This window comes from Aegilops tauschii, chromosome 4, assembly GCF_002575655.3.
Source record: "Aegilops tauschii subsp. strangulata cultivar AL8/78 chromosome 4, Aet v6.0, whole genome shotgun sequence".
Taxonomy (NCBI): Eukaryota; Viridiplantae; Streptophyta; class Magnoliopsida; order Poales; family Poaceae; genus Aegilops; species Aegilops tauschii.
Window position 1 is genome coordinate 509,065,064 of NC_053038.3, and position 62,402 is coordinate 509,127,465.

General features: G+C 48.8%; 4 protein-coding genes across 4 annotated transcripts; 2 read left to right on the plus strand and 2 right to left on the minus strand.

The window, feature by feature from the left end:
• Positions 1–27,821: 27,821 nt before the first annotated feature.
• On the plus strand, positions 27,822–28,808 carry LOC141022026 (uncharacterized). The gene has a single exon (XM_073497902.1). The coding sequence runs from the start codon at positions 27,822–27,824 to the stop codon at positions 28,806–28,808; it is 987 nt and encodes a 328-aa protein (XP_073354003.1).
• A 7,316-nt stretch (positions 28,809–36,124) lies between these two features.
• Positions 36,125–40,962, plus strand: LOC109782890 (phenylacetaldehyde reductase). Its single transcript, XM_020341525.4, has 6 exons — positions 36,125–36,429; positions 38,245–38,414; positions 38,501–38,689; positions 39,846–40,008; positions 40,283–40,472; positions 40,710–40,962. The coding sequence occupies exons 1-6, from the start codon at positions 36,267–36,269 to the stop codon at positions 40,852–40,854; spliced, it is 1,020 nt and encodes a 339-aa protein (XP_020197114.1). The 5' UTR covers positions 36,125–36,266; the 3' UTR covers positions 40,855–40,962.
• Positions 40,963–42,947: 1,985 nt separating this feature from the next.
• Positions 42,948–47,051, minus strand: LOC109782886 (uncharacterized). Its single transcript, XM_020341522.3, has 2 exons — positions 45,984–47,051; positions 42,948–45,743 (listed from the first exon to the last, which is right to left on the minus strand). The coding sequence occupies exons 1-2, from the start codon at positions 47,027–47,029 to the stop codon at positions 43,985–43,987; spliced, it is 2,805 nt and encodes a 934-aa protein (XP_020197111.1). The 5' UTR covers positions 47,030–47,051; the 3' UTR covers positions 42,948–43,984.
• Positions 47,052–49,571: 2,520 nt separating this feature from the next.
• LOC109782888 (GDSL esterase/lipase At5g37690) lies at positions 49,572–51,314 on the minus strand. The gene is made up of 4 exons (XM_020341523.4): positions 51,040–51,314; positions 50,830–50,960; positions 50,441–50,683; positions 49,572–50,245 (listed from the first exon to the last, which is right to left on the minus strand). Exons 1-4 carry the CDS (start codon positions 51,293–51,295, stop codon positions 49,751–49,753), a joined length of 1,125 nt encoding a protein of 374 aa, XP_020197112.2. The 5' UTR covers positions 51,296–51,314; the 3' UTR covers positions 49,572–49,750.
• Between the last annotated feature and the right edge of the window lie 11,088 nt (positions 51,315–62,402).

Here is a 62,402-nt window from a genome sequence, read left to right on the forward strand (position 1 = left end):
ATGGGGTGCCCCCTGCCCCCGTATATAAAGGAGCAAGGGGGAAGGCGGCCGGCCTAGGAGGAGGGCGCGCCAAGGGGGGAGTCCTACTCCCACCGGGAGTAGGACTCCTCTTTTCCTTGTTGGAGTAGGAGAAGGGAAGGGAGAAGGAGAAGGAAGGAAGGGGGCGCCCCCCTCCCTAGTCCAATTCGGACTAGTCCATGGGGAGGGGTGCGGCCACCCTTTGGGGCCTTTCTCTTCTTTCCCGTATGGCCCATTAAGGCCCAATACGAATTCTCGTAACTCTCCGGTACTCCGAAAAATACCCAAATCACTTAGAACCTTTCCGATGTCCAAATATAGTCGTCCAATATATCGATCTTTACGTCTCGACCATTTCGAGACTCCTCGTCATGTCCCGGATCTCATCCGGGACTCCGAACTCCTTCGGTACATCAAAACTCATAAACTCATAATAAAACTGTCATCATAACGTTAAGCGTGCGGACCCTACGGGTTCGAAAACTATGTAGATATGACCGAGACACGTCTCCGGTCAATAACCAATAGCGGGACCTGGATGCCCATATTGGCTCCCACATATTCTACGAAGATCTTTATCGGTCAAACCGCATAACAACATACGTTGTTCCCTTTGTCATCGGTATGTTACTTGCCCGAGATTCGATCGTCGGTATCTTAATACCTAGTTCAATCTCGTTACCGGCAAGTCTCTTTACTCGTTCTGTAATACATCATCTCGCAACAAACTCATTAGTTGCAATGCTTGCAAGGCTTAAGTGATGTGCATTACCGAGAGGGCCCAGAGATACCTCTCCGACAATCGGAGTGACAAATCCTAATCTCGAAATACGCCAACCCAACAAGTACCTTTGGAGACACCTGTAGAGCACCTTTCACTACTGGAATCAGCTAATTTGCCATCTGCCAGCTCTTTGTCGTCTGCTAGCTGACGACAAAGAAGCTCTTTGCCATCAGCTACCCAAAAGCAGACGACAAAGAAATGGCAGACGGCAAAGAAGCTCTTTGCCATCTGCGAGCTCTTTGCCGTCCGCTGACAGACGGCAAAGAGAGAGGTGGCCCCCACCCCCCGCCTGTTTGGAAAAAACTAAACGCCTCACCTCTTTGCCGTCTGCCAGCAGACGGCAAAGAGGCAAAAGGGCGGACGGCAAAGAGTGGCGGACGGCAAAGAGGAGACTACCTAACGGCCCGTACCCCCCCGCCCGTTACTCTCTGTCCTCTCCCTCTCTCTCCTCGCCGACGCGCCCCGCCACCACATCCCACCCCACCGCCGCCGCCGCCCCCACCACTCGCCGCCGCCCGGTCGCCCCACCACCCCGCCGCCCCACCGGCCCCCCGCCCCGTCGCCACTGCCACCCGGTGCCGTCGCCCCGGCCCCCCCGCGCCCCACCGCCCCGGCCCCCCGCCGCCCCGGGGCCCCGCCGCCCCCCCGCCCCGGCCCCCCGCCGCCCCGGCCCCCCGCGCCCCACCGCCCCGGGCCCGGCGCCGCCGCCCCAGGCCGCCCCGCACCCCTCCTCCACCGGCCACCTCCTCCACCGCCCCGCCCCCTCCTCCACCGGCCACCTCCTCCACCGGCCCTGCCCCAGGTGAGCTCTACCTCCTCTTTTTTTCCTTTTTTTCTTCTGTTTTTTAGTTTTAGGTTTATGTTTAGTTTAGATTTAGTTTTAGTTTTAGTTTTAGGTTTAGTTTTAGTTTAGTTTTAGGTTTAGATTTAGTTTTTTCCTTTTTTTTTTCTGTTTTATTAGTTTTAGGTTTATGTTTAGTTTAGATTTAGTTTTAGTTTTAGTTTTAGATTTAGGTTTAGTTTTAGGTTTAGTTTTAGGTTTAGTTTAGTTTGAGGAAAGAAGAAGAAGAAGAGAAAAAGAGGAGAGGAGGAGAAGAAGAAGAGGAAAAAGGAAAGGAAGAAGAAGAAGAGGAGGAGGAGAAGAAAAAAGAAGAAGAGGAAGAAGAAGAAGAAAAAAGAGGAGAGGAGGAGAAGAAGAAGAGGAAAAAGGAAAGGAGGAAGAAGAAGAAGAAGAAGAAGAAGAAGGAAAAAAAGGAAGAAAAGGAAGAAGAGGAAGAAGAAGAAAAGGAAAAAAGAGGAAAACCCCCCGACCCGACACGGCACCCCGACCCCGACCCGGCACCCCGACACGACACCCCGACCCCTAGACCCCGACCCCGACACCCCGACCCCGAGCCTGACCCGACACCCCGACCCCGACACCGACACGGCACCCCGACCCCGACCCGGCACCCCGACCCGACACCCCGACCCCGAGACCCCGACCCCGACACCGACACAACACCCCGACACCGACACCCTGACACCACACCCACCCTTACCCCGACACCGACACGGCACCCCGACCCCGACCCGGCACCCCGACCCGAGACCCCGACCCCGAGACCCCGACCCCGAGCCTGACCCGACACCCCGACCCCGACACCGACACGGCACCCCGACCCCGACCCGGCACCCCGACTCGACACCCCGACCCCGAGACCCCGACCCCGACCCTGACCCCGACCCCGACCCCGACACCCCAACCCCGAGCCTGACCCGACACCCCGACCCCGACACCGACACGGCACCCCGACCCCGACCCGGCACCCCGACCCGACACCCCGACTCCGAGACCCCGACCCCGACCCCGACACGGCACCCCGACACCGACACGACACCCCGACCCCCGACACCTCCCGAAAAGGTGTTCTTTGGCCTTCCAGAAGCCGACGGGGTCATATATTTGTGAATTATTAGTTAGGTCATATATTTTTCGATTTTGTTATGAAAAACATCATATATAATTGTGTTGATCGGGTAGTTTTAAATGTGCAGTTGTTTCATCGCTGCGAGGTTTGGTGTTCGACGACCTCGTCGTGCGTTTGACGAGCTCTGCCCCTTCGATCGTGGGTGAGCACAAATGACATGTCCTCCTCCCCCATTAATTATTTGATCTATTCCGATGAAACTTGATAGCTAGCTATATATGTGTCTTGAATCATCAGTATGCGTAACCAATATGTGTCTCCCGTTCGAAAGCGTCATAGTTATAAATATGCATGCATTTGCATATTTATAACCTTGATTCTTTCGAATTGTCCAACGCTATCCATGGACAGCCCGAGTATGTTTAGATTGGGTTCGTTTTCCCATATGCTTTGCTCCGGATCCGACGCGTAAATTTCGTCAGTGCCTCCCCTGTTGTTCTCCGAGTACACATCCTCTTTGTTTATTGCAGAGACGTGTATCAGGAGAACAGCGGGGAGGTGCTGCCAAAATTTTGCGTAGGATCCGGAGCATAGCATGGGAAAATGAACCCAATCTAAACATACTCGGGTGGGATTAGGACCTATCATTACCTATTAGAGTGTAGGTTGCATGGACGTAATAAAATTGACAAAGTAGATCAACTGATGAATATATACATGGTGAATTATATATATATATATATATTTGTTGTGTGTCTAGTAGCTCTGAAAGTCAAGATGAGTGATCGTGCGTGGATGTACACCGGTCACACTGGTCAGAACAAATGGAGCACTGAATGGTTCACAAAAACCAAGGGGTTTGTGCGAGCCGCATTTGCAAATGGCCAGAGGAAAACCTGGTGCCCCTGTTTACGGTGCGGCAATTGGGAAAAGAGGACAGAGGCTGAAATGGGCAAACACCTGCAGAAGAGTGGTTTTACGCCAGATTATACGGTGTGGACATTTCATGGTGAGTCTGCCCAACGTGACCGAGCTGAGGTGGATCGTCGTCGCACTGACGAGCATGGTACCGGGATGGAAAACATGGTGCAAGACTTCGATGATGCTCGGGATTCGGATGAGGAGATGGAGGAATCTGCAAAGGCCTTCAATGAAATGTTGGAGTCTTCAAAACGTCCGCTCCATGAGCACACTGAGCTTTGTCAGTTGGATGCCATCTCACAAGTAATGGCTCTGAAGGCTCAGTTCAACTTGGCAGAGAATGCTACGATGCAATGATGACAGTATTTGGACACTTTCTACCCAAAGGCCATGTAATGCCTGCAAACCTGTACCAGTCGGACAAAATCCTCCGTGCACTGAAGATGCCCTATGATAAGATACATGCCTGTGAGGAAGGATGTGTCTTGTTTAGGCTTGACTATGCGGACTTGAACTATTGTCCCATTTGCAAGTCTTCCAGGTATGTTGTGGTAGACAACGGTATGGGTGAGAAGACACAGACCAAAATCCCCGTTAGTGTTCTTCGGTATATGCCAATCGTACCAAGACTTCAACGTCTTTTCATGGTCGAAGAGACGGCCAGACAGATGACATGGCACAAAACGGACAAAAGAACCGAACTAGATGCAGATGGGAATCTGATGATTGTACACACATCGGATGGTGTTGCGTGGAAAAAGTTTGATGAATTACATGGTGACAAAGCGGCAGATCCGAGGCATCCTCGAGTCGGCATCAGCATGGATGGGTTCAGTGTGTTTGGTATGACGGCAGCCCAATACAGTTGTTGGCCCGTATTTGTCTTTCCACTCAATCTCCCCCCCGGACAGATTATGCAAAGAAAGAACATTTTCCTGACGTTGATAATTCCAGGGCCCAACTATCCGGGGAAAATATGAATGTGTACATGCAACCGCTTAAGGACGAATTGCAAGAAGCCTGGGATAATGGGTTCAAGACATACGACGCCTATAGCAAACGGAACTTCATAATGCGTGTCTGGTACATGTACTCGACGCATGACTTGCCGGCGTATGCGCTATTCGTTGGCTGGTGTGTGCATGGAAGGTTCCCGTGCCCCACATGCAAGGGAGCTCTTGAGTTTCGTTGGCTTCAGGCCGGTCGTAAGTTTTCTTGCTTCGACATGCATAGACAGTTCCTGAATCCTCGCCATAAGTTCAGGAAAGACAAGAAGAACTTCATCAGAGGTAGAGTTGTCAAAAACTCTGCACCACCTGCATTGACAGGCCAACAGACCCTGGATCAGTTAAACGCTCTCGAGCCAGATCCAGAGCGTCCAGGGTACTTCAAGGCGTATAATTCTAAGCACGCTTGGACTCACAAAACATGCTTATGGGATCTGCCTTACTTCAAAGACCTCCTTTGCCCACACAACATCGACGTGATGCACGCTGAGAAGAATATCGCCGAGGCACTTTTTGGTACATTGTTCGGCATAGATGGGAAGTCAAAGGATAATACTAAGGCTAGAGTCGATCTGGAGGCGCTATGTGATAGGCCGTTACAAAACATGAAAGAACCGAAAGGAAAGCAGAACTGGACGAAGCCAAAGGCATGGTTCAATCTTGGAAGGCCAGCTATGAGGGAAATTATCTTGTGGGTGAAAATGCAGTTGATGTTCCCCGATGGGTATGCAGCGAATCTACAGAGGGGAGCCAGTCTTGATAAATTGAAGATATTTGGTCTCAAGAGTCATGATTGGCACATATGGATTGAGCGGGTAATGCCGGTGATGTTGCGTGGCTTCATCCCTGAGGATGAATGGCTAGTACTGGCAGAACTCAGCTATTTCTTCCGTGTTCTTTGTGCGAAAGAACTATCGCCTGGCGTGCTAGAAGAAATGGAAGAGTTGGCGCCGGAGTTGATCTGCAAGTTAGAGAAGATCTTTCCACCGGGCTTCTTTAATCCAATGCAACATTTGATTTTGCATCTCCCGACCGAGGCAAGATTGGGGGGGGCCGTGCAAAATCGTTGGTGCTACCCAACTGAGAGGATGCAGAAGACGCTTCGACAAAAATGTAAAAATAAACGTAGAATTGAAGCATCGATGGCTGAGGCATTTAGGGATGGCACCCGCAGCGTCTGGATACGGGTGGAGCTACCCCATACCCTTACCCGTCCGCCGTGAGTTTACCCATCACCCATACCCATACCCGTCAAGGATACAATTTTTTCCCATACCCGTCACCCGACAGGGTTTATGGGTACCCGCGGGTGAAAATACCCGCGTTTAGAACACATCAATTGAGTAGAAAATAGTTGTAAAAAGCAACATATAATCATAAATTATTAATAGCAACACATCTTAAACAACAATGTACAACAACATATTGTAACAACAACATATTGTACCAACAACATATTCTCATAAATAAAAATACTTGCCTATAAAGTGACATATAAAAATGTTAAACAACAACACATAATCATAAATAACAACACATATGCATACACTTTAAGTTCATGAAATCATGATAAATTATAGAGATAATTTGAATACATATTAGAGTTTTTACCTAGCATGATTAGGAGGGGAAATGAATACATTGGGATATTAATGGAAACCCACCTCTCAACATTTTAGATGGCTACATGGGTACGCGGGCATGGGTTATACGATCCCATACCCGTACCCTCTCTACCCGATGGGTATGATATTTTCCCATTTAAGTACCCATGGGTAATTTTCTGTCCCATACCCTTATCCTAATAGGGTTTTTACCCATAGGGTACGCGGGTAATGGGTACCCATTGCCATCCCTAGAGGCATTCATCACTGAGGAGGCGGCAAACTTCGTGACAGCACACTACGAAGCCAAAAATCGTCATTTGCATAATCCGAAGCCTCGGTACAATGCTGACGACCCTAAAAAGGGTGGATCCAACCTCAGCCTATTCAAAGGGAATCTCGCACCAGCCAGTGTTTCAAATCCAGTATCTTTGGATAACGAACAATGGCGGACCATTTCGTTGTATATCTTCAACAACCTGATAGAAGTGCAGCCGTACATCGAGTAAGTTCTCGGTACATAGTTTCGCAACTTCTGTTTCCTTTGAACTGCTCTTATTCCTGGATATTTCATACAGTCGATACGTCGCCTTATTCTCGTATGGAGCGGTGATCCAAAAGTATTCTATCGAAGAGTATGAGCTTCTCGCAAAGCAAGGAGGCGGCTATCCCGGTTTCATCTCTTGGTTCAAACAAACGGTAATTTCTATTAGACTTGTAGGCTAATTTGTAGGCGGCTATCCCGGTTTCATTCGCTAATTTGTGCGTAATGCAACAATCCTTTCATATTAAACTTGTAGGCTAATTCAGAGTCTATGGACGCCGAATTGAGACAAGTCGCTAATGGTTTTGACTATAAGGTCCGTTCATTTGACAAATACGACATCAACGGGTATCGCTTTCGTACCTATGGCAAAGAGCTATCTATGGCCGACCGAAAGTCTACAAATTGTTGTGTATCTGCTATCGGTGAAGGAGGTACCGAGTATTATGGGAGAGTTGAAGCAATTTATGAACTTCTATTCTATGGTGAAAACCCACCGAATGTCGTAGTCTTCAAATGTTATTGGTTTCAGCCGAAGGAGACTAGAAGGACTCACGAACATATAGGGCTAGTTGAAATCAACCAAAGCACCCATTTAGATGTTCCTGATGTCTATATTACGGCTCAACAGGCGACCCAAGTATTCTATCTACCGTGGGCCTACCAAACTAATCCAAATCTGAAAGGTTGGGATGTCGTTTATGAAGTGCTGCCACGTGCTAGACTATCTCCCCCAAAGGAAGAGGATTATGAACCTCACATTAACCCAGACACATATGAAGGAGAATTCTTCCAAGAGACACGTCTTTCCAAAAAGCGTTTCAAGAACCGCTATACTTCACCCCAAAACATTGAAGTAGACAACGACAGTGAATCCGACATCACCCCAGAGGAGGAACAAGAAGAGCCGGAACAAGAAGAGGTTACTGCTGCGGATGACCTGTCATTGCTTGACCGATTACGTCAAGGTGGCCTTCCACATGTTGATGCCACTGAACCCTATGAGCCCGTCATTGATTATAGTGATGATGATGATGATTATGCATTTATTGATGATACTGATCGAGATTATTAGTAGTGTCAGGTATTAAATTTTTTTATGTTGTACTTGATGATGATACACTTAAGTGATACACATATTATTATTCATGTCGGTCTTTTTTTATGTTGTACTAATTTCGTTTACTGTTTATCATGACAGGTGTTGAAAGATGGTGGGCGCTGGTCGGGAGCGCGCCAAGGCCCCTTCTTCGTCGGCGCGTGGTCTGAGGTCTTCCATTCCAGACGCACCTCTCCGCCGAGCGTTGCTGGACAGTATGGCCACACCGCCGGGCCCTTCTTCGTCGACCGCGGTGCCCAGCAGGGGACGAGGTAGGAAGAGAGGAGGTGGGGTACGTGGTCGCGGGAGAGGAGGTAGGGTGACTGCTACGGCGCCTTCCTCGCCGCCACCCCCAGCTGTTTCACCGGAGCACGTGACTGCTAGGGTGGACTCGTCCGAGGAGGAGGCTACACGGACTCCGGTCCACGAGCCTCCGGTCCACGGGTCTTGGGCCCACGAGCCTCGGGTCGACTGGCCTTCGGCCCACGAGAGTTCGGCCCACGAGACCCCAGAGGAGCACACGTCCGGATGGGGTACCTGGCCGGATCAGCCCGAGGAGCTGAGTGGCCATGCTGATGATGGCGGGGAGCCGACTGATCTTGAGGAGGAGGGGGGCACCATCTACCAGCGTGGTGCTACACGGCTCCCGTCCGTGCCGGCGACCCGCGAGCAGAGGTTGTTGATTTTCCCTGATGGGTAGAGGTACGTAAGTGCATTTAATATTTTTGTACCTTCTGCATTCACGTTTCTTCAAATAACTAATGCGTTGGCCTTGTCATGCTGCAGGGGTTGGGACCACCATCATAGTGTCCGCCGGCCCAACTCCGTCCTTGGAGTTCTTTGCCGGCAAAACTTCCCGGGGTTTGTCACGTTGCCTGGTGAGGGTCGGCTTCCAAAGCTTGGATTGAGCTGGGAGCACTACGTGGCTGCCCCGGCCCCGCCGGATGAGATTATCGACGGTGTCGTGTGCGACACGAGGGCAGACATGGTGATCAGAAAGTTCTGGGTAATTTCTCCTTTACACATTTAAAAATCTTCAACTAGCTAGTTATTAATTGTACTAATCAATATTGTCTCATTTGATTGCAGACATTCTACAGGTGTGAGGAGGGATACGAGGAGGACGCGGCACATGTTATCGAGAACGTCTGCAAGCGCCTACTCCAGAACTTACGGCACAAGGCTCGGGTGCAGGCTGTTCGAGACTACTACGCCTTGCATGGTATCAAGAAGACCAAGCCGGCGTGCCGCGATAAGTTCCTGAGTAAGGAGCAGTACATGAAGGTAATTCTTAAGGACTTCTACTTAAGTTCCTTCATTTAGTAATTCTTAGCCGTAGCGCTCAAGTTTCTATTTGCTAACTTAGGCGCCTCCGAGATGGTGTGCGGATCGGATGGATTGTTGGGAGGTGTTGGTCGATGAGTGGTGCTCAAAAGAATGGCTAGCCCTCCACAACGAGGCCAAGGACAAACGTGCCCAAATGGAAGGTGTGCCACACCATCAAGGCAGCTCCAACTTATATCAGTTCGGGCGCAACTGGGTATGTGGTTTGCTTCATGATTCATGCAATTCATTCATCATGCTAGCTTGAGCCCTTTAATTACTAATTTACATTGTTTCTCTCTTTCAGGCACGCCACTGCCTCTTTCAAGAAAGTCAAGGCTTTCTCTCAGTCTGACCTCGATGATGCAAACAACTTCACCAACATCTCCTCCCACAACAAGCTCGTGAGATATAGAGATGAGGGGAAGGCGAGGAAAGGGGAGGACTTTAACCCGAGCCAGGGTCCCATTGATCCAGAGCTGGTGATGATATCTGGTGGCGGGAGGTCCCATGGCTCCATAGCCATTGGAGATGGACTTATCCGTTGTCCTAGCACTCTCCCGGAGATCAAGGCGCGCCAGTCGAGCTCCGCTCCTGAGATAAGGCCTCGTGAACGGCCAGTGCAACTCGCCATCAAGGTTAGTGATACGTACTCAGTTATCTTTCTCCATTACATTGTGTGCGCTTCCATCAATGATTATAAATGGTCGTGTGAGTGGTGTTGCAGGCTGCTATACAGAGTGAGAGAGATAGAACGGAGAAACTTCTGGCGGAGGCGGCGGAGAGGCAGCGGGAGTTGGAGGAGAGGACGACAAAGATGATGGAGGAGGAGAGGGCACGGAATGACATGCAGGCAAGGGCCATGTACGAGCTCCTTGTGGAAAGTTTCTTCTGCAGATTATCCAAAACATTCATGTAGTGTTTGTCTCATTACTAACTAGTATGACTGAGTCGTCAAAACCAAATGTGCAGTCTGTGTGCGAGAAGACAGGTCAGGCCGCTCCGCCGATGCCAGTGATTGCTCCTGGGACCACGGTGAGTTTTATTTGAATGGACATTACTTGCTAGTCTTAACATTTGAGTGTCATCATGCTAACAAGACATTGGAAATGATCTTTGGTGCAGCGTAACTCCAGACAAGCATTGCACGATCCTTCTCCAGCTACCGACACGAGCCAGCCCGCTCCTACACCTCCTGGATCTTGGTAAGTTTATCTAGTGTTTTGCTTAACACATGCATAAAGACCTAGACTTAGTTTTATTTCCTCCAATGCTTACCATAATGACCTAGACTTAGCTTCTTCTCCTCCAAAATGACTTAATAAGCTTACTGACCTCCAAAACCATCCATTTTACCTAAGTTAGCTCTAAAACGATCTGTACTTAGCTTACTTATGTCAAAAATTGCATAATTAGCTTAGTTAGCTCATAGACGATCCATTTTACCTAAGTTAGCTCTAAAATGACCCATTTTACCTAGGTTAGCTTATAAATGATCCAGTTCATCCAAGTTAGCTAAAAAATGACCCATTTTACCTAGATTAGCTCCTAAATGATCCATTTTACCTACGTTAGCTTTAAAATGACCCATTTCACCTAGGTTAACTCCAAAATGACCCATCTTACCTAGGTTATCTCATAAACGATCCATTTCAACTAATTTAGCTCATAAACGATCCATTTCACCAAGTTAGCTAAAAAACGATCCATTTCACCTAAATTAGCTCTTAAATGATCCATTTCACCTAAGTTAGCTCAAAAAGATCCATTTCAACTAAATTAGCTCATAAATGATCCATTTCACCTAAGTTAGCTCAAAAATGATCCATTTCAACTAAGTTAGCTCATAAATGATCCATTTCACCTAAGTTAGCTAAAAAACGATCCATTTCACCTAAGTTAGCTAAAAAACGATCCATTTCACCTTAGTTACCTCAAAAACGATCCATTTGACCTTAGTTAGCTCATAAATGACCCATTTCAACTAAGTTAGCTCATAAATGATCCATTTCACCTTAGCTAGCTCATAAACGACCCATTTCAACTTAGTTAGCTCATATATGATCCATTTCACGTAAGTTAGCTCATAAATGACATACTCTTCTTGTTCTAGTCTTCTTCTTGTTCTACTCTTCTTGTTCTAGTCTTCTTCTTGTTCTACTCTTCTTGTTCTAGTCACCTATTTCTAACTTTCTTATTTTGCCATTTTGCAGATTTCATTCACTTCATGGAAGCTACTCTTCTTGTTCTAGTCTTCTTGTTTATGTATGGATGGAACTTTGTTTATGTATGAAGGCTCTTTGTGATATGAATGGAACTTTGTTTATGTATCAAGGAACTTTGTTTATGTATGAAGGAACTTTGTTTATGGATGGAACTTTGTTTATGTATGAAGGAACTTTGTTTATGGATGGAATTTTGTGATATGAATGCCTGTGAAATATATCTATATATGTCATATATATTTGCTGTGAAAATTGTTGGATTTAATAAAAAACAGAAAAAAGAGCCAATATGCAGGCTCTTTGCCGTCTGCCACCGACGGCAACGGGCTCTTTGCCGTCTGCCGCGGACGGCAAAGAAGCCACGTGGCATCCAGCTGTGCTTCCTGGGAGCTGACCCATTTGGTCAGTTTGCCTACAGTGGCAGACGGCAAAGAGTAAACGAGTTTGCCGTCAGCGGCGGATGGCAAAGGCCTGCCATGTAGTGACGTGTAGATGACATCATACGGCGGACGACAAAGACATTAGAAAGTTTGCCGTCCGCTGGCAGACGGCAAAGGCACTAGAAAGTTTGCCGTCCGCGGCGGACGGCAAAGGCCTGCCGTTAGCCACTTAACGGACTGAGAGCACAATTATTGCCGTCCGCTCTCTTTGCCGTCCGCGGCAGACGGCAAAGGGCCTTTGCCGTCAGCCGCCAGGAAGCAGACGACAAAGTAGCTGTTTACCGTAGCCTACTTTGCCGGAGCCTTTTGCCGTCCGCGGCTGACGGCAAAGGCCTTTGCCGTCCGCCGTTCATGCCTTTGCCGTCCGCCGTGGCAGACGACAAAATAGCTGATTCCTGTAGTGTTTATAATCACCCAGTTACGTTGTGACGTTTGGTAGCACACAAAGTGTTCCTCTGGTAAACGGGAGTTGCATAATCTCATAGTCATAGGAACATGTATAAGTCATGAAGAAAGCAATAGCAACATACTAAACGATCGAGTGCTAAGCTAACGGAATGGGTCAAGTCAATCACATCATTCTCCTAATGATATGATCCCGTTAATCAAATGACAACTCATGTCTATGGCTAGGAAACATAACCATCTTTGATCAACGAGCTAGTCAAGTAGAGGCATACTAGTGACACTCTATTTGTCTATGTATTCACACATGTATCATGTTTCCGGTTAATACAATTCTAGCATGAATAATAAACATTTATCATGATATAAGGAAATAAATAATAACTTTATTATTGCCTCTAGGGCATATTTCCTTCAACTAGGGCCACCGTATTCTCCTCACGCCCTCACACAATGCGAGATGCCGTGATTCCACTATTGGTGCCCTTGGAGGCGGTGACCGAACCTTTACAAACAAGGTCGGGGCAATCTCCACAACTTAATTGGAGGCTCCCAACGACACCACGAAGCTTCACCACAATGGACTATGGCTCCACTGTGACCTCAACCGTCTAGGGTGCTCAAACACCCAAGAGTAACAAGATCCGCTAGGAATTAGTGGGGGGGAATCAAATTACTCTTGGTGGAAGTGTAGATCGGGGCCTTCTCAACCAATCCCGAGCAAATCAACAAGTTTGATTGGCTAGGGAGAGAGATCGGGCGAAAATGGAGCTTGGAGCAACAATGGAGCTTTTGGGGGAAGAGGTAAGTCAACTTTGGAGAAGAAGACCCCCTTTTATAGAGTGGGAACAATCCAACCGTTACCCCCCAAAACAGCCCCGCAGAGGGCGGTACTACCGCAGGGGCAGCGGTACTACCGCTGGGACCAGCGGTACTACCGCTCCCCCTCGCGGTACTGCCCTGCAGTCTGGGAGGGCTAGGGAATGAGCAGGAGTCAGACCCAGTTTGGTACTGCCGCGGTGGTAGGGCGGTACTACCGCTCTCGAGCGGCACTACCGCTTCTATTGCCGCTGCTTAGTGCCGCACAATCCGATACGAGAGGCGACCCCCTCGAGTCGACGCAGTAGGAGCCCGGTACCGCAGTGGTACTACGGCCGAGGACCCACAGGCGGTACTGCCGCCTGTGGCTCTTGAGCGGTACTACCGCTGGGCACCGCGGTACTACCGCTGGGACCAAATCATACTCAAAAAGGAAAGGGAATGAAACCTCCATCGAAGCGGGAAGGCTCAGAGGGTGTGAAAAGGATGTGTACGTGTTGATGCCACCCTAGCCTTACCAAAGCGGACCCCCTCTTGATAGTACGATGACTCCTACGAAACAAGTCCACCAAAACAGAAACGAAAGAGCTACACCGTGTTGATTAAAACTCCGAGGGGAAAGAATCGTCTCGTGCCAAAGGATGAATCTCTGAAATGCTCAAAGCACACGATTAGTCCGCAAACATGTTGTCATCAATCACCAAAACTACATCGAGAGAGATATGCCTTAACAATCTCCCCCTTTTTGGTGGATTGATGACAACCAGGGAATTGCACAAAGATAGGACATGAAAATAAAGAAACTTAGAACTACAAAATATAGACGGGCTCCCCTGAATGTGTGCACCTAATTAGTAGTGCCTTTGGAATGCAAGGCACACACATTAGGATCAACACTCCCCCTATATTTTATAGTCCAACAACCTAAGCAGATGGGTACGTGAGAGCAGGGTATATAATAGGATAAGCATGCAACTCACAAATTACCAAAGTACTTGATAGACATAGATAATAAGGATAAGGTAGCATATGTCTCACACCATATGACTGGAACTAGGTCTCACAGGCACAAAACCAAACACAGCAAACGACGAGAGAAAGCAACGACACAACAAACCACAAAGACACACTCGGAACTCGGCAACGACATAAAACCCTAAACTCTCTCCCCCTTTGGCATCGAGACACCAAAAAGGCAAAGAGCGTTGCTACGGTTCCAGGTGATAGCAAACTGAGGATCTCGAACATCATATCCCAGCGGGATCGTCTGCACCACCGTCATCGATCGGAAACTGCTCGGTGTCTAAATCGGTCCACGGGCAGTGCTGCTGAACCCACTCCTCCTCATCGGTGATCCTCCCCTTAGATCCGCTGTTAACAATTGCACCCAACTGACGCATGAGCTCCTTGTGACGGCTGCGAGCCTTCTTCTCAGAGACATGAGACATGTACTGGCCATGAGACTCCATGCAGAAAAGTTTCTTCATCTTGCACTTAATCTTCTTCGCCCAAGAGGGCTCCACTCTGGAGGGCTCATAGTCCTCATCATCATCGGCCTCAGCCTCGCCCTCGGTCTCCATGTCAGCAGCAGTAGATGGACCCCCAGATTTAGGAGCCGGGGTGCCCCAATTGTCCTTCTTCCTCAGACGCTTGATCTCATGAGAAACCAATTCTCCAGTTTCCAGCATAACCCTGGGATAGACATGTGCCCAGGCCTTCTCAATGAGCAACATGAAGAACGGACCATAGATCGGGCACTTGCGCTCAGAAACGGCAGATAGAAGTTCAGACCACATAACATGAGAAATGTCTAGGGACTCGCCAGTGTTTGCTTCCTTCTCATGCTGGCAGAAGAGAAGCATGTCCACGAGATAGGAGTGGATCATATCCAGATTCCCAATACGAGGGAAGAGAGTCTCTCGGAAGACGCGATGAAGGATGTCCAGAAAGGCAGGCAACTCATAGGTTTCCTTCTCAGTCACGGGGTGAATCTTCACAGAACAGTAGGGCCAGAGGGCTTGCTTGTGAGTGGAGGTTGCATTGCGGTGAGGGCGGAAGCCGACTGGAGTCTCAAGCCCGTGATCTTCCACCCCAAGTAACTCCATGAAGGCCTTCCACTTGACAGAAAGCAACTTGCCATTTTTCATCCAAGTCAGAGTCCTTTCTTCATCACTTCCAGGATGGACAGTGGCATAGAATTATGCCACCAAATCTGCATCAAAGTCCTTGTTGAACTGCATGATTCTGAGAATGTTCAGCTGAGAGCACATCTAAAGGGCTTCACCAAAGTACTCAGGGTCCTTTTCCATAGCATCCGTGTCGATGGAACGTACATCAACATAGAGATTCTTCTTAGCCTTGATCACATCAAAGAAGATGACAAACTGAAAGCGGTTCCAGAACGGGCGGTTGACCAAAGTGGGTTCTTGGTCTTCCGCATAGGGGTTGCGGCGACGCCTTTCCCAGAATTCCTTGGCAGTCAACTCAGTCACAGACTTGCCCCTTGGCTTTGGCTTGTTGGCAGATTTCTTCTTGAGTTGAGGCGGAGGTGGAGCACTTGAGGAAGCACCTGCTGACTCAGAGGTGCGATAGCGCTTTGACGTTGGACGTCTGGGGTTGACACGACAGACTTGCTGCTCAGGATGTTCATCACCTGGAACCAAACACACGAGCAGAAGAAACAACACGAAAGAAAGAGCATAATCCTCCAAACAAAACAACATGGATCAAAAAGTGGTAGGAAATGATGGAATTGGGCATCCAACGGTAGTACCACGACCCAACCGCGGCAGTACCGCTCGAGCGGTAGTACCGCGCAAGATGAGCGGTAGTACCACTCTAGACAGGGAACGGCGGTTCCCTACTACCGTGGACAGATCCGGCACTACTGGGGATGCCAAATTCAAAAATAAACCTACCAAACATCAATCCAAAAGGCCTAGATGCCATATCCATCCTACTCAAGCCTCGACTTAGCCAAAAATCGAGAAAAGCAATGCATATTGGCCCCAACAACTAGATGTGAGACCTAGGCAAAGAGAGAACGGGAACGGGGGCAGTACCGGCATCCATGGCAAGAGGACGCGGTGGGGATCGACTCCACCGGAGGAACTGGAGAGGGACGGCACGTAGACGGCGGCCGGCCGAAGCCCTCCTGCGGCGAGACATCGCTGGAGCGACGAAGAAGACGAGCAAGTGGAGCGAATGGGTATGAGGGAGAAAAGCAACTCCCCCTACCCCAACATAACCCCCCATCGCCCGCCCCGTAGCGGTAGTACCGCTGGGGTGGGAGGTAGTACCGCTTGACTATCATCAGCGGTAGTACCGCGCACCCAGCGGTAGTACCGCTCAGCCGCAAAAAGACTGGCCAACACGGCTTATCTCAAGAGAAGAAACCGACTAGAAAACGAGAGCAAACACACACGCAAAACCAACACAAAGAGGACGAGAAACACACACCTCTCCAAGAGAGGGCGGTGGCCGAGGCCACCTATGTTTGAGTCTGGAGGTATGGTGCCGCGAAGATTTTAACCTTGGGCCCATGACCAAAACTCATCTTTGAAGCACAAGTATCATAAAAAATGGCTAATGTGAAAGAGTTTGATTAGTTTATGCATAATGGGGGGAGGGAAAGTTCATTGAGAGAACAACACTCCCCCTATGTCCATGCCTACATCTAAACTAGACATCAAGTTGAGTGTGGTGGGGTGTGCAAGGGTTCAAGTCACATTGCTCGAATCAATGATATTTAGCTCATGCCTTAACTCGCGAAATCTTGCTTCATCCAAGGGCTTCGTGAAAATATCTGCAAGGTTATCATGAGTGTTGACATAGTTGAGCTCGATGTCCCCTCGCCTAATATGACCCCGAATGAAGTGATACCGAATCTCAATATGCTTCGTCTTGAAGTGTTGCACCGGGTTGAGAGAAATTTTGATGGCACTTTCATTGTCACACCAAAGAGGCACTTTGTCAGAAATGACACCGTAATCCTTTAAAGTTTGCCTCATCCATAGGAGTTGTGCACAACAACTACCGCCTGCCACATACTCCGCTTCGGTGGACGAGAGAGACACACAACTTTGCTTCTTGGAAGACCAACTCACCAAAGAGCAACCAAGAAATTGGCACCCTCCAGAAGTGGACTTCCTATCCACTTTGTCTCCCGCCCAATCAGAGTCCGAAAATCCTACCGGCTTGAAGTTTGCTCCTTTTGGGTACCATAAGCCAAAGTTTGGGGTATGAGCCAAATATCGAAAGATTCGCTTGACCGCCACAAAGTGGCTTTCCTTAGGTGCGGCTTGAAACCATGCACAAATCCCACACTCAACATGATATCCGGTCTAGATGCAGAAAGGTAAAGCAAGGAGCCAATCATGGAGCGATATACCTTTTGATCCACCGCTTTACCATTGGGATCAATGTCAAGTTGGCACTTGGTGGGCATTGGAGTGGAAGCCGGCTTGACATCACTTAGCTTGAATCTCTTTACCATGTCTTGAGTGTATTTGGCTTGGTTGATGAAGGTTCCTTCTCTTCTTTGCTTGACTTCGAACCCGAGAAAGAACTTCAACTCTCCCATCGAAGACATCTTGAACTTTGAGGTCATGAGAGTGGCAAATTCCTCATTGAAAGCTTTGTTAGGGGAACCAAAGATAATATCATCAACATATAGTTGGCACACAAACAACTCCCCTTTGACCTTCTTAGTAAAAAGAGTGGGGTCGATTTTCCCAACTTCAAATCCACGATCTTGCAACAACTCGGTAAGGTGGTCATACCACACATGTGGGGCTTGTTTAAGGCCATAGAGTGCCTTATCGAGTTGATACACATGATCCGGGAAGTAGGGGTCCTCGAACCCGGGGGGTTGTTTGACATATACCAACTCATTAATAGGACCATTAAGAAAAGCACTCTTCACATCCATTTGTTGCAACTTAAAGTTATGATGAGAAGCATAAGCAATCAACAAACAAATGGATTCAAGGCGAGCAATGGGAGCAAAGGTTTCACCGTAGTCGATACCCTCGACTTGGGAGTAGCCTTGTGCTACCACCTTATTGCGAACTATTGTCCCATGAGCATCTTGCTTGTTCTTGAATATCCATTTGGTTCCAATGACATTGTGGTTCCCCGTTGGCCTTGGTACCAATCTCCACACCTTGTTGTACTCGAAGTTGTTGATTTCTTCATGCATGGCATTGAACCAATCTGGATCTTCGAGCGCCTCATAGACCTTTTCGGGTTCAACACAAGAGACAAACACGTGATGTTCGCAATAGTTTGCCAATTGTCTACGAGTGCTTACCCCCTTTTGAATGCTTCCAAGCACATTCTTCATGAGATGACCCTTGGTAGAGAGCTTGGATGCAATCTTGGCGGCACGACGCTCCAATTCCTCCTCGGGGGTGAGTTGAGGAGCGGTCACTTGATCATCTTGAGAGCCGTCTTGAGCTTGTTCTTGATCTTGAGCTTGCTCTTGATCTTGAACTTGCTCGGAGGAGAGAACTTGACCTTGGGCATCACTTGGTGACACATCACCGTCTTGAGGTTGATCTTGCCCTTGGTCATGTTCATGAGGTTGAGGGCCTTCACTTTGTTCTTCGGAAGCGTGTGGGTCTTGGGTTGGTGATGGTTCCGCTTGAGTGGAACATTGTCCTTCTCCTTCGGCCACAAGGGGTTCCTCAATGGGTAGGATGTGACCAACACCCATTCTTCTTATGGCTTGGGGAGGAATTTCATCACCTACATCACAAGTACCACTTTGCTCCACTTGGGAGCCATTATTCTCATCAAACTCCACGTTACACGTCTCCTCAATAAGTCCCGTGGACTTATTGAGAACACGGTAAGCATGGGAGTTTGTAGCATAACCAACAAATATGCCCTCATAAGCTCTAGCCTCAAATTTAGACAACCGAACACCTTTCTTGAGAATGAAACACTTACACCCGAACACCCGGAAGTACTTGAGGTTGGGCTTGTTACTGGTGAGAATCTCATATGGAGTCTTGTTCAAGCCTTTGCGGAGATAGAGCCGATTGGATGCATGACATGCGGTGTTGATGGCTTTGTCCCAAAAGTTGTATGGAGACTTGAACTCCGCCATCATGGTCCTTGCCGCATCCATCAACGTCCGGTTCTTCCTCTCCGCTACACCATTTTGTTGAGGGGTGTATGGTGCGGAATATTGATGCTTGATCCCCTCATCACTAAGAAACTCATCCAAGGTGTAGTTCTTGAACTCGGTGCCGTTGTCGCTTCTTATAGTCAAGATCTTTGCATTGTGTTGATGTTGGACTTCATTCGCAAAGTCAATGACGGTTTGTTGGGTCTCGCTCTTCCTCTTGAAGAAATATACCCAAGTGTATCTTGAATAGTCATCCACAATCACCAAGCAATACTTTCTACCCCCAATACTATCAAAGGATGGGGGCCCAAAGAGATCCATGTGAAGGAGCTCCAGAGGCCTCTTCGAGTAAATGATAGTCGTGGGAGGGTGAGCCTTCTCATGTAGTTTTCCTTCGATACAAGCACTGCAAGCACGATCTTTAGCAAAACTAACATTTGTTAGTCCACGAACATGGTCCCCCTTGAGAAGAATTTGCAAAGATCTCATATTGACATGGGCTATACGGCGATGCCAAAGCCATCCCACGTCAACTTTAGCCATTAGGCATGTCGCGGTCTTAGTGGGTCGCTCCGAAAAGTTAATCACATAGAGATCGTTCTCGACATGCCCAACAAAGGCTACTTTAAGAGTCTTGATCCACAAGAGGGCCACGGTATCAATATCAAAGAAGGTGGCAAATCCCATGAGTCCAAGTTGACGAACGGAAAGTAAATTGTGTGCAAGGGACTCAACAAGCATGACCTTCTCGATCGTGAGATCATGAGAAATGACAACCTTGCCGAGTCCCAATACCTTGGACGACGAGGCATCACCCCACTCGACATTCGTGGGCATAGATGGAATCTTGTGCACGTCCACCACCAAGTCCTTGCTTCCGGTCATATGATTTGTAGCTCCACTATCGAGCAACCATGATCCCCCACCGGAAGCAAACACCTACAAGAGATCAATGCTTGGATTTAGGTACCCATTTTGTAATGGGTCCTTTGATATTAGTGACAAGGGTCTTAGGAACCCAAATAGACCATTCAATGTACTCATAAGGAGAACCAACAAATTTGGCATAAACATGCCCATCACTAGCACGGCACAACACATAAGAAGGGTTAAAGTCGCCGGCTTTGTTGGAAGGGGTGACATTGCTTCTCTTGGCACCACCACCCTTCAAATTATTCTTCTTCTCCTTGGAAGCACCCTCTCCCTCCTTCACAAAGGTTTGCTTGAGAGGGGGAGGTCGTTTGGTCTTGTCATTCTTCTTCTTGTTCTTGGGCATGGGTGCAAACCCAATCCCTTCCTTGGCCACAACTTCCTTTTGATTACTCAAAAGGTCGTTGAGGTTCTTCTCACCTTGTATGCACGACACAAGGCCTTTCTCAAGTTGCATCTTCAACTTGGCATTCTCCTCAATAAGATGCACATGCTCACAACATGGGTTAGTAGCATTTGCATTATCAATCAAAACCATATGAGGAAAGGTGGCTTTCTCCTTAGTTAGCTTCACTTAGAGTTGATCGTGAGACTCTTTAAGACTAGCATGAATACCTTTCAAGGCTTTATGGGCCTTGTCAAGTATATCAAACTCTTCCTTGAGTCTAGCAAGATCGACTTCAAGTTTGGCCTTCTCGGAATTTAGCACACGAGATAAGACACAAGCATGATCAAGATCTTTCTTTAATTTAGCATGATCATCGTTGTGTGACTCCTCAAGAGCCAAACGAAGACCACACTCTTCCTCAAGAGCATTAGAAAGATCTGATATCTCATCAGCATAATCACAACTATGCCCCTCCATCTTATAGATGGTCTCTTCGTGAGCCTCGATGGTGTCATTGGCTTCACCAAGTTGTTCCAAGAGAGCAACAAAGTGCTTCTTGGACTTACCCTTGAGCTTACTCATAAAGGAATCAAAATCATTTTCTTCCTCATTAGGCCCCACATTTTCATCAATGCAATCCGTCAAGGAAGGATTAGTAATGATGGTAGTTTTGATGTTGGGGGTTACCTTGTTGGTTGCTTTAGCCATGAGGCACTTGGCGATGATGTTCTCATTGGGTGAGTCGAAGAGGGATACCCGAGGAGTTGTTGCAATGGCCACGGATGCCATAGCAACCAAGTCACCACCTTCATCGTCATCGTCATCCTCATTGTACTCTTCTTGTGCAACCAATCCCTTGGGAGGAGTCCTCTTGGTGAAGTTGCTCTTGTTAGGGAAAGACTTGGCTTTGTCCTTTCGAATGAGCTTGCCACCATTGTCTTCTCTCTTCTCATAAGGGAATTCCGCAACAAAATGGCTCACATTTCCACAATTATAGCAAGTCCTCACGCGTTGCTTGACCTTGTTGCCACTTGAGTTGTTCTTATTGAAGTTGGGCCTTGAGTTCTTCTTACTCCAAAACTTCCGTGAAGCGAGAGCCATGTGCTCATGATAATCATACTTTGTGTCTTCGGGGTTGCTCTCCTCTTCTTCCTCTTCTTCTTCTTCTTCCACACTAACCTTAGCCTTTAATGCAAGGTTGGGCTTCTTTGCTCTTTGAGAACGTAGCACCGCATTGTCGGCGGTCTTGTCCCGGATGCTCATAGCCACAAACTCATCCAACACTTCACTTGAGGACAAGATGTGGAAGTCCGGCCTTTGACGAATGACGGAGGACATGGCCTTGTGGTAAGGCATCATTGCCTTGAGGAATTTGCGCTTGATCCAATTGTCATCCGTGTCCTTGCTCCCGTGATCTCAGAGTGAGACCGCGAGTTTGGTACTCTTCGATAAAGCTCACGAGGTTCTTAATCTTCTTTCATTGCAAACTCATCAGCTTCATCTTGCACCACTTCATAGTTGGAGTGTTGAATGCTTGCGCTACCCCGGTAGAGGGAGACAACACAAAGCCATGCATCTTTGGCCAAGGCGAAGGGCCGAAGATGAGGGAGATCTTCGGGTGGAATTGCATCTTGGATGATGAAGAGAGCATTCTCATTGAATTGATTATCCGTGGCTTCTCTAGGGGTGAAGTTGCTTGGGTCATGCGGATAGAAACCTTCTTCAATGATTCTCCAAATATTAGTATTCACATGATTTAAATGACACTTAAAGCAATAAACCCAAGAATCAAAGTCCTCATTTTTCACAATCTTAGGGGGAGAACCGGCATGATTCAAATGAGTAGAAGGAATCGGTCCACCATAAACAAGTGGAGGTTCCACATGGGCAAAGATGCTGGTGCCAATCTTACCACTAGAAGAAGGAGCTTTTTCACTAGTAGCTTCCCCCTTGTCGGAGTTAGCATCCGTCACCTTGTTAGTGGGATCACCCACTTTCAACGGTGCGGTGGATAGTTTAAGCCCTTCAATGAATTTATTAAACATGCTTTCAACCTCGGTCATCATGGAGGTTTTCAATGTGTCCAAGGCCACATTGAATTCCTCACGAGAGACCGAGGTTCCCCCATCGCCCGTAGATGAGACCGGATTCGCACCGGAGTGCTCCTCCACACCGTCTACGATGTCAACCATACTCTTCGGACGACAAAGTCCTTAATAAAGAGACGAGGCTCTAATACCAATTGAAAGGATCGATATAGTTGACTAGAGGGGGGTGAATAGGCAACTAACAATTTTTAGCCTTTTCTTTATCAATATAAAGTTTGCATCAAAGTAGGTTGTCTAGATATGCAACTAGGTGAGCAACCTATATGATGCAACAACAACAAGCACACAAGCAAGCAAGAGATGCAACACAATATAGGCTTGCACAAGTAAAGGTACGAAATAACCAAGAATGGAGCCGGTGAAGACGAGGATGTGTTACCGAAGTTCCTTCCCTTTGAGGGGAAGTACGTCTCCGTTGGAGCGGTGTGGAGGCACAATGCTCCCCAAGAAGCCACTAGGGCCACCGTATTCTCCTCACGCCCACACACAATGCGAGATGCCGTGATTCCACTATTGGTGCCCTTGGAGGCGGTGACCGAACCTTTACAAACAAGGTTGGGCCAATCTCCACAACTTAATTGGAGGCTCCCAACGACACCACGAAGCTTCACCACAATGGACTATGGCTCCGCGGTGACCTCAACCGTCTAGGGTGCTCAAACACCCAAGAGTAACAAGATCCGCTAGGGATTAGTGGGGGGAATCAAATTTCTTTTGGTGGAAGTGTAGATCGGGGCCTTCTCAACCAATCCCGAGCAAATCAACAAGTTTGATTGGCTAGGGAGAGAGATCGGGCGAAAATGGAGCTTGGAGCAACAATGGAGCTTTTGGGGGAAGAGGTAAGTCAACTTTGGAGAAGAAGACCCCCTTTTATAGAGGGGGGAACAATCCAACCGTTACCCCCAAAACAGCCCCGCAGAGGGCGGTACTACCACAGGGGGCAGCGGTACTACCGCTGGGACTAGCGGTACTACCGCTACCCCTCGCGGTACTGCCGTGCAGTCTGGGAGGGCTAGCGAATGAGTAGGAGTCAGACCCAGTGCGGTACTGCCGCGGTGGTAAGGCGGTACTACCGCTCTCGAGCGGTACTACCGCTTCTACTGCCGCTGCTTAGTGCCGCACAATCCGACACGAGAGGCGACCCCCTCGAGTCGACGTGGTAGGAGCCCAGTACCGTAGCGGTACTACGGCTGAGGACCCATAGGCGGTACTGCCGCCTGTGGCTCTTGAGCGGTACTACCGCTGGGCACCGCGGCACTACCGCTGGGACCAAATCATACTCAAAAAGGAAAGGGAATGAAACCTCCATCGAAGCGGGAAGGCTCAGAGGGTGTGAAAAGGATGTGTACGTGTTGATTCCACCCTAGCCTTACCAAAGCGGACCCCCTCTTGATAGTATGGTGACTCCTACGAAACAAGTCCAGCAAAACAGAAACGAAAGAGCTACACCGTCTTGATTAAAACTCCGAGGGGAAAGAATCGTCTCGTGCCAAAGGATGAATCTCTGAAATGCTCAAAGTACACGATTAGTCCGCAAACATGTTGCCATCAATCACCAAAACTACATCGAGAGACATATGCCTTAACAGATAGTGCTAGGTGTGCCCACACAGAACACGCATCGCACGGACAAGGCGGCGGACGCCAGCGTGCGATCCGCCGGTTGAAGCCGAGCAGCTCCCATATATTTCTGGTATTGTAGATGTTGATATTTTCTAATATATATTTGGTCAAACTTTACAAAGAATAATCAGACACAAATTTAATACGCAGAGTAAGAAGGACCGAAGGGAGTATTCTTTACTATAAAATATATCATGGTATTGATTGTAAAAAAGGATGAGAGCCAGGGAGAGGATGGGGCTCCCAACGGCTCCTGTACGGTCAGGCGCTGCGGGCGTCCCTGGCGATGGTGGCGGCGAATCCGCGCCTGGCCTCGCTCCCCGTGACCACGGCGCCGGCGCTCTGGTCTCGGTGGGAGGATGGTTGGCGGCTTCCTCGACGGCGTCCAGGCGGGCCGCCGGCCCTTCCCAGGGAGCGGCAAGGTGGTCGGGGAGCCATTTCTGGGCTCTGGCAGATGAGGATTCTGGCGACGAAGAGGAGGTTGAGGCGTGCGACGAGGCGGGGTCAAAGGAGGGTGGCCATGCTGCCTGCTCCATTGGTGACTTCGTGTCGCGCACGGAGGAGCTTGGGGGATCCTTCAAGGTCGGGCACCGGCGTGCTTTTGCGCCCGGAGGCCGTGGTCCAAGGCGGACCGCGCTGGCCGCGGGCAGGGTGCCGCGCGCAACTCCTGGGCGTGAGGGCCGTGGCAGTCCTGAAGCCTCCGACGCGGGTCTGCTCCTGCTGCCTGCACAGGGCCAGCTCTGCCCGGTGCGGGCGGCCCCCGCGGCGGCGCAGGCGGAACCTGGTGCTGTGCGGCCTAGGGTTGGGGATGACCCGCCTGGGGCTGTGCTGGGCCAGGCTGCTAGGGTGACAGGCGGCCCAACTTCGGGGCCAACGCGTGCAGCGGCCCAGTCTCGTGCAGAGCCAGTGGCGCAGGGGGACTCGCCCGCTCTCGGGGCCTAGCCCGGCCCACTGGTGGAAGCCCAGCCCACGCTTGCCCGTTCTGCGCAGCCATATAATGGCTCTGGCGACCCCATGGAACCCTAAACATCTCGCTAGGGTTTCCGGCCTCCAAATCGGAGGTGCGGCGCTTCGGCCACTCCGCTCGCTTTCTCTCACCCACTCCTTCCCCTCCTCCTTTGCTGCGCTCTTTCGCAGAAGTGGTGGCGATGGGATCCAAGCAAGACCGCCGGGGGGAGAAGCCGCCCATGGAGCCGCCGTGGGACCGCAACCGCGGGCGGGCCGATGACGAGGGCGGATGGGGGCCGCCGCCCGCTTGGTGGCTCAAGGAGCAGGAAAGAAAGAAGAAGAAGAAGGAAGAGTACAAGAAGCGAGGTCTCGAGCTCAAGCGCAAGGGGTAGCAGTCATCTCAGGGCGGCGACCGCGTCGGTGAACCTCATGCGAAGAAGTAGAAGTCCAAGTCTGCGGGGGCGGCGGCTTCCAAGCCGCCCCTCCCGCCCAGATCTGAGGCGCCTGCCTCGTCCAAGGGCACGGAGGAGGAGCCGATCCCCATTGAAGAAGCCGAGGCCCGGAGTGTTTCAAATGCGGCCGCACAGGTCACTTCCAGAACCTGTGCACCTTCAAGCCGTTGTGCATGGTGTGCACCAAGGAGGGGCACACTTCGGCGCAGTGCCCGACCAGCGGCAAGCCCCTGCTCCTCCAAACCATGGGGCACGCCATCTCCGGCGAGGGCTTCTTCTGCCTCCAGTACCCGGAAGATGCGCGGGAGGAGCCGCAGATCCTTCTGGGGTCCAACACGGCGGTGCTTTCCATGTCTTCTGGTGCGCTCACGCAGGAGATCTTGGAAGTGGAGCTGCCGCACCTATTTGAGGGAGCTTGGGACTGGTAGATCTCCCCTCTTGAAGGCGGGCGCGTTCACGGTGGTGTTCCCAGATCCAGCGATGCTCCGGATGGCTACGCGGAGCGGCAAGCTTTTCCTCTCCCTCAACAATCTCATGGTGGATATCCGTGATGCGGTCCTCGACGCACCCAAGGGATTGGAGATGCCGGAGGTGTACGTGGGTCAAGTTGGCGGCGTCCCACCCAAGCACAGGCGCTCCGACCGGCTCATGGCGGCCACCACTATGCTCGGCAGACCCCTGCTGGTCGATGAGGAGTCGCTGATCCATCCGGGGCCGGTCCGCATGCGTTTCGCCTGCCGCAACCCACGCAAGCTCCGCGGACTGGTTCAGATTTGGTTTAACGGTGAAGGTTTCAACATCTCAGTCGATCCTGAGCTTCCCCCGGAGCAACTCGCGGTGCCCGCCCTCCCTTCCCCACCCCTCCTCCTCCCAACCATAGCAAGGGCCCGGACGGGACGGGGCGTGACGATGACAAGGACGGCGACAAGGAGCTTGATGCTAGCATGGAGGACGACTCCATCGATATGGCGGCGTGGGAGAAGCTGGGCATCACCGACAAAGGCGGGGCGGTGAATCGTGTGCAGCAGCCTATGCTGGAGCAGTCACTTGCGGGGAGGTCAACGGAGATGGAGCTCTCAATCCCGAACCAATACGGCTCCAACCTGGGGTCGGTCACGTCCCCCCCGGTGAGGATGGTGGCGACGGTGGTCTCAGACCAGATGGAGGAGCCGCTGGACGACGCGCGCACCCCTATCGCGGTGTCTGTGGACTCGCTGCAGCTGCCTCTCTCCTCGCGCTCTCCGACCCAAGGCGGCCACAGCAGCAACAAGCTCGACGCGGTGAAGCAGCTCAAGAAGGTGGCGGTGCGCAAGGTCAGCGTGGAGGCCGGGCGTGCAGCGGAGCTCTTAGGGGCCCCGGCGATGCCGCGCCAGGCAGTGATGGCTCTGGCAGTGCCCGCCCCCGTCCTGCTTGCTCAGGAGACGTCCAAGACGGCGCCCTTCCCGAAGGCCAAGCGCTCCAAGGCCGTGGTGGAGGGGCAGGTGGCTTCAGTGCGGGTCAGTGCGCGTGCCAAGGGCGCCAAAGGAAACCTTCCGTCGCTCCAATGCGCCCAACTCCTACAAGCGCAGAAGAACCTGGAAACCTCAGGTAACCCCTTGCCCCGTTTTACGATTCTGGACTCCTTTTCAGACGATCATTTGAGTGAGGTATTGGGGGAGAGTGGGGTGGAACCGATGGGTGAGGGCTGGGTGAGTGAGCTCATCTCGTTGATTCGTGTGAAGGAGATGGCGCAGGCGGCGCTGGCAGCGGCGGCTGCTCAACATGCGGACCGTTTGGCAGTTGAGGCTGAGCCCTCGGCGTCACTAGCGATCCGGCCCGATGGGGAGACAGCAACAGAGGTTGCTGCTCCTCCCTTGCCTCGCTGCGGCAAGGTGAGGCGCGTGGCCAAGACGATCACCTCCAGGGGGTGCGCCTGCGAAACCGCGTCATTTAGATGCGTGCAGTTTTATGGAACATTCGTGGCTTCGGCCACTCGGGTCGGCGCATCCAATTAAGAGAATATATTAGGAAAGAAGCTATATATATCGTAGGGCTCCAGGAAACGATCAAGTCAGAGTTCCGGCATCAAGATATCTTAGCTATAGACCCCCTCGAGCGCTTTGTTTGGCACCATAGCCCGGCAAATGGCCATTCGGGTGGCATGCTGCTCGGTTTCTGCAGCTCCACGTTCGAGGTGTTGACCTGGGAGGTTGACAGTTTCTTCATTGCTGCCAACATCCGCGTGCGAGCGTCGCTTCGCGAGCTCGTGATCGTGCAAGTCTATGGACCAGCAGATCACTCACGCTCGACCGAGTTCTTGGGAGAACTTGAAGCCAAGGTGATGGCGGTATCTACATCACAGATCCCTCTAATGGTGGGTGGTGACTTTAACCTGATTCGTTCGGGTGCAGATAAAAACAACGACAACATCAATTGGCCAAGGGTGGCCATGTTCAACAACGCTATAGCGTCTATGGCACTTAGGGAAGTGGCCAGAACTGGGGCGAGATATACTTGGACTAACAAGCAACTAGCCCCGGTGCGATCCGTCCTGGATCGTGCTTTCATGTCTCTGGACTGGGAAGTGGTGTTTCCCTTATGTTCGCTCCTTGTTGAAACAAGGATCAGATCGGACCATGTTCCCCTCATCTTATCTTCAGGGGAAGATAGGATTCACCGTAGCCCGTGTTTCTTCTTTGAAACCGCGTGGTTTGAGGTTCCTGATTTCGACACCATCTTTAGGGAGAGATGGATGCGACGTGTCCAACTCACAGGCCAGCAACGCGGCCCAATGGAGTTTTGGATCGCTGTTGGGGGTCGCCTCCTCGCAAGCCTAAAGGGGTGGGGCGCGAACCAGGGGTGTGACGACAAGGTCCTTAGGGCGAGGCTCCTCGACGAAATAGAAATGCTCGACAACCAAGCAGACACGCGACCATTCTCTGAGCAACAATGGGCGCATCGATATGCCTTGGAAGGGCAAGTCGAAGCACTGCTGCGATCCGAGGAGGAATATTGGAGGCGTACGGGAGGCCTCAAGTGGACGCTCAAAGGCGATGCGAACACTAAGTATTTCCACGAGTACGCGAACGGCCGGCGCAGGAAATGCTCAATTCTTAGGTTACAGACAGAGCAGGGGCTACTTCTATAGCAATCGGATATTACCCAGCATATCTACGACTTTTATATTAGTCTGATGGGGACCGACGAGGCTCAACGCGCGCGTCTGAGAGCGGACGTCTGGCTCCCGTCTCAAAAGGTCCTAGATAGCGAGAACGAAGAGTTGGGGCTCGCGTTTCTACCTAAGGAGATAGACGATGCACTCCTTAGCACGAAATCAGACACGGCTCCGGGGCTGGATGGGTGGCCGGTGGCGATGTTTAAACACTTTTGGCCATTGCTGCGCGACCCCATATACGATGTGTGTAACGGCTTCATGCGTGGTTTCGTGGACATCGCTAGGCTAAACTACGGCGTGCTCTCGTTAATCCCGAAAGTGTCTGGGCAGACAACATTCGCCAGTACAGACCCATCGCGCTCATTAACGTACCGTTTAAAATCTGTGCCAAAGGCTGCGCCACAAGGCTCACGCCGATCGCACACCGCACCATAAGTCGTTCTCAATCTGCGTTCATACGTGGTAGACACATTTTGGAGGGCCGTTAGCTTTGCAAGAGACCCTTCACGAGCTTAAGCGCACGCACGAACCTGCGATTCTCCTCAAATTAGATTTCGAGAAGGCCTACGACCGCGTCAATTGGGATTTCCTCCGTCAGATTCTCACCAGTCGAGGCTTCTCGCCGGTGTGGGTGCATCGAGTCATGCAATTGGTCTCGGGGGGCCAAACTGCGGTCTCGGTGAATGGAGAAGTAGGGCACTTCTTCAGGAACAAGCGCGGCTTGCGCCAAGGCGATCCCATGTCACCGCTCTTGTTCAATTTTGTCGCCGACGCGTTGGCGGCTATGCTGCGGAAAGCCATGGAGGCAGGGTGTAACGCCCCGGATCCGATGCGCCAGGTGTCTGCCAGTTATTCGCTGTCCTTGCCTTGTCATCTGCTTGCGTGTTGCATTTTTGCCACGTCATCATCTGCATTTCATATCATGTCATCATGTGCATTGCATTTGCATACGTGTTCGTCTCATGCATCCGAGCATTTCCCCGTTGTCCGTTTTGCAATCCGACACTCATATGTTCCCCGGCGCCCCCTTTTGCCTCTTTTCGTGAGCGGGTGTCATACGTTCTCGGAATGGACCGAGTCTTGTCAAGTGGCCTTGGTATACCACCGGTAGACCACCGGTCAAGTTTCGTTCCATTTGGAGGTCGTTTGGTACTCTAACGGTTAACCGGGTAACCGCAAAGTCCGTTTGTGTGTTGCAGCAAAACCCCCTTTTCAAACAGCCCCAAAACACCTCTAAGTCTCCGCCATGCTCTCGGTCATTCGATCACGATCGCGTGGGCGAAAACCGCACCCCGTTTGGACTCTCCTAGCTCCCTCTGCCTATATATATGTGTGCCCTCCCGAAATTCGCGGATGAAACCCTAGCGTCTTCCACCTCGCGCCGCCGGACAAATTCGTCCGCGCCGGACATGTCCACCCGCCACCTCACTCCAGCCAATAGCAAGCTGCCACGTCGCCTTCTCCGCTGCCTCAGCCAACCGGCGCGCGCCACCTCACCCCGCCTCTCTCTCCTCCGCCGCCGCCGGCCCGCGCGGCCCGCAGCCGGCCCGTGGGGCCCGAGTCGCCGCCGCCCGTGGCCGAGCTCCCCGCCGCCGCTCCAGCCCCACCGCCTCCTCGTGCCGTCGCGCCGCCGCCCGCCGGCACCGCCCCGCGCCGTGGCCGCCGCCGCCTCACCACCCACCTCGGCCGCCGCCGCCGCGGAGCCCGTCCCCGCCGCCCGCGACTGCCTCGACCCCGCCGCCGGCGCCCGCTCTGCCGCCGGCCATCGCCCCGCCGCTGCCTGGCCTCGCTTCCCCTCCACTCCGGCCGCCGCCGCTTCGGATCCGGCGAGCCGGCGCCCGATCCAGAACGACCCCGCATTGACTTCGTCCCCCCCCCCCCCCCCCCGAGGTCGTTATTATTTCTAAGTCCCAGATTCTTCACAATATGTGCACTTGTTTGACCTGGTGTAACTTTCTGCTCGTAGATCCATTATGCATGTATGATATGTCAAATTGTTCGTCTCATGATGCTCTTCATTTTGTTCAATTGCACCATGTTCATTAGAGGTCATCTTAATGCCCAAATCTCTGTTGCAAGAGGGCTAGTTGCTGTTATCTTCTGGTTCTTAGCAGAACTTGGTGATCTGTCATTTTTGTATCATTTAATCTGTGCATCTTATGGGCATGAGCTCTACATGTGTTTTGAAGTATGCTATGCCATCTTTCCAAGGGTGTATGACATGTATTTTTGTGGTCTCTGTGGTGACTAGCACAAGCATGCAAAGTAGGCTCCGTAATGTTTCTGATTTCAGAGACAGTAATTTCTCCAAGTCTGTGACTGCTGTTATTTTGTTGCCATGTAAACTCGATGCTACAGTGAGATCCATGCACATTCTGGAGATGTTCATTAAGGATGTTTTGTATCTATTATTGTAATTGATCCATTCCTGCCCTTGTTTGCAATTATGGAGTGCCATAGCATGACTCAATCTTGCTCTACTTTTGCTATAAAATATTTCTGGCAGATTCTTAACATGATATGAAATTTTGCCAAGCTTATTGTAGTTGATCCATTCATGCTATGTTCTCGCTCTTGCCATGGATAGCTTCATAAATATGCCATCTTGCTGTAGGTATGCTTGTTTTGTCATGCATTGCTTTGTGGTGAGTGCATCAAGCTCACCAACATGCCTTCATATTATTGTTTCTGCCATGCTCTGTTTTCTGCCAAGTCTGAAACCTGATAACGAAACTTGCTATGTTTACATGGTTGCCATCATATCTTCTGTTCCTTTTTGACTTATGGTCAGTAAGGGACATGTGTTATATGCTTTGAGTAGATTCATACCATGCCTTTTTTTGCTATGATCAGTTCCTGTAGCATGTTGATTTCGTGCTCTGAACATTGCTACCTGATGCTGTTTCTGTCATGTCCAGTAATTTCTATCAGTCTGTGAACCTGTTTTTTCTTTTGCAATCTTGCCATGTCCTTTTGAGCTTGTTCTAGTGATTTCTGGAGATAGCTCAGTGTTCATGTTTTGTTGTGCTTTACCTGTACATCATGTCCATGCCTTTTGTTTTCATGTTGAGTTGCTGTAGCATATTGTTTTGAGGCTTGCTTTATGCCTAGATGCTGTTTTGGACAGATTGTTGCTATGTCTTGTTTGGAGTGTGTGTTGCACCGTTGCTCCGTTTTGATCATGCTCTAAATGAAACTTGCTTAGTTTTGCATGTAGTCTCATATTATCATGTTGCATCCTTGTGTTGAGGTGTTTGCTTGATGTTTGTATGCATTTTGCATCAATGCCATGTTTATCTTGTTTTGTTCATATCTTTTAGCCCGTAGCTCCGAATCTAATGAACTTTATATGTAACTTGACTAGAATTTCGTGTAGATCATCATGGTGCTGTTTAACTTGCCGTTTAACAACTTCAACTTAATGCTTGTTCAGTTCTGGACCAATTTCGAAATTTGCATATGAGAACTTACCGGATTTGTTATATGTTGTTTCCGGCCTCATTTAAACTTGCCTTGGTGTGTTAATCTTGTATGCATCATCCCTCGTCATGAGTAGCTTCATATAGCTTTGTCATGCATCTTTCTTGGTTGAGCATCATGCCTTGTTCATGTGTGGTGTGTTTACCTGGTTGTGTGCTTCTTCTCGATAGTTCCCGTGTCGTTGCGATCGTGAGGATTCGTTTGTCTTCGTGGCTTCATCTTCTTCATGGACTCGTTCTTCTTCCTAGCGGGATTTCAGGCAAGATGACCCTCACCTTGGATCTCATTACTATCATTGCTATACTAGTTGCTTCGTTCTATCACTTTGCTGCGCTACCTATTCACTTGCTCTTCAAGCCTCCCAAATTGCCATGAACCTCTAACCTTTGCCACCCTTCCTAGCAAACCATTGTTTGGCTATGTTACCGCTTTGCTCAGCCCCTCTTATAGCGTTGTTAGTTGCAGGTGAAGATGAAGATTGCTCCATGTTGGATTATGTTTATGTTGGGATATCACAATATCTCTTATATTATTAATGCATCTATATACTTGGTAAAGGGTGGAAGGCTCGGCCTTATGCCTGGTGTTTTGTTCCACTCTTGCCGCCCTAGTTTCCGTCATACCGATGTTATGTTCCCGGATTTTGCGTTCCTTACACGGTTGGGTGATTTATGGGACCCCCTTGATAGTTCGCTTTGAATAAAACTCTTCCAGCAAGGCCCAACCTTGGTTTTACATTTGCCTCACCACCACCTATTTTTCCCTTGGGAGTCGCTCTCTCGAGGGTCATCTTTATTTAGCCCCCCCGGGCCAATGCTTGTCTAAGTGTTGGTCCGAACTAGAGCCCCTTGCAGCGCCACCTCGGGGAAACTTGAGGTCTGGTTTTAGTTGTACGGATTGCTCATCCGGTGTTGCCCTGAGAACGAGATATGTGCAGCTCCTATCGGGATGTCGGCGCATCGGGCGGCTTTGCTGGTTTTGTTTTACCATTGTCGAAATGTCTTGTAACTGGGATTCCGAGACTGATCGGGTCTTCCCGGGAGAAGGAATATCCTTCGTTGACCGTGAGAGCTTATCATGGGCTAAGTTGGGACACCCCTGCAGGGTATTATCTTTCGAAAGCCGTGCCCGCGGTTATGTGGCAGATGGGAATTTGTTAATATCCGGTTGTAGATAACTTGACACTGGACCTTAATTAAAACGCATCAACCGCGTGTGTAGCCGTGATGGTCTCTTCTCGGCGGAGTCCGGGAAGTGCACACGGTTTATGGGTTATGTTTGACGTAAGTAGGAGTTCAGGATCACTTCTTGATCATTGCTAGTTTCATGACCGTTCCTTTGCTTCTCTTCTCGCTCTCATTTGCGTAAGTTAGCCACCATATCTTGCTTAGTCGCTGCTGCAACCTCACCACCTTATCCTTTTCTTTCCCATTAAGCTTTGCTAGTCTTGATACCCATGGTAATGGGATTGCTGAGTCCTCGTGGCTCACAGATTACTACACCACCAGTTGCAGGTACAGGTGTACGATGATCATGACGCGAGAGCGATGTTTACTTGTTTGGAGTTCTTCTTCTGTTTCTTCTTCGATCAGGGGATAGGTTCCAGGTCGGCAGCCTGGGCTAGCAGGGTGGATATCGTTTGAGTTTCTGTTTATGTTTCATCCGTAGTCGGATGTTGAGCTTATGTTTGATGTATTGATGTATTCTTGCGGAATGTGTATGCCTTTGTATGTATCCCCATATGTTATGTAATGTTGATGTAATGATATCCACCTTGCAAAAGCGTCTTCAAGATGCGCTTCTATCCTTGGTGGGACCTTCGTGTTCCTTTAGGATAGGGTCGCATCTTGGGCGTGACACATGGCACATAAAAGGGGTGTTGGGACACCTCATCCCAGGGGGGATATCACACATGCAATACGCGGACGATACGCTATTGTTGTTCCAACCCGAACTCCATAGTGTGGCCACGGTCAAAGCCCTGCTAATTAGCTTCGAACTCATGTCGGGGCTTAAAATTAACTTCCACAAGTGTGAAGTGATGCCTATGGGTCTGGAGGCGCAAGAAGGTAGGCGCATTGCGGACCTGCTCAATTGCAAACTAGGCAAACTCCCGTTTACCTACCTGGGTCTCCCGTTGGATGCCAAACGCATCACGATCGACGGGTGGGCTCCGCTCTGGACCAAGGTAGGAGGGCGGGTATGTCCGTGGAGGGGGAAGTTCCTATCCTCTGCAGCTAGGCTGGTTCTCACGAACGCGAGCCTCTCCTCGCTGCCGCAATTTGCTATGGGTTTGTTCCTCCTGGCAGAAGGGGTTCATGCCAAGATGGACACACCTCGGTCTCGTTTCTTTTGGGAAGGATCGGGACCCAAACGCAAGTACCACATGGTTAAATGGGCTGCGGTCTGCCGTCCCAAAGACCTGGGAGTCTCGGGATCACAAATACCAGAATCTTAAACATTGCACTTATGTGCAATGGATATGGAAGCTTTCGCAGGGGGCGACAGGTCTGTGGGTTGACCTGTTGCGTGCCAAGTACTTCCCGAATGGGAATTTTTTTGAGGGTGTGGCAAGGGGATCTCCTTTCTGGAACGATCTTCAAGCGGTCCGACCGTCCTTTGCACTGGGAGCCAAGTTCTCCATTGGCAACGGCCGTTCAGCCCGTTTCTGGCTAGACCATTGGGTGGGATCCCAACCCCTTTGGTCGGAATTCCACGACCTTTACGCTCTGGCTGTCAACCCGGAGCAAACTATTGCCACGGCACTTGCCTCTCCCCCCCCCCCCCCCCCCCCCCGGTGATCCATTTCCGACGAGAGTTAACGGGGACAGAACAAGCACACCTAACAGAGTTGCTTGCTCTCACCGAGCCGGTGTCGTTGTCCACGTCCGCGGACACAGTGACCTGGGCCCTAACCCCGTCCGGCAAGTTTTCGGTCAAGTCACTTTACCGTAAGCTATGTCAGGGCCCGTCCTTTCAGGTGCCGAAGGGCTTGTGGAACTCGCGCCTCCCGCTGAATATTAAGGTGTTTTTTTGGCAACTGTTTCGCAATAGACTGCCCACTTCGGCTAACGTCGCCAAACGCAATGGCCCGTCGACCGGCCTATGTGCGATATGTAGCGTCACGGAGGATGCGAACCACGTATTCTTCCGCTGTCCGCTGGCACGTTTTGCTTGGAGCGCCGTTCGTGCAGCGGCCAATACTTCCTGGGACCCTCGGTCGGCCTCCGACCTCGCGGCCATAGTAGACTCTGTACAGGGAGGCAACAAACATGTGCTTTGGAGCTGCATCGGAGCCTTGGCCTGGGCTATCTGGCTCACTAGAAACAAACTAGCGATCGAGGGAATCTTCCCATCACACCCTGCTAACATAATTTACAAATGCAACCTTTTCCTGCAGCAGTGGAGTCCGTTGGGGAGGCGCAAGGATGCTGAGAAACTGAAGCAAGCGCAAAATCGTCTTCGCCATGTCTACGTTTTGGCTAGGGAGCCATCCGCCACTTCTATGCCGTGAAGTGGCCCTTTTGTCACGCGAGCGAGCCTGCGTACTCTATGCTCTGGCTTCGGGCCTTGTATCTGCCTCGCTGCGTGCTTTTTTTTGGCCTGTTTTAAAACTCTTGTGACTCCGCGTCGGCGTGGCCTGAGCCTCCGTGCTCGTATTCGATGTTCTAGGACTCTGTTTGTGATGCTGCCTTAGTTGTGGGCTTTATTAATTTAAAGCCGGACGCTTCTAGTGTCTTCGTTCTAAAAAAGAAAATTGTAAAAAAAAAAAAACCATCTTACTTCGGATGAGGCTGGCCCGGCTCGCGTTCAGGATTTCGAACGAGTGGTTGCTGCTGCTACTGGAGAGACTCTGCTAAACCGCTGCGTGGACATGGATGGCGCTTGCTTGGCACCAACAAAAACCTGCTCCTCCTCCTGTAGGTAAGGTATTCCGAAAGAGACTTGGCCATGGCAGAGAAGCAGCAAGAAGGATCGAACGTGGAGGAGGGGAGCTCCAGGGCTGCGGGGAAGGTCGTCTGCGTCACCGGCGCCTCCGGGTATATCGCGTCCTGGATCGTCAAGCTCCTTCTCGATCGCGGCTACACCGTCCACGGCACCGTCCGGGACACCGGTGAGTCAAGTCTGGAGCATCTATCTATCTGTCCACTCATTCGTTGGAAAGCCTATCCTCCCACGTGCCCACACTTGCTCTCCCACGGTAGTACCTGTTTTTGCTAAAATATTTGCTAAACTTACGGTAAGATCAGAGATCCAACTCTGATCCTGAGCTCAGATGCTTTCGATAAACAGTACATTCGAATAGAATATTAAAAGATTTCTAAGAAATATTAAGAAAAGCGCACCAAAGAGGAGAGACTGCGGTGGCTTGCGCTGTCCGATGGCTGTGTGTCCGGAAGGCCATCGATGGATCTGTCGCCTCGTTCTGGTGGTTGGCCGCCGGTGGTCTCCCCGAGGTGCGGTTGACTGTGGTGGATCTGGCCTGCGGTGGTCCGGATTTGGTCACGTGCGGCGGCGGGCTGCAGTGACTCTTGCTCTGTGGTGGTGCAGGGAGCAGCGATTCACAGTCTACCGGTGCTCCTTGGAGGTGGTCTGCTCATTTGGGCGAAAGCCACTGCTCCTGCCAGAGCCGGCGATGGTGACGCCCGCGGGTGCCGCTTACCTCCTTGGGGGCATCGTTGTCATGGTGACTCCCCCTTCGAGGCTCCTGGGGAAACCCATGTTCCTGGTCTGTCCGGAACGGCCGATGGCGGCGCTTTTCGCGTCGCATTCCTTTCTGAAGGCATCAGCTTGGTCGATTGTGTGGTGGCTGCTCACTGCGGGTTGGACGGTGGTGGTGGCGCGGCCGGCTTGCGCTGGTGTGCTCGAAGAAGCAATCCGGGTGTAGACTCGGCTCCTTGATGCCCTTCGGCTTCGCCGGCGGTGCCGCTGTTGTGATGTAGACTCGGCTGCGTGTGACTCTTCGTCTGGGTGTGGACTCGGTCGCTCGTTGCCTTTCGGCTGCACCAATAGCTTTGAGGCGTCATGGATGGTCTCGGTTGATTGAAGCTCTTCGTCTACGGTGGTGTTCTCGTGCGGCTCAGGTTGATAATGGTTGCTCAAGACCCTCTCATGGTTACCGTTGTGTTGCGGCGAGCTTGGTGCTCTTTGTGTTATCTCGACCCATCTTTGCTCAAGGATGGCGCAAGATGCCTCTCAAACTGCTATTCGTTCCGTTTTTCTGTGACGGAGCCCCAGTCAAGGTTCGTGTCTGGGATGACACTCGTTGATTGTGGATGCTCCTGAGTTGTGCCATGGGGCCGGTATGCCCGCCGATGCGTTCGGCTGTTTGCAAAGTCCTGGTATTGTGATCTCTCGACGACCCCCACATCCACTTGTCTCTCATGGTGATGGTCTTATGTCTGCCAGCTAGGCCGTGCCTTGTACGGTTTTCGGCCCGGTTTCCCTTATAAACAGGGTCAATTTGTTAAGTTTTTTGATCCGGTTTTCCTTATAAACTGGATCACCACTCTGGTATTCTGCCCACTTTGAGTAATATATTCAGGTGGGGAACCCCTCCCCTCCCTGATTCTCACAAAAAAAAAGAGGAGAGACTCTGCTACGTGCTTGCAACTTTTCGTGCTTAGATGACATCCAAGGATCTCTGAGTTTTTTTTTGTACCGAGCTCTGAGCTCCACGGATGTCACACCTAGAACAATCTCTTATCTTTCATGCATAAAAAAAAAATCAGATTTTCAAATTGTTTTTCTTAATTCACCGTTCACGTGGATGCAAATGCACCAGAGCACCAAAACGCCGCTCTCCAGGAAGGTAGGGGCGAGACACATGGACAAGCTAGCTAGCTATATGTAGTGACGGTAGCAGGGATGAATTAACAGTCATATGCATTGCAGTCTACTAATATGATCTATCCATCACTTTTTTCAGCTGACCCAGATAAAACATGGCACCTGCGTGCTCTTGATGGAGCAAACGATAGGCTGCAGCTGTTCAATGCAAACTTGTTAGAAGAAGGCTCTTTCGATGCTGCCATTGACGGTTGCGAGTGTGTCTTCCATGCGGCTTCTCCAGTTTTCTTCACTATCAAAGATCCCAAGGTTAATTACTAATGTGATATTTCTTTGCATATTTAATAAACATATTTTCACTAATCATATTCTCTCATATATATTATAAATATCAGGCTGAGTTACTTGAAGCAGCAGTCAGTGGAACACTTAACGTTCTGCGTTCCTGCAAGAAAGCTTCTGTCAAAAGAGTGGTCATAACATCGTCCATGGCTGCTGTTACCTTTAACGGGAAACCAAGGACCCCTGATGTAATTGTTGACGAGACATGGTTTTCAGTTCCAGAGCTATGTGAAAAGCACCAGGTAACTACACGCCTTTATTAATTGTCCCAAAACTATTTGCGGTCTTGGTAATTCACTGCCAACTGATCTTGTTCTGCTAGTAGCATTTATGTCAGAGATCCATGTGGTTTCTTTTCTCCATAAAGGACGTTTTTATTTACTCTAATATCGTATCAAGATGATATAGTCAATGCGAGTTCACACCCAGCCTTTGCAGAAAGATGCACAACCGATACAACACACAAGGTAACATACAGAAAAATGGGTATAAAGCCGGCCGGAGCGCCCATTGATAGACTGCAAAGCCATGTAGGGTAAAAATGTTGTCGGACATCTTTCTCCCCACGCGCATAGGCCACCTAAATAGTTGGAATAGCAGACCATGCCCAGAGCCAATGTGCACATGCACTCATAGGTAACTTGCAACACAAACGAGGACTTTTTTGGGTTAAAATCCACATCATTTCTAGCCAAAGCGACCAAAGTAAAGCCGCAACCCCTCACTTAGATAAGGCTATAATGTTGTTACTAAGGCCACATAGTCAAGTGTCAAACATATTCAAGACAGTATGAGTGGATAAAACTTAGAGATCACCTCAATGATTGATCATGTAGCATGACCAAACATGCACTGAAGAAAGATATCTCTAATTGTTTCTTTTTTGACAGAGTCCTACGTGGTCAAGTAACATTTATATTATTATTTTTGTGAAAATTAATATTCATATAGTTGATTCCATCACTACTAAGCAACTGCAGTTGCGAAACAGCCTATGCACGGGTCCATTGGGGGCATGTCAAACTCGTTCTGAAGAATATATACAACTTTGTAATCAAATGAACGTTCCGATGGATACTTGTTCACTTCACTAAGAATCCCGCGCCTGCACTTATCAACATGAGCATATCATTTTACATCGGGATAAGCATTTGATTTCTTGTATCGAACATGTAAGTTTAATTAGTTGTGATTTTTGCCTTGTAGAAGAGATTTCGTGCTTTTGTCAATCTAGCTTGACAAAGTGGAGACAATACTCAAGTTTCTTGCTTTGCTTCATTTCATCATCTTTTATTTATCCTTCTCAAAATCTTCTTTTATTTATATTTGAAAATATGCATATGGGCCATATATAAGAGTTCTCACTAAAAAAAATTCCTCAACTTTGTTCTCCTTCAGCAATGGTATGTCTTGTCCAAGACCCTTGCAGAGGAGGCTGCGTGGAAGTTCTCCAAAGATAATGAACTTGAAATAGTTGTAATGCACCCAACAATGGTCATCGGTCCCCTGCTGCAGCCTACACTGAATGCTAGTGTTGAAGTAATCTTAAATCTAATCAATGGTACGTGGTTTGACCCATTTTTTGTGTTATTTTCAAAATAAAACACCAATAACTAATCTTGTGGTAACACAAACAAGATAAAATGCATTTAACGCATATTTATGTCAAGATAAAATGCATTTGACACATATTTTCAAAATAAAGCTGCCGTGTATTATGTCATGTTAATCCTATTAATTTTTTAATGGGGAATCTTTTAAGCACTTCGAATACGGGAAATACGTTCGATCTGTTTTGGTTACGGTACTCTTTTTTTCTTCTCATTTTCATGTAGGGTCATCTTCTACATACCCTAATATTGCCCATGGATGGGTAAATGTAAAAGATGTGGCACTGGCACATATCCTTGCATATGAAGTTCCTTCAGCAGATGGAAGATATTGCATTGTTGAAAGAGTTGCTCACTACTTGGAGCTTGTCAAGATCATAAGCAAGATGTATCCGAACATTCCACTCCCATACAAGTAAGTGGACATTCTTTGCAAGCAGTCTCTCAAATAATGCCCCCGTGCGTTGGTTAAGCGCCCCGGTTGTATGTTGTACAATGCTGGATATTCCTGTTGTTTATTTTAAATATTTTTTCAAGTGACTAAATATAATTAAAAAATGTCATTCCACAATACTACTATAACACCACCATAACTGCTAAAGTGGTTCATTTGCATAGCTCAGTAAATATTTTGTTTATTTCTTCTTCGCAGGCGTGGAGATGACGAGCCACTTTTTCCAACCTACCAAGTATCGACGGACAAGATAAGAAGCTTGGGTGTCGAACTGATTCCTCTCGAGACAACTATTAAAGAGACTATCGAGAGCTTAAAAGAAAGGGGTTTCTTTGAATTCTGAGTCGAGATATCAGTGGAAATATACAAATAAAATGCTTATGTTTATTTGATGAGGTTTAAATCCCTGCTATACCTACTCTCTACTAATTTAAATGTTACACTTGTTGTCTATGATGTCCCAGTTTATATTTACAATTCTATACCTCCACACTCTAGACCACCTTGGCTTGCTTTTCTCAACAACTTAATTGTGCATAACCGTATTTGATTTCCTCGATAACTGAATGTATGCATCAGAACACTTGTGCAAGTGCGTCGACCACGTCATGTGCACACACACAAGTTCTCTGACGAAGAAAAGCATGTGCACATAACGTCACCCAACTAATCACCTTATCTATGCTAGTCATCAACTCAAGTACATGCAAATGATATAATGTGTCCGATTGGTGTGATGATGCACTCAGAAGCATCCATGCTTAGAACAAAGAGTAGTGCTAGGCGCCCGACGTTTTTTCACAATACCTGGCTGACGCTAGTTAACCACCGTGGATCAAGTTGCCACTTGAAAAATGAGACACGGATCATAGTGTCGTGTGCAGGTTGGGCCTAAAAGGTTGTGTGCATAGACATTCCGTAGAACAAAATTACAGCATGCCATTGGATTGATTATCGGACATAAATTGTACTCCCTCCGTTCCAAAATAGATGACCTAACTTTGTATTAACTTTATACAATAGTTAGTACAAAGTTGAGTCATCTATTTTGGAACGGAGGGAGTACATAGAAGTATCATACGCACAGACGTTCTGATATATACTAGAAGTTGCTCCCTCCGTTCCTTTATGTAAAGTGCATTATTTTTGGCACGGTGATCAAGGCACATAATTATAGACATGTTACGATGAAATTACCCTTGGCAAATTTGTTTGTTAGTGGCAAGTAAATCAGTTAGTCCAGTAAAGTAAGCGATACATGCAATTGACGGAGAAATACTTTCTTTCTTTTGCTACAAGGAGAGATACATACAATCAGGAGAGAGATACTTTCCCTTTTTCTGGAGGGCTAACAAGGGATTATGAGGAATTAGAAGAAATGCACCTTACATTCTGGAATTTTATCAAAAAACAAATACACCTTATATAAAGGAACGGAGGGAGCAACTTCTAAAAGATGGCTGCAATATGATAGTTAGCGCAATAATTCATAAGGTTGTTGGATCAGTGTTAATTTATGATTCTTGGTTCTGTTAATATTGACAACCTTTGACTTGTGGCCCCTCATTAAACTTAACATCAACTGTCCCTTCGCAACAACACTAGTTGGGCGGGAGCTATTGCTAAAAGCGCATCCAAGACAACCATCTAAGGACAGCGAAAGCCAACCGCAGACGAGACCCAGGAGAGAGATAGAGGTAGGAGAAAGGGAAGGAGCGAAGGGGTGCGTTTAGGTGGGAGAAACGTGTGGCTAAGACAACGCTATTAGAGATAAGGAGAAGAGGGATCAAAACAGTGACGGGCCCACATAAATGTGGCGGTTACTCGAGGCGACCAACGAAACACGTGGATCGGCCAGATGATTGATACTCACTTTGTCCCGTAATGTAAGAAGTTTTTTGACACTAAAGGCGTGCACCGTCCAACCGATGCCCGAATGTACATGGTCTGTTGGAGCAACCCAAACGTCATCCATGCCATGTCAACGTTGAGAGGGCTCGAGGACGAGATGGACTACCCACAGTCAGTGAGTGGCTCATATTTGTACATTACGCTTTTGCCAGAACGAACGACCCCGGTGACCCGCCGCACTTCAACGAGACTATACTACTACTCATCTTCTCAGGCGGAGCATCTGCTGGATATCTTGTCCGAGCCTCATGACGTAGATTGGAGTTGTGGAGGGGATCGCCATGGAGTTTACGACGCGATGTCGTCCTGCTGTGAACCACAAAGTAGAACGTAAAACAGAGAAAGACCCCCCCCCCCCCCCCCCCCCCGCGCGCGCGCATATAGAGAGAGACTACGTACATCGATGGAAACTTGGGTTCAAACGGGTGTTTAAAGGAGATATACTGTATTAAAAAGTTAAGAGTGTGACTAGATCCCACTCGGCTGATACTTAACCAAGTCTCTCTGTGACATCATCATGTTTAAATACAAATAACATATAGAAAGAAAAAAAACTAAAAAGAAATTTTCACAGATCTACATGTAAGATCTAAGGAATGTAGTAGCGACTGAGAGATAACTAAGTTTGAGTCAACTGAGATTTTGCCAAATAAAAAAACTTAAGGGTGTGACTAGATCTCAGTCGACTAATACTTAACCAAGTCTCAGTCTAGTGACATCATCTTGTTTAGATACAAATAACATATAAAATGAAAAAAGAACTAAATATAAAAAATGGCATGGATCTCTATGTAAGATCTAAGGAATATAGCATCGCCTCGGACATAACTAAATCCAAGTAAACTGAGATTTACCAAAATCAAAAAGTTAAAGGTGTGATTAGACTCAGTCAACTGATGATTGATACTTGACCATATCTCGGTCAAGTGACATCACCATGTTTAGATACAAATAACAAATGAAAAAGAAATGGGAGAAATAACAAAAAAAGAGTAAAATTTGCATGGATTTTTGTGTAAGATCTAAGGAATATAGCATCACCGAGACATAACAAAGTCTGAATCTATTGAGATTTAACAAAATTGAAAAGTTAAGGGTGTGACTAGATCTTAGTCGACCGATACTTTAACCAAGTCTCGGTCTAGTAACATCATCGTGTTTAGATACAGATAACATACAAAAAAGAAGAAAAAACTAAAACACGGATCTCCGTGTAAGATCCGAGGAGTATAGCATTAACTGATGCATAACCAAGTCTGAGTCAACTGAATTTAGCAAATTAGAAAAATTAATTATTGCTAGACGACCGTGCCCTTCCATTTGAGGAGGTACATTCTAATCTTCACCGTTGATTCAACTTATGATGTAGTGAAGCAATAAAGCGAAAATAAACATGTCCCCAGAATTCCCTCCAACTAAAAGAAATGAACAATTGAATTGGATTGAGTTAATCAAAATTTACAAATACTTGTTCATTGCTCCACATACAAGACACATCAAATGGAACCTGTGGCGCACGCATTGGGAATCAAAAGAACGCAAACAAGCAAAGAAAACATAAACTAGGCATTCTCCATGCTGTCATGGCGGCTGGCCTGATCGGGATTCCTGGGCTGGGCCTCAACATCGTTGCCACCTCCAAAGTATTTCCTCGGCAGTAGCTTCCTGGCCTTGTTAAACACGATGTCGAACGACAACAGCACGTGCAGCGCAATGAAGACGACCACGACGGCTACGAGCGCGATGACGTAGGCAGACGTCTCCCAGTCCCTGCAGCTGCCGACGGCGTACGCGCCAAGCAGGCCGAGCAGGTCCAGCACCACGGCGGTCTGCAACGTCCGCAGCGGCGCGCCGGGCTGCTGCTTCTTCACGGTGCGCTGCAGCAGCAGCAGGATGACGACGACGGAGGCCACAAAGGAAGTCGCGTTGCAGTAGAAGAATGCTTGGTACCGTGCAGCGTTGAAGTCAAGCAGGATCGGGTTGCCGGCGACGGTGGGCGGGTGTGCCGACGGGGACGACGACGGGGACAACGACGGGGTGTCGTCGTCACCCCACGTGCCTCCGGGAGGCGCGAGACCCGCCTGGTACGTCACGCTGGCCGCGAGGATGCCGAGCAACATCAGGTACTTGCGCTTCAGGTACCTCTCGCTTTCCCGTTTATCTTCGGCGGTGATCTCCTTGCTTTTGTTCTTGCGGCCGCCACCGCCCGGCCCCGTCGACAGCGTCTCGAACAAGGACCACTTCGGAACCCATGGCAGCTCTGACGAACGGACTCGGTGTGCGGACACGTAAATTATGATCTGCAGGAAGAGGAAGGCGACCACGGCGGCCACGAGCGCAAAGACATAGATGGAGGTGCGCAGTTTCCGGCAGCTGCCTGCAGCATATGCGCCCATGAGGCCCAGCAGCCCGGTCATGATGCAGACATGGAGGGCGTTGCTCCGAATGCCCCCCTTGGACAGCGTCTGGTTCACCAAGAGGAGAATGACGGCGACGGACGCCATGAACCCCGTCGCGTTGCAATAGAAGAACCTGACCCCGTAGTAGTCGAGGAGGATTGGGTCGCCGGCAGTGACCAACTTGTTCCCGTTGCTCTTCGTCCAAAACCCACCCGGTGGGTTCAATCCGGTCTGGTACGTGACGGTGGCGGCGAGGATGGCAAGCTGCAGCAAGAACTTGCGCTTCCTCTCAAGGTCGTCAGGATTCCCGGACCCGGGCTGGGAAAGGTTGAGGCACCCAGCAACCTTCATGGACAGGCTTTGCACCCATTGAACCAGCTTGATTTGGCGCCGCTTAGCCGAGAACGCCACGACCTTGGCGATGGAGTAGACGAAGACGGCGACGTAGATGGTGGTGGTGGTATCCCGGCAGCTCCCGGCAACATAGGCGCCCATGAGGCCGAACAAGTCTAGTATCATGACCGTGTTGAGGGCGGCGCGCCTGACTACGGCGCCCCAGCTCAGCTCCTTGCTCTGGACGATGACGATGACCACCAGAGACGCGACGAAGGCCGCCGTGTTGCAGTGGTAGAACGCCTTGTACCTCTTGGGGTCCATGTCATGGAGAACTGGGTTCCCCGCGGTGTGCCCCGGACGCCCTTCCGGCCAGACGCCGCCGGGCGGGCTCAGCCCTGCCTGGTAGGTCACTGTCGCGGCCAGCGTCGCCAGCAGCAGCAGAAGCGACCGTGACTCCTCCACATTCTCTCCAGGCTTGGCAATGCCGGCGTCGGATGTCCCCGTTTCTCCTCCTTGTTCTTGCGGGGCATTAACAATAGCATTCTCCGGCAGCGTGTCCGGCTCCGGTGGCGGCTGGTTCTTTTCCCTATATATAGGGACAAAAAAAGGGAATGCCTAGAATTCATTTAGATGACATATAATTTGGTCTCATTCACGTTGAAACAAAAACAGGTACAACCCACGTCAGCACACATTCAATGGCTATAAAAGGTGAATGAGTATCTCATCTAGATGAGTTCTAGCAAAACTGACAAAAAAAAGTGGAGATGAAGCTCGCACTGTATGTGTAGATCAACGGGGTGTGAGCTTGATTACATTTACGTACGTGTCTGGCGGCGGCAGGTCGGCGCAGGTCAGTATGCGGCAGATGCGTCGACGGCATTTCGTGAACATGCCCTTGGTGTGCCCGGCGATGACCACCTGCAGTAGAATGTAGAGGAAAACGGCGCCGACGAGGAATATGATGTACACGGTGGTGGTGATCCACCGGCAGCTCCCGGCGGCGTACGCGGCCATGAGGCCCAGCAGCTCCACCAGGACGCACACGGGCAGCGCGTAGGAGCTGGCGAGGAGCATGATGATGGCGAGGGAGGCGACGAAGGAGTTGGCGTTGGCGTAGAAGAAGGCGTGGTAGCGGATCTTGTAGGGTCCGTCGTGCAGCAGCGGGGCGCCGGCGCGATGCCCCGGCCTGGTCTCGCTCCAGAAGCCTCCCGGCGGCGCCAGCCCCGCGCCGTACGTCAGCGGCGTGGCGAAGGTGGCGAGCAGCAGGAGGAACTTGCGGCGCTCCTTGAGGCGCTTCTCCTCCTCGGGGCTCCGCCAAGCACACGAGTCCACCGGTATTTTCTTCCCACGCGTTTCCGCGTAGACGTGGACGGCGACGTAGGCGAAGACGAGGCCGAAGAGCGCGGAGACGTAGATGGAGGCGAACACGTTGCGGCAGCTCCCGGCGGCGAAGGCGGCCATGAGCGCGAGCAGGTCGAGCAGCATGGCGGAGCGGAGCACGGTGAGGCCCACGCGGTTGCCGCTGATGCGCCGGTCCAGCAGGAACATGATGACCACCAGCGACGCGACGAAGGCGGTCGCGTTGGAGTAGAAGAAAGCGGTGTACCGGCGCGAGTAGGTGTGCACGAGCACTGGATCGCCGACGCGGAACGGGTAGACCGCGGGCGCCGGGGCTGCCGGTGCCGGCGGATGCGGGTGGACGGCGCCGGCGCGGTACTCTGGCTCGTTGCCTCCATCCTCGGACCTGATGCCGCCCGGCGGGTTGAGGCCGGCCACGTAGGTGACGCTAGCGACCAGCGTGGCGAGCAGCAGCAGGTACTTGCGCCACTTCCAGAGGAACTCGATGTCCTCTGTCGGCTCCGTCGCCATGATTGCCGGTCGGGAATACAGTCACTAGGTAATGTATACTCCACTCCTATATGCTGTGCTCGTTCCGCGAATGGTGGGTTCATGGCGATGGAGTGTCCGTAGGTGTCTTCTTTTGGAAACGAATCACTGAAAGGCACAGGTTGCTTACACATTGTAGCTTCCCATAACTCCCTCTCCGCGCACAAAGAATGGGATGCTCACTCAGATAAAGCTCAATTTGGCGAGAAAGCTACATCTACAGGGGATTTGTAAGGGAATGTACGGACAATATGACATGGCAAGATTTGGTTAGAGAAGAAAAAGGAAGGGGCCCCACCCAGTGAAATCAGTGGGGGGGGGGGGGGGGGGGGGCATTTATGGAGTTAGAGCATCTCCAACAGCCGCGCCAAATTAGCGCCGCGCCGCAAAATTGCCCATTTTAGCACGTGCGCAATCGGTATGCTGGTTCCAGCGGGCGCGCAAAAACTGCGCGCGCGGCATATCTAGTTCAGCGCGCGGGTTGAAACTTCATCGCGCGCCGCTTATTTGCTGCGCCCGCTCCCGCGCGCTCGCTTGCAACTCACCCCCCCCCCCCCCTCAGCCGCGGCGCCGCGCCGACCGCGCCATCCGGCGACCGTTCCGGCACTTCCCCGACCTATCCCCGCGCTGCGGCGGCTTCTCCGCCCCCCTCTAGTCACCGCCGCCCCTCGCGCGCGTCCGTCCTCCGACGAACAGCGCCCGGGTGCTCGCTGCCGCTCGGCGCCCGCAAGGTAAGAAAAATCTTGCAAGCCCAATTTTGATTTGCACAATGCTCAGGCGGCTGCTAGAAAAGATGTGGAGAGCGTTTTTAAGATTTTGCAAGCCCAATTTGCTATTGTGAGAGGACCGGCTAAATTTTGGGATCAGAAAATGCTTTGGTACATCATGCACGCTTGTGTGATCATGCATAACATGATAATCGAGAATGAGCATGGCCAAGATGTAGACTACTCTCAGTATGAGCTCTTGGGACATCCCGTGCGAGTGCGACGGAGGGCTGAAAGGGTGGCCCGTTTTGTTGCCTCCTATCATGCCATTCGACATCCCGCAGCGCATAACGATCTTCAGAAGGATCTCATTGAGGAGTGGTGGGCATGGAATGGACGACAAAGAGCATCATGATTTATACGTTCGATATTGTATTGTTGAACTATTTGTTGTGTTTATTGCACTATTTGTTGTATTGAACGATAAACTGTTTGTTTGAGTTGTAATAACGAAATTGAACTATTTATTTTGATTTATTTTTGTTTGTGTTTGATCTTTTTGCTTCTGTTTTTGGAATGCATATGTTGTTTATGCGAGAGTCGTGCGCGCTGCATTTTAGCACGGCTGCAGGAGCCAGCGCTGCACACCGCGCCAAATCAGGCGATGGGCGCGCGGCAAAATAGTTTTTAGCGCGCGGCGCGTTCGACAGCTGTTGGAGATGCTCTTATTATGGAAGGCTCCGTACAATCTCTATAAACCAGATGTGGATGTAGCATTATGGCAATTTATCCTTCGGGAAATACTCTTTGATTTCTGGGTGTATATATACCTCATATGAGAAAAAAAATGAACAAATAAAATAAAAGACAAAAAAGTTTAGAAGTTTTTTTAGAATAAACTTAACTTTTTTTGCACCAATACTCCGCCCATTTACTTATACGAGGTCACTATGGAATATACATTTGCATCTATACAAGGACACCAACAGTAATTGAGGCAAAATTAATTATATTTTTCCGTATTAGCAACCTGTTTAATACTTGCATGCATGCAGTCATAATGACAATCAACTACTCCTCCACTCAGTTTCCTTGCATGCATGTGGCGTATTAATGATCCTAGTAAACGTAGAGAAAAACTAAATTGTAAAGCAGGCATTACCTTAAATTTTACATTGGTGCATGTAATATGAGTTTGTGGCCTTGTATATAAAAAAGGAGGGAATATGTAAAATTTCACGAATAAAAAACCTGCGTTGACTTCATGAAAAAAAAATGAAAATTATTGCTATTCTAGGCCTTCACACTATTTTGACCAGAAATTTTGTTTTTTCTAAAAGAAGTAAATGGGAGTATTTCTTTTTGTGGTTTTTTTCTACATGATTTTATTTTAGTATTTGTATAGGGAGAATAAGAAGGCGGTTGAGCCTTTGGATCTTCATCGGGTGGTGGAGAGCAATTTGACTTAATGCCCATTTTCCAAACGCATATCAAATAGTTGTAATCGTTTAATTTTTTTTCCTATGGTAGGATCATGTGACACTATTTAAGCATGTCACAATAGCTAGATGTACACGAAAGTAAAATAATTTCTAATCAGTTTAAACATTAAACAGTACAACCATGGATCTTGATGCAGGATGTGCTTAGGCTTATATATGCATGTAATTAAGATCGTTGCCAAGAGATGGTGTGTCAACTCCAATATGGTAGCCTGGGGGCGTGCAGCATGCATGCATGCAGCCTGGGTCTAGGTGTTGGGCATGTGTTCGTGAGCATGCACGCATGCAGCTTGTGTACGTACGTGAGTGCGGCGGTGAAAAAGTGAATGATCCCCAATTTTATTCAGACAACTGGCACATAGCCAGTCTCATAGTATATAAGAAGAAAAAAGAAAAGAAATTACACAGATCTTCATGCAAGATCATACGAATATAATACCGACCGAGACATAACCAAGTCCTCTCTGAGCAAATTATACTAGAACACCGGATGTTTATTGTTCCATTAGGTCGGCCCCTTTCTTCTCTGCCAGCTGCTTGAAAGTAAGAGGCATGGTAAACTGCGCCGGGCCATGGAAGAACGCCTCGGCGGCCATCTTAGCGGCCCGCTGTGTCGCATGCACCCAGTCCCAGTAGACGTAGCCATCACGGTGGCGGCAGATGTTCGACGTCGGCAGGCAATCGCCCTCCCCACCGAGCCTCCCGCTCCCGCAGCACGCGCTGGTCGCGCTCACGAAGCCTGCAGCCTGCGGGTCGGCGATGAGGACTTGCCTGTGGGCGAAGCCGTCGGCGAGGGAGTAGGCCAGGCCCGGCAGCCTGGGCGCTAGGTCGGCGAGGAAGGACTCGAGGGCGCCATTGAACCCGGCCGCGAGCTCGTTTGTGCCGTCGTTGCATGCGCCGGTCGCGTCGTCCGCGCGGGCCATTGGGATACACCCAGACAGGCCCGCGTTGATGATGCCGACCTTCCTCGCGCCCATCATGTACAGATCCTGTGCATCGGAAATCAGAAATGGTTGGTGCCCATGATTAAGCATGTACTGATACCTAACGTAGCAGCTGGCTGATCTTGACATGTTGTCGCCTACGAGAGCTGGAGTGATAATGCAGCATCGATGGATGTTCAACGAGGTAAATAACTGTACTAGCAGGTTGCTCATGCCCGCGCATGCTTAATTACAAGTTACCGTGATGGTGGCGGAGTAGTTGGAGATGAGGCTGCCGTAGAGCGCGGCCACGTCGCTCTGTGTCGCCGACTTGTTCTTCGCCGTGACGAACTGTATCAGGTCGTTGCTGCCGATGCCGATGAGGAAGAAGGATTCCGCGAGCAGGTCGGTCACCACGCCGGAGCCCAGCTTGGCCTCCATCGCCGCTCTTGTCGAATGGAAGTATTCGACCTGCTTCGACAACGGGATGTTGTTTCCGGCGCCCTGCATCCGGCCGGCCACACGCACGGGCACGCCAAGTCAAATGATAATACATTGAAAGTTGCCAAAGGATAGCTTGGAAGTACGTATAAATCAATTAATCAAGGGATTAATTAGTACTCCTCCAAAGGATAGCCAGTAGTACTTACCGTTGAATCGAGAATCCCAGCTCCTCCAGATGCATAGCTTACGCCTCTGAGGAGAGCAGTCCGGATCAGACGACGATGCGATTTCAGCGACAGATAAGCCGGGGGGCTCCTCTCGAACCCCAGATTCTTGGCTGCATCCACGAGTAACATCACCAACTAACATGTCTTTGCTTTATACCAACAAATGATATGATCGATTGACGGACGTACCAATGAAGTCGGCCACATTGTAGCCATTGCTGAACCTTCCGGTGGGCCTTGGTCCTCCGGGTCCAGGGAAGTCGACGCCATGGAAGGGCTTGTTGGCCCTTGGGACACTGTTCCCCGGCAGGTAATTGTTGTTGCCCACGTCCAGAGACGAATCCCCGAGCACGTAGACCGCCGGCACAGCTCTCGTAGTCTTGCCAGGCCGGAGACCGGCGAGAGCACTGAGCACCATGACAAGGCCAGCAACAACACCCTTCATTGACTGCAATTAAGGTAGGTAATGGCAAGGGGAAACTGCTTATATTCCCAGACTAGTAGTGGTCAGCCCAACGTGCTTGTTTTGATAGCAAATCTTACCGTTGAGTGGATACACTGGTAGAAAAAAGCCCTTTAGTCCCGGTTCGCAAAGGCCTTTAGTCCCGGCTGTGCAACCGGCACTAAATATGCGCGACTAAAGACCCCCTTTAGTCGCGTCTCTTACGAACCGCGACTAAAGGCTTTAGTCCCGGTTCTCGTGGCTAACCGGGACTAAAGGCCCGTCCACGTGGGCGCCAGGGGTCCGTCGGGGCGGAGGACCTTTAGTCCCGGTTCTCGTGGCTAACCGGGACTAAAGGCCTCCTCCGCAGGTTTAGGGTTTTAGCCCCCCTAAACCTGGTTTCTTTTTAATTTGTAGTGTTTTATTTCTTTTATATTTTATTTTGTGTTTTATTTTAATTTTGATGAAGTTTCAGTACACATATTCTACGCTATTATATACATGCATATGAAATTTCAAACAAGAAGAATTCAAGAGGAATATATAATATATATTCAATCTCGGGTGACCATATACAATTTCGAACAAGTTTCCATACACAATTAGGATGGATGACCATATACAACTTCGAACAAGTTTCAATCTCGGGTATACATATAAATTTCTTCGTCCTCGGTATAGTGTTCTCCTTTAGGAGTGATGACTTCCCTCATGAAAAATCCTGCTAATTCTTCTTGAATTGGTCGGAAGCGAGCTTCTGGACTAAGCCTCCTCCGCAAGTTATCCGTCGCGTTCCGCACGCTATCCGATGCCTTCCGCTCAGAGGTGTGTCTCCGGATGTTCTCACAAATATAGTATCCACATAGATTGGTCCCCGGTGGCTGCTTATCCACATTAACTAACCTTCTAAAATCTAGCTCATGTTTGAATTCACCGACAATTTCTTCTGAGAACCGTCTCCAAACCCTACAGGGCAAAGAAAATTAAATGAACAAGGGAGTTATTAGTTACTTGATATTAGGAAATGAACGAAAGAGACCGATCGATATAGAGCTCAAATGATTGAAAATAATTACTTTTGCAGCATTTTTCTCATGTCGCCCAACGCTTTGGATCCGAATCCATAGAGTCCATGATTAGAACTCTGGAGGTGTGAAGTTCAATATTTAGCAGAATCCAGTGGAACCTGCGGACACGTTACATGCACAGTCATGCATAACTCATCGATTAGACATACCTTGCATGGAGTAAACAAAAGAGAATGGGCACAAGAGAGAAACACTCACCCAAAATGGTAAGGAAATAGAATATGACTTTTGAGTTGATGCTTTCTAAGAAACTTGTACAAGTCTTTCTCCACGTCTTCAGGGTGATTTTGTAACACATGTCCATTAACGATATGTGGGTCAATGAACCCAACATCATGGATGTTTCTTATTTTGCATTCCCAAATCTTCAATATGCATAATAGCGTACGCAACAATATAGTTAGGACAATATATATATATATATATATATATATATATATATATATATATATATAGTGCAGGCAATGAAGAACGAGATGAGGTAGAAATAAATCACTTACAGAACGTAGCAACTCAGCATAGATTTGTCGAGGTCGCGCAGATTGAACAGCTGGAACAATTCACTCATATGAACTTGTACAGAGTACCGTTTGGTGTGATGCTCCTCTGTAACATCCGCATAAACATATTCTTTGCCGGCCCATGTTATGAATTGCTTGTACCAACGTAGCAGATTTCGCATTTGTGGTGGTAGACTCTTTTCCCGCGCAGGCTCGACGAGAGGCCCATTCCGCACATATTGTAATGCTATCTCACATACTGGCGCATCCTCAAGGCCTAAGAAGGCACGAAGAGTCAAACCCATCTCGGACGCTTGTTTCATGGCACTCGCTACAGTCAATCCAAGTGCTGCCGCAGCTGCTATGATCTCGGGGTCCTCTTCCGGACCGGCTTTCACTATGAGCGGGGGGATCGATTGTTTCTTCTGCATCCCGAGCTGGTCAACTTGTTTCCCGCTTTTTTTACGTTCTTCTTTCTCCTCCTTCAATATTTTTGCTTGCCTACGAAGTTCATGTCCATAGTCGTCAGGCATATTCAACTCGGCTTGGGACGGTGTCGTCAAAAAATCCTTAGCCCACTTCTTTTGCTTCTCAGTGAATACTTGCTTGGGCTCAGGCTCTTTTATCGCCTTCATATCCGCCTTCCATTTCTCATAATCAGCAGACGCGGCCAATTTGGTTTCAGCTTCACTAAGTTCCCAAGGCCTTGGGAGGAGAGGCTTCAGTGATGGCTCCGGTACCCTTGTGGTCTTAGGTACATAAGGGTCCGGGTTAATAGTCCAGGAGCGGGTTTCCTTGCTGTCCGCCTGCTTCTGCTTCTTCGCCGGAGGTGGATTGGGGGGCGTCGTACCCGCCGGAGGAGGATTGGGGGGCGTCGTACCCGCCGGAGGTTTTGGATCGGGGGACGGCGTCGAATGGCGTGAAGGAGGTGTAGGTGAACCACCACGACCACCACCACCGCCACCACCGCCACCACCACCACCACCACCACCACCATCGGAGGGGGGTGGACTTGCTAGCCTTGGCGCCTCGCCTGGAAACACTATGTACTTCTTTTTCCATAGAATGATCTGGCGCTTGACATCTCCAAGTCTTCTCTCCCCTTCGGGTGTAGGTTTGTCAATCTCCAGGTCCTCAAACCCTTGGACTATGTCTTCCACCGTGACACGAGCATAGCCATATGCAATGGGGTTGTTGTGGTGGAGTGCTCCAGGTGTACAGGGTAAAGCACTGCCGCTAGCTACCTTCGTGGAAACGTTCCCCACGGGATAATGCAGATCACATTCTTTCATCTCCTTTACATCATCCACGGGGTAGTGAGGCTCCGGTGCACGAATCTCAATCATCGGTGCACTAGCACCAGGCGGGGCATCCGTGGAAGCCACGCTGCTTCTCCGCTGCTGGCTTCCGCGATCCGCTTCATGATCTTCATGCGGCCCTGCAGCCGATTTTTCTTTTACTAGTTCATGCACGGTCTGCTTCAACTCATGGAGTTCCGATGCAAACTTCGCCATAAGATCTGCATCCCGGTCCGTCTTTCTCTTACGGCTTCTGTAACAGTACGGGTCATTGTCCTGGGAAAACCCTACTTTCCACGGAACTTTGCCTTTGCCTCGTACACGTCCTCCGTGTTCATCATTCCCGAGGGCTGTTGTCAGTGCGTCTTTCTCTCTGTTGACCTTGATCAAGCCCTCTTGAGCTTGGGTCATTGCGTCAATAAGGGCTTGGGTGGGAGCAAACTTTTTCTTCCTGTGAACACACACCCCTGTCTCCGGGTCTAGCGATCCCCCATGCCCGTACCACCAGCTTTTGGCCCTTGGGTCCCATCCCTCTGTACCTAGAGGGATTCCTCGCACCCTTAGGTCCTCCTCCATCTTCTGCCACCTAGGCTCCGAAAGGCGGTATACTCCTGGCCCCATAATATGATGGAACTTTTTCTTACTCGCATTATCCTTATTTTTTTCGATATTTCCTTGAAATGCTCCGATTGCTTTTGCCTCACAAATTCTGGCCAATCATCTTTCAGTTTCTCATGTTGTTCATTGAAATCCGGAGTCTTGCCCTTGTTGACATAGTCACGGGTTAAATTTTTCTTGAAGTTCCGGAATGCTTCGCCCATCTTCTGAAGAGCGAACTCTTTAACTAGCCTCCTCCTCTCACGTCCACCCGGAACCTCATTACCGAATTCATCGACTTTGTTGTATTCCGGAGGTAGAATGAAATGTTCCATAAGCTTTCTCCAGCAATCCTTTTTCGTTCTCTTGTCGACAAAACTGAAACCAAGACGTGCCTTCTTTGGCTCCTTCCATTCCTGGACGGTGATCGGGACGTTGTCTCTAACAACGACTCCGCATTGGTTGATAAACTTTGAGGTGTGCTTTAGGGGCTTGCCGGTTTCACTGACAAACTCAATGGCATATGTTTCTCCTGTTTTCATCGCCTTGGATTTGCCACGCTTTGTCGTACTCGATCCGGCCGAGGGCTAAAAAAAGAAAGAGAGTCGCGCGCGTTAATACATATGTATTCACATTTTCGTAAGTTTGTATCACGAGAGGCTCAATGTATATATATACCTCGTCGGAGGTGGTTGCTACTTGCAATTCGAGATCGTCGTTTGTTGACGGTTGACCTCCGTCGACAATGTCCGTTCCTTCACCTTCTTGATTATCGCCTTCTTGATCACCGTCAAGGTTCAGAAAAGAAGAGACTACATCCTCTTCTTGCTCATATTTTGAGCCCGGCACATAAGGAATCTCGTTGTTGATGATGCCCATTAAATAACGTTCAGCCTCCAGATCCCTAAGCGGCTCGGCTCTATCGTCCGCCATATGTCACTCCTGCATGTAGTAAAAATTCTTTAAGTATACAGGAATTAAAAAATAAGATTAAGGGGACATAGAGGAGGAGGAATTAAAAAATAAGATTATTGAGCACTCCTTTTCTTCTTCCTTTTCTTCTTCCTTTTCTTATTTTGTTTTTTCCTTTTCTTCTTCTTTTTCCTTTTCTTCTTCCTTTTCTTTTTCCTTTTCTTCTTCCTTTTCTTTTTCCTTTTATTCTTCCTTTTCTTCTTCCTTTTCTTTTTCCTTTTCTTCTTCCTTTTCTTCTTCCTTTTCTTCTTCCTTTTCTTCTTCCTTTTTCGGCGGCGGGAGGCGCGCGGAGGACGGCAGGCAGGGGCAGCGGGCGGCGGGCGGCGGGTGCCGGGCAGGGGCAGGGCCAGGGGCGGCGGGCGGCGGGCAGGGGCAGGGCCAGGGGCGGCGGGCGCCGGGCGGTGGGCAGGGGCAGGGCAGGGCAGGGGCGGCGGCGGCGCTCACTGGGGGCGGGGGCGGCGGCGCGCAGGGCAGGGGAAGTGGGGGGCGGCGGAGCTCACTGGGGGCAGGGCGTCGGCGTCGGGGCAGGGCTTCGGCGTCGATCGGCGTCGGGGCAGGGCTTCGGCGTCGAGAGGAGAATGGGAGGTGGCGGAAACTGCTAAGTGCTGTATATATAGACAGAGCTTTAGTCCCGGTTGGGGAGGCGGACCGCGACTAAAGGTACCCTTTAGTTGCGGTTGGCCACACCAACCGCGACTAAAGGGTACCTTTAGTCGTGGTCCGCCTCCCCAACCGGGACTAAAGGTTTTTGGCGCCGCTTTCGTTCCCGCGCAGAAAGAGCCTTTAGTCGCGGTTGGGGACACCAACCGTGACTAAAGGGTACATTTAGTCGCGGTCCGCCTCTCCAACTGCGACTAAAGGTCCTTTTTCATATAAAATAAAACTAATTCACTTAAAATCTTAAAAATACAATTATATATCAAAAAAATCAGAAAAATAAAACTAATTCATTTTAAAATCTTGAAAATACAAATAATATATCAAAAAAATCAGAAAAATAAAACTAATTCATTTTAAAATCTTAAAAATACAATTATATATCAAAAAAATCAGAAAAATAAAACTGATTCATTTTAAAATCTTAAAAATACAATTATATATCAAAAAATCAGAAAAATAAAACTAATTCATTTTAAAATCTTGAAAATACAAATAATATATCAAAAAAATCAGAAAAATAAAACTAATTCATTTTAAAATCTTAAAAATACAATTATATATCAAAAAAATCAGAAAAATAAAACTATTTCATTTTAAAATCTTGAAAAATACAAATAGTGTATCAAAAAATTAGAAAAATAAAACTAATTCATTTAAAAATCTTAAAAATACAATTATATATATCAAAAAAATCAGAAAAATAAAACTAATTCATTTTAAAATCTTAAAAATACAAATAATATATCAAAAAAATTCACATGATCCATTCAACAAAGTTTGGTACAATAAATTATTACACATCAATTCTTCCCTTGTGTCCCTGCTTGCTTACGATTGTGCCGTATCCATGGAGCATCCTCATCATTTAACTTAATGCTTGGGTCAGTGTTCACTTTGAAGGGCGGAATTTCACCAAACATATTATAATCTTCTGACATGTCTGTCTTGTCCTCCACTCCCACGATATTTCTTTTCCCTGAAAGAACAATGTGGCGCTTTGGATCATCGCATGATGTACTGATCGTTTTCTTATCTTTCCGTTTCCTCGGTTTGCTACTCATGTCCTTCAAATAAAAAACCTGAGCGACATCTTTGGCAAGGACGAATGGTTCGTCAAGGTAACCAAGATTGTTGAAATCCACCATTGTCATTCCGTATTGCTCGTCCACCTTTACCCCACCTCCTGTTAGCTTGAACCATTTGCACCGGAACAAAGGGACCTTAAAGGAGGGTCCATAGTCAAGTTCCCATATCTCCTCTATGTAACCATAATATGTGACCTTTCGCCCATTCTCGGTTGCTGCATCAAAGCGGACACCACTGTTTTGGTTGGTGCTCTTTTATCTTGGGCGATGGTGTAAAATGTATTCCCATTTATCTCGTACCCTTGGAAAATCGTTATAGTCGAAGATGGTTTCTTGGCCAACATGTACAGCTGATCTCCAACATCATCATTGTCATTCATTAAATGTTTTCGGAACCAACTGCCGAAAGTCTCCATGTGGGCCTTTCTAATCCAGGATTCAGGCTTCCCCGGGTTGTCCGAGCGTAAAATATTCTTGTGTTGCTCGAAGTACGGAGCCACCAAGCTGGAATTTTGCAGAACTGTGTGGTGTGCTTCAGTCATAGAATGACCGTCCATACATATCGTGGATTTCCTTCCGATCTTGCCTTTTCCACTTAGTCTCCCCTCGTGCCGCGATTGAGGAATACCAATCGGCTTAAGGTCGGGAACATAGTCAATACAGAACTCAATTACCTCCTCATTTCCATAGCCCTTGACGATGCTTCCTTCTGGCCTAGCACGGTTACGAACATATTTCTTTAATACTCCCATGAACCTCTCAAAGGGGAACATATTGTGTAGAAATACAGGACCAAGTATGGAAATCTCTTCGATTAGGTGGAGCAGGAGGTGCGTCATAATATCGAAGAAGGATGGTGGGAACACCAACTCGAAACTGACAAGGCATTGGACCACATCGTTCTGTAACCGTGGTAGATCTTCTGGATTGATTACCTTCTGAGAGATTGCATTGAGGAATGCACATAGCTTCACAATGGCTACTCGAACATTTTCCGGTAGGAGCCCCCTCAAAGCAATCGGAAGCAATTGCGTCATAATCACGTGGCAGTCGTGAGACTTCAGGTTTTGGAACTTTTTCTCCGCCATGTTTATTATTCCCTTTATATTCGACGAGAAGCCAGACGGGACCTTCATACTGCTCAGGCATTCAAAAAAAATGACCTTCTCTTCTTTGGTAAGAGCGTAGCTGGCACGACCTTGAAACCATTCCGGATGCCGGTCATCTGGGTCTTTCAAAAGTTGCTGGTCCTGTCGTGCTTCCTTTGTATCATTTGTCTTCCCATACACGCCCAAGAAGCTTAGCAGGTTCACGCAAATATTCTTCGTAACATGCATCACGTCGATTGCAGAGCGGACATCTAGGACTTTCCAATATTCTAGCTCCCAAAATATAGATTTCTTCTTCCACATGGGTGCGTGCCCGTCAACTCCCCGCGGAACTGATTGTCCGCCAGGACCCTTTCCAAAGATGACTTTCAAATCCTTGACCATATCAAATATCTCAGCACCAGTACGTTCCGCAGGCTTCGGCCGGTGATCTGCCTTGCCGTTGAAATGCTTGCCTTTCTTTCTTACGTTATGATTTCGGGGAAGAAATCGACGATGACCCAGGTACACGTTCTTCTTACAATTAACCAAACGTACACTTTCAGTCTCATGTAAGCAGTGCGTGCATGCATTGTATCCCTTATTTGTCTGTCCCGAAAGGTTACTGAGAGCAGGCCAATCGTTGATGGTTACAAAAAGCAACGCTCGTAGGTCAAATTCCTCTCCTTTGTGCTCATCCCAGACACGTACACCAGGTCTGGCCCACAACTGTAAAAGTTCATCAACTAATGGCCTTAGGTACACATCGATGTCGTTCCCGGGTTGCTTTGGACCTTGGATGAGCACTGGCATCATAATGAACTTCCGCTTCATGCACAACCAAGGAGGAAGGTTGTAGATGCATAGAGTCACGGGCCAGGTGCTATGGCTGGAGCTCTGCTCGCCAAAAGGATTCATGCCATCAGTACTTAGACCAAATCTTATGTTCCTTGCGTCAGCTGCAAAATCTTTGAACACTCTGTCGATCTTTCTCCATTGCGTTCCATCAGCGGTGTGTCTCAACTCCCCGTCGGACTTACGGTCCTCTTTGTGCCATCGCAACGACTTGGCATGCTTTTTGTTCATGAACAGACGTTTCAACCGTGGTATTATAGGAGCATACCACATCACCTTGGCGGGAACCCTCTTCCTGGGTTTCTCGCCCTCAACATCGTCACCAGGGTCATCGCCTCTGATCTTATAACGCAATGCAGTGCATACAGGGCATTCATTCAAATTCTCGTATTCACCGCGGTAGAGGATGCAGTCGTTAATGCATGCATGTATCTTCAGAACCTCTAAACCTAGAGGGCAGACAACCTTCTTTGCTTCGTACGTACTGGCGGGCAACTCGTTATTCTTCGGAAACATATTCTTCAACATTTTCAGCAAATTTTCAAATGATGAGTCACCTACACCTTCCTGTGCCTTCCATTTTAGCAAATCCAGTGTGCAGCCCAGCTTTTTCAGACTATTATCGCATCCTGGATACAACGACTTTTTGTGATCCTCTAACATGCGATCCAAATTCTCCCTATCCTTGTCAGTTTCGCAGCGTCTCCGTGCATCAGCAATGGTCCGATCAAGATCATCAGCGGGCTCATCATGTGCCTCTTCTTCACCTTCACCTAACCCTTCCCCACCTTCAGCATCATCCTCCATGAAAGTATCACCGAAATGATCATGATAGTTGTCATCGATATCATCCCCTTCTTCATCTTCTTCCATTCTAACCCCTCTTTCTCCATGCTTAGTCCAACAATTATAGCTTCGCATGAAACCGTGCTGAAGAAGGTGCATGTGAACGTCTCTTGAGGAGGAGTAACCCTTCTGATTCTTACAGATAGCACATGGACAGATAATAAAACCTTGCTGCTTGTTCGCATTTGCCACTACGAGGAAATCTTTCAAACCCGTAGTGAACTCGCCGGAGAGTCAGGGACCGTACATCCATTGCCGATTCATCTGCATTATTATTATATAAAGTATATAATTAACCATCATGCATTTGTTAAACTAACTAGCTAGAAATAATACAAATTAAACAATGAACTACACACATGCATATTTTATCAATGACACATGAAAGGTTCAAGTTGCTAACCGCTATCGCGGAGGAAAAATAAATGAGAAAGCTCAAGTGTGGCTCGGACACTTCATATCATGTTTGTTTTAGGCTCTCGGGCATTTCATCGAACACCTTGTGTGCATAGGAGGAACCAAAAGCAAACCCACCACCCCCTTCTGAAAATTGTGAAGTGAGCTGAGTGAAGTGAAGTGAGCTGAGTCCTATATATAGGGATGGGCCTTTAGTCCCGGTTGGCCTGGCCAACCGCGACTAAAGCCCCTCCCGTCCGCCAGCTGGATGGGCCTTTAGTCCCGGTTGGCCTGGCCAACCGCGACTAAAGGCCTTCGGGGACCTTTAGTCCCGGTTGGCCAGGCCAACCGCGACTAAAGCCCCTCCCGTCCGCCAGCTGTCGACCGAGCGCGCTGGGCCCAGATAGTTGGTCGCGGGTCTCCTCCCGAACCGCGACTAAAGACCCCTTTTGTCGCGGTTCGATTGTTTTGGGGACTAATGGGGGCGTATGGAAGCCTCTTTTTCTACTATTGATAGAAAACAAGTTTTTATCCCATTTTTGGTAAACCAGTTTAAATATGTTTTTTTGGAAACGAAACCAGTTTAAATATTTGAGCCAAATGGAAAGAAGGATCGGTGATACATAACTGACGACAAACATGGCAGTTCATCGTTGTCTGCAAGACTTCTTTAACTCAAAAGAGTTCAAATACACTGGAGGTGCTTCAACTTGTCATCCACGCTCACCTTAGTACCCAAAGTTGCAAAATGCACGAAACTAGTGCTCAGACTTGTTCAGGCATGCAAATACGGTGCCTCCATCCGTATCCAGACATACGTCCAGCCCGCGTGGCGTTGCCAGCATGGCAGTGGGACACCTGTCCATGGCTAAGAGCAGGGAAGGCGCTGGGTGGCTCGAGCGTGAGGAATTTTTTGTACAAAAACTCCCTCATATTTTATTTAATCATGCAGGAAAACCTCAACTTTTAAGTTTTATTTTCATTTTTTCAATTTCGTTATTTCTATTTTTCATATTATTTTCACCGTTGAAAACTAGAAATGCAAGAAAAAAATTACAACTTCCATAAACTTAAAGAAAGTGTTAGTGCATTTGAAAAATGTTTAGCATCAATTGGAAAATGTTTCACCTGTATTAAAAAATTATAACATGTATTTTTAAATGTTCATCTTGAATTAAAAAATTGGAAATGTGTATTTAAAAAAAGTTCGATGTGTATTCAAAAATTATTCTGTAACATTGTGAATAAATGTATTAAAAATCTCAACACAATACTTTTTAATGCATGTTGAATAGGTTACAAAATACAACGTTGTCAATTTATTAATAATTAGGTATTTTAGAAATACAATGAAGATTAAGAATAATAGTGTGCGCGTGTGGTCCTGAATGATGATACATAAATTTACACAATAATTTCTAATATAGGTTGAACTATTTCAATCCCCATAGGTTGAACTATTTCAATCCCCATAAATTTTTGGAAAAAGTTCATATATACCTCTTAAATGTACACAATAATGAAAATAGAAAAAATAACTAAAATGAAAAATAATTGCATTTAGTATTTTTTTATATGGAAAATTTGCGTCCCATGAAAATTAACAATAACTTGGAAAAAAAGATAGATAACGCATTAGGAAAATTACAGAGCGATACGTGAAAAGTGTTTATATAGCTTTCTAGCTAAGAGGTGAACGCAATGCATATTTTGGCCGAGTGGACA

Excerpts from the sequence above, each read along its gene's own strand:
- LOC141022026 (XM_073497902.1), top strand. The coding sequence starts at position 27,822 with ATGCTGCTCGGTTTCTGCAGCTCCACGTTCGAGGTGTTGACCTGGGAG.
- LOC109782890 (XM_020341525.4), top strand. The coding sequence starts at position 36,267 with ATGGCAGAGAAGCAGCAAGAAGGATCGAACGTGGAGGAGGGGAGCTCC. Across the intron at positions 36,430-38,244 it reads CGGCACCGTCCGGGACACCG|CTGACCCAGATAAAACATGG; the intron begins GTGAGTCAAGTC and ends CACTTTTTTCAG. Across the intron at positions 38,690-39,845 it reads AGCTATGTGAAAAGCACCAG|CAATGGTATGTCTTGTCCAA; the intron begins GTAACTACACGC and ends GTTCTCCTTCAG.
- LOC109782886 (XM_020341522.3), bottom strand. The coding sequence starts at position 47,029 with ATGGCGACGGAGCCGACAGAGGACATCGAGTTCCTCTGGAAGTGGCGC. Across the intron at positions 45,744-45,983 it reads GACCTGCCGCCGCCAGACAC|GGAAAAGAACCAGCCGCCAC; the intron begins GTACGTAAATGT and ends CCCTATATATAG.
- LOC109782888 (XM_020341523.4), bottom strand. The coding sequence starts at position 51,295 with ATGAAGGGTGTTGTTGCTGGCCTTGTCATGGTGCTCAGTGCTCTCGCC. Across the intron at positions 50,961-51,039 it reads CAATGTGGCCGACTTCATTG|CCAAGAATCTGGGGTTCGAG; the intron begins GTACGTCCGTCA and ends TCGTGGATGCAG. Across the intron at positions 50,684-50,829 it reads CTGGGATTCTCGATTCAACG|GGCGCCGGAAACAACATCCC; the intron begins GTAAGTACTACT and ends GGCCGGATGCAG.